Source organism: Tamandua tetradactyla, chromosome X, assembly GCF_023851605.1.
Source record: "Tamandua tetradactyla isolate mTamTet1 chromosome X, mTamTet1.pri, whole genome shotgun sequence".
Lineage (NCBI taxonomy): Eukaryota > Metazoa > Chordata > Mammalia > Pilosa > Myrmecophagidae > Tamandua > Tamandua tetradactyla.
The window spans coordinates 46,252,886-46,324,974 of NC_135353.1; the positions used below are offsets into that span (position 1 = coordinate 46,252,886).

General features: G+C 38.1%; 2 protein-coding genes across 3 annotated transcripts in view; one reads left to right on the forward strand and one right to left on the reverse strand.

The window, feature by feature from the left end:
• The first annotated feature begins 9,073 nt into the window (after window positions 1–9,073).
• LAMP2 (lysosomal associated membrane protein 2) lies at window positions 9,074–56,569 on the forward strand. Of its 2 annotated transcripts, none has more exons than XM_077144791.1 (9): window positions 9,074–9,337; window positions 21,668–21,786; window positions 22,444–22,657; window positions 29,553–29,711; window positions 30,629–30,816; window positions 33,053–33,175; window positions 37,203–37,266; window positions 37,653–37,817; window positions 56,053–56,569. In XM_077144791.1, exons 1-9 carry the CDS (start codon window positions 9,268–9,270, stop codon window positions 56,190–56,192), a joined length of 1,242 nt encoding a protein of 413 aa, XP_077000906.1. In that variant the 5' UTR covers window positions 9,074–9,267; the 3' UTR covers window positions 56,193–56,569. The 2 variants fall into 2 exon arrangements, with proteins under 2 accessions (XP_077000906.1, XP_077000905.1); XM_077144790.1 differs by lacking the exon at window positions 56,053–56,569 and adding an exon at window positions 40,229–42,644 and having other exon boundaries at window positions 9,075–9,337.
• Window positions 56,570–71,680: 15,111 nt separating this feature from the next.
• Window positions 71,681–72,089, reverse strand: part of LOC143670717 (testis-expressed protein 13D-like) — a 4,662-nt gene continuing 4,253 nt past the window's right edge. The window contains exon 2 of the mRNA XM_077145641.1: window positions 71,681–72,089. This exon is cut by the window's right edge and continues 875 nt beyond it. The gene's annotated coding sequence lies outside the window, so the exon portion shown is untranslated.

Sequence of the window (72,089 nt, forward strand, 5' to 3'; positions counted from 1 at the left end):
TCCTCTAGGCTCTGTGGTTTCTCTGGTTTCTCCAAAATGTTTCCTTCCTTAAAGAATTTCAGTAAACAAATCAAGACCCACCTGGAATGGGTGGAGTCACATCTCCATCTAATCAAAAATTAACACCCACAATTGGGTGTGTCACATCTCCATGGATAATCTAATCAAGAGATCCTGAACTACATTATTAAATGAGGATTAAAACAAACGGCCGCCTCCACAAGATGGAATCAGGATTAAAACCTGGCTTTTCTGGAGTACATAATACTTCCATACTGGGAGAAGGATGGTGTAGTAAAAACAACATTTGAGGAAGATCAATGTGACATTGGTGCGTAAGCTGGTTTGGAAATAAAGAGATCAGCTAGGTGATGAAGTCTCAGTCTAGGATGGAACTAGAGTGCTAAGGACGGATTCAAGAGAGAGTGAAAGAAAGATCAACAGAAGCTATGGAGTGGCTAGTTTGGGAGATGGAGGAGCTGGATAAATGATAATATCAAAATTTCTAGTCTGGGTGACTGGGATAATGGCAGGGAGAAAGGAAATTTGAAGAGACACTTGGCTTGGAGAACAAAAAAATTTCTGAGTTGGTTTAAGATATATTGTTTAAGGTGATAGAGAGCTATTTAAATGGATATGTTCAATGGGCAGATGTGTTTTCAGGGATTAGAATTTGCACCTGGGGCTAGAGACTTTGCACAATAGTGTAGTGCTTAGGAGCATGGACACTGGCATTAGACTGCCAGGATTTGGCATTTGGATCTACCTCTTACTAGACAATTGACCATGGACAAGTTATTTAACCATTCTGTGCTTCAGTTTCCTCATCTGTAAACTGAAACAACGATACCTAATTCATAGAATTGTTTAGAGGATTAAATGAGGTAACACATGCAAAAGGCTTAGAACATTTAGGAAGTGCCGGTTATTATTACTTTTTAGGGTTTCACTAGCTTAGAGGTGGTCCTGGAGCCCCATTCAATGGATGTATTCTTCATATGTTCTCATTTGAGCTGCTATCCTTAGAGCAAACTACACCAGAATCTTTCATTTATAAAGATATTTAAATGAAATGTTTTATAAACATGTTTTATAAATGTTTTATAAACAGGCCCATCTTGGACACCCAGGAAGAACCTTGGATCTTTGACTGTTACAGCTAGAAGTGATCATGGTGATTTTCTAGTTCAGTGTTTCTTATAATATTCTTTTTTTTTTGGCCACAGAATCCTTCCTTCAAATGGAATTTCATGCAAAAACCTGTTATTTAAAACAGAACACCGGACCTGTTCTAGTTCAATGTGGGGTGAAAGGCAAGATGTTCTATCTATCTAGTCTCCTCCCCTGTGAGATACCTTCCTTGAACCAAGGACTCTATGGAGCACACTTTGAGAACCACCAATGTAGCTCAAACCCTTATACAGTGGAGGAAACTGTGCTCCAATAAGGCTAAGTGGCCCAAACAGCTGCAGAGGGGGTAGTAGCAAAATTGGGATTAGAAACCAGGCTGAGGAGAGTGAGAGATTGTCACATGTGAGCACAGTGCTAGATGTTGCATTATGATGAAGCCTTAGCAGAGCCCTGTGAGACCCACCATTTAGGTTTCATTTACATCCAGATGGCGTAAATGTTTCTATCCTGATTTACAGGTCTTCAAGTAGGTGTATCTGCTCCTGGAAGCCACCCTGGTTCTTAGAAATTGCTGTATCTGGAAAGAAATAATTGGGAAATATGGTCTGGAAAAGGGTGGAATCAAACAAGCTGTGCTTATTTTCCTTGACTTTAATTAGATCCTTAATGAATGACTTGGCTGGATGGACTGTCTTCTTTAAAGCACATTGTAAAGCCAGCAAATACGTGAACAGTCAGCTGGAAAAAGGAATAAATAACATCTGGAGGGGTGAAGTTGCTAGGAAACTAACACATTTTAATTCATAAGAGTTCTAATGTCTCTACCTAATAAATTCTGCGCCAGAATTGAACAGGGCCCTCAGCGTTTTCCTGGTGTTTCTTGTCAACATGAAACTTAAATGAGGGGGCCCTTTTAGAGCACAAGGTTTGAGCCAACTGAGAACAGAGCACTAGACAAGGATTACAGAGATAAGAGCTGTATTGGGCAGATATCTTGACCTATCTGAGCAAAACGCAGGGATTAAAGCAGACAAGCATTATTCTGGCTTGAAAACGACTACCAGTCCATATCAAAGGTTTGCAACAAGTGGTTGCCAAAGAGCTAACTGCAGTCATTTCAGTCCCACTTGCAGAATCACGCTAAAGGGAAGGATGAATTTCTGGATCTAGGCTACACTCTCTACTCCAAACCCCTGTTGCAAAGCAAGAGCACACCAGGACATTATTTCCTAAGCAATGCATCATCTCAGAGTTTGGTAGGTCATAATGTCCTGGTTCACTGTTCTTCATAATCTTTTGAGTTGGAAAAGAGGGTGGAGATCATAGTGGAGAGACACATAGGCTGGCATGCACACATGCACATATGTGTGTGTGAGGGACAGAGATGGAGACAAAAACAAAGACAAAAACAAAGAAAAAAGTGAAACAGAAATAAAGAGAGACATACAGGCAAGGAGAAAGTGGTAGAGGTGGAAAAAAGTGGTTTGTGAACAGTCAGCGGGCCAGTCTAGTGGAATAAAAAAGGTAACTATCCTGCCACTTTTCTTGATGTGACTCAGATGGAAAAAAATCTGGGAAATACTATGCTGAGGAGATCATGCCACCAACTCAGTGCTTAAGTCATACGGTCTGCAAAAGCCGGAACTTATTCTTGTATCCTCCATTCGTTCATTAATGAAATGTACATTTACTGAAAACTTAATATGAGATTAGATTGGCGAAAAAGCTGCCCATGTTCCCTGCCTGCTCTGAAGAAGCTCACAGGCTATGCAGAGTCCAGGTCAGTGAACAATTGTAGTGTGATGAATGCCACAATGGAGGAAGTCTAGGGTGTTTGGGAAGCACATAGGCAAGACTGCCCCCTAGTTTAGCCTTGACTGGTTAGGGTAGGTTTCTTTGAAGAAAGTCATATCAACAAGGAGGAGTAGGAACTAGTCTGGTGGGGAGGAGGTGAGGGAGGTTAAAGAGTGTTCCAGGCGGAAGTAGGACCACAGGTTATTTTAGTTTTCTTCTTTGTGCTCAGCAGTGATTTATAAAGTCTGAAGGATAACGATGGTCCTATGCCAACTGGCTCCCTTGATCAGTAAACACCAATGATAACTTCCTCTGGTCTCTGATATATTGAAAAAGCTAGAATTACTACTACTACGAACAGTAATGGGTAATATTTGTTATGTGCTTTCTACATGCCACCACTTTCCATGTGCCTCATTTAATTCCTAACACAATCCTGTGTGATAGGCACTACTATTATCATTTCCATTTTATGGGTGATGAAAATGAGGCACAGAGAGTTAAGGCAATTTGGTCACATATCTGATAAACGGTGGAGGCTAGAATCTAGCCCTAGCAGCCCAACACCAGAGCTCTGACTCTCTACTACTACACTATAGTGCCCCTCTTTAAATGATGAAAGTCATGCACACAAGAAACCAATAAGCATTTTAACTTGACCCTCTTCTAAGAAGCAACTTCTAGCCATCAGCTGACATGTCCTTGTCTCCTGCAACTTAAGAGGACAAGAGGAGAGTCTTAATTTATGTGAAGAGAAGGAGATGAGATACACAAAGGGGGATGAAGTGACTTCTCTAGGGTCCCATGATAATTTGATGGCTTAATGGGTTCCAAAAATCCAGTTCAGGGTCACAAATGCTGGACCCTGCTTTGCTCTGGCCACACCAGCAACGTTTGGCTTCCAATTTTTGAGACAATGACCAAAGTCTTGATGGTTTATTAAAATTCCACTGTATTAATGGTTGTTCTGTGAGGCAGTTTCTGTATTAGCCACATGGTGATGCTGTAGACAGGTTTAGGGATTTGTTTGGAGAGGAGGGGGCTTAAGAGCATTTTTATAACTTATGGTGCATTTAAAAGAGTGAGATAAAGGTATATGACTTAAACATCTTCAAGCTATGTGACTAAATGAGAAAGCAAGTCATCAAACAATATGTAGAGCATGCTTCCATTTGTCTAAATTTTGCAGAGGATATAAATATATATGCTGGTACATGCATCATTTTTTTCCCTGGGATATTAAAAAAGGGTTACTTTGGGGTGTCAGACCAGGGGCCAGGGGAGGAGAGAGGATGCGTCCTTTTAATTTTATACCTTTTAAAAATTGATTGATTTTTTATGACTTGCACTCATTAATTTAAAAGTCATCATTGCAAAGGGTGCACGGGTAGTTCAGTGGTTAGAATGTCCGCCTTCCATGCGAGAGACCTGGGTTCGATTTCCAGACCATGCACCTAAAAAAAAAAAGTCCCTATTATTGCAAAAACAATCCATTTTTTAGTAAAATTTAAGTGATGCAGAAGTTAATAAAAATCCATCTTCCCCCACCTCTTAATCCCATTCCCCAGAGGATAGGTAATAATTTGGAACCTTCATACTTAAGAGTTTGGTCTCCAGACCAGCAGCATCCATATTGCCTGAGACGTTGTTAGAAATGCAGATTCTTATGCCACACTTCAGACCTATTCTAGTCAAATTGGTGGGGCCCAGCAATCTGTCTTCTAATAAACCTCCAAGTATTGTGATGCATGTTCAAGTTTGAGAAGCATTTCATTTAAGCAGAAGATTAAATCTTTGGGGCGGGGGAAGGTTGAGAACAATCCTGCTGGAAAAAAGCTAGCAACTCAAATTGCCATGTCTCCACTGACTCAGAGACCTCAAGCTCTAGGGTTGGCAGCCTCTTTAGCCTGCTGTGTCCTCTCCATGGGATTGAGCAATAGTCATCTTGTCCCAATGTGGAGGCATTATTTTGGAAAGAGGGAAATGCTAGAGGGAGAAAGGAAAAAGAAGAGTGTAGGAGAAACTAGAAGAAGGATAAGGGAGCAAAGGAAAGATAGGGATAGAGAGAGAATGCAAATCAAAAAAGAAAACGGTCATGTGGTGGAGAGTAGATGACACTAATTCATTTATTCAGTAAGCACTTTTATTCTGTTCTAAATCTCTGTACCTTTAAGTCCATTTCTTTCCCCCCGACCCCCACATTTTGTCGTCTATCGTTTACCAATTCTGATAGCATCATTCTTTCTTTATTGAGAAATCTTCACACACATAGAGCCTATCCATAGTATACATTCAATGGCTCACAATATCATCAAATAGTTGTGTATTCATCACCATGATCATTTTTAGAACATTTGCATCACTCCAGATAAAGAAATAAAAAGAAAAAAACTTATACATCCCATACCCCTTACCCCTTCCTCTCACTGACCACTAGTATTTCAATCTACTCCAATTTATTTTACCCTTTGTCCCCCCCTATTATTTATTTCTTTATTTATCTATATTTCTTACTCATCTGTCCAAACCCTGGATAAAAAGAGCATCACACACAAGGTTTTCACCATCACATGGTCACATTGCAAAAGCTATATCTTTTACAATTGTCTTCAAGAATCAAGGCTACTGGAACACAGTTCAACAGTTTCAGGTACTTCCCTCTAGCCACTACAATGCACCATAAATTAAACAGGGATGTCTGTATAATGCATAAGAATAACCTCCAGGATAACCTCTAGACTATGTTTGAAATCTCTCAGCCACTGAAATTTTATTTTGTTTCATTTCTCTCTTCCCTCTTTTGGTCAAGAAGGTTTTCTCATTCCCTTGATGCCAGGTTTCAACTCATCCTGACAGTCCTGTCCCACATTGTCAGGGAGATTTACACCACTGGGAATCATTTCCCATGTAGGAGGGATGGCAGTGAGTTTACCTGCTGAATTGGCTTAGAAAAAGAGGTCACATATGAGCAATCAAAGAGGTTCTCTGGGGGTGACTCTTAGGCATAATTATAAGTAGGCTTAGCTTATCCTTTGCAGGAATAAGCTTCATAGGGGTGAAACCCAAGATCAAGGGCTCAGTCTATTGAATTGGTTGTCCCCACTCCTTGTGAGAATATCAGCAATTCCCCAGATGGGGAAGTTTAATATTTCCTCCTTTCTCCCCAGTTCCCCAAGGGGACTTTGCAAATACTTTTTTAAAAAAAATATTTTTATTGTAAACCTTAACAAAGAAACATACAAACATTTTTTTTTGGGGGGGGGGTGGTGCATGGGCAGACTCTGGGAATCGAACCCGGGTCTCCAGCATGGCAGGTGAGAATTTTGCCACTGAGCCATTGTTGCACCACCACAAATATTTTTCAGACACAAACATTCTATACATGGTGAATAATCAATGGCTCACAATATCATCACAGTTATATATTTGTCACCATGATAATTTTTTTGAACATTTGCATCTCTCCAGGAAAAGAAGTAAAGAAAAAAGAAAAAACTCCATACTCCTTAACCCTCCCTCTCATTGGCCACTAGTATTTCGATCTACTCAATTTATGCAAATATTTTTAAATAATTCTTTCTTAAACCATTGTGTGTTATTAGGGAAGTTTTGCCAGTGATTCTCCTGCTCGTAGGCCTCAAAGCTATGAGATCTCAAAGCTGCTCAAAAGAGTCAGAATCTATCTATGGTGGTGGTCGGGAGTGGGGGAGTGGGGCTGAGGAGTTTGGCTCACTGGGGAAGCATGAGGTATGGTTAGGAGAAAAAATGTGCATAAGATCACCTGGGATGGGACCCAGAAGAATCAAAAATCAAGTCAACAGATGTGCTGCTTAGATCCCACAGGATCTAATGGACTTCTTCAAACTCCAATCCAACTATCACATATATATTTGCTTCAGTTACAAAAGAGCCTAGGAAGAACTCCTTCAACTTGGGAGGAGGTAATGGGAGATGATGCACAAAAAGGTGGCAGTTCTCACAGTGTTTTTTTTGGGGGGGGGCATTAAACAATTGTTAGGATGGAAACTCAGGTTAAACAAAGATTTGACAACTTTCAGCCTGTTATTCTGACAAAATACATACCATTTACCTACCACTTCCAAAACAATGTTCTGTCTCACAAAGGTGCCTGTTTCAGTCAAGGAACCAGCATTTGTTTTGGTCAGGGGGAAAGGTTGTGAGAAGCATTTAGCCTAAAAGTCTTCTCAAATTTCATTGTATTCTTTTTATTAGTAGTATAATTATTTGACCATAGCTGCAAGAAGTAAAGGGCAGCAATTCATTAAGCTGATACTTGTCTAGTTGGGACCCCATTTTGTTTCCTCACTTATTTTAAATAAATGAGCAATTACGCATATAGAATCCTAGAAATGTAACCTTAGAGATCATTTCTAGGCCCGTTAATATTGCCCATGGGAGCTTTGAGAAAAATACAATGCCCTGGACCAATCGAATCAGAATCTCTAGATGTGGGACCAAAGGACATCACTATTTTTAAAACTCCCCAAGTCATTCCAATATGTAGCCAGGATTACAAAATACACTAGTTTCACTACTTCATTCTACAGATGAGGAAAAAGAAGCTCTCAACGTTGACTGGTGTCTTGCCCTCAACTTCCCTGACTGCCAGTCCAATAATGTTCATTCCATGATGCTCTTTTGTCTCTTCTAAAAATTAGGGTTTTAATGAACATTAAAGTTATGCAATTTACAGATGAGCAAGAAGGGACAGAGCCCATCAGTAAGGATTTGTGGGGCACCTTCTGAGAGCGCACTTCAGTGATAGGTTCTCTGGAGACTGCTATACCCAGGATATAGCATTTTCCCTGGGGAAAATGGCCTTCTCAAATTGTCATATCTTATGGATGGTGGGAAAGACAAATGGCCTTCTTTTGCTAAAGGCAATGCCTAATAATGTATTGGATACTGGCCCAGCATGGGCAAGTCATTTGCTCAGGACTCAGTTTCTCTCATGATAGAAGATATTCATCACAGAGTTCTCACTTCCAAGAATTAATAACATTAAAGAAAATGATAGTGAGGGTAGATTAGTGTTTCTTAATATTTGAGAGTGGGACAGTCACAGGTGCCATTTGAAAACTAGTGAAAGCTACAAGCCTTCCCTGGTAAATGCACATACATAAACATTGCGTGTAATTTCTGGGGATTCATAGGCCACCCAACCAAGCCCATCCATAGATCCAGATCAAGATCTCCTGGACGAGATGATTTTGAAGCTGTACTTTAGTGTTTCTCAGAGTGTTGTCTGGGGACCACAGAATTCAGAATCACTTGGGGTGCTTGTTAGAAAAAACAAATAGATTCCTAGGATTTCCACAGACCTACTGTTTCAGAATCTCTGGCGGATGAGGTCTAGGAGTCTGCATGCTTAAATATATATATAGAGAGATGTTCGCCATTGGGAGACCCAGGTTTGACTCCCGGCCCATGCACTCTTCCCCCGTACACCACCCACCTCCCAAAATCCAACAAATGGTGCTGCAACAGGATACTCACATGGAAAAAGGACGAAATGTGACCCCAACCACACAGCATACGCACACACACAAAAAGATGTTCACCATACGTCTCTCTGGGCAATGGGATTATGGATGATCTTTATTTTTCCCGTTTTTCCTTTTATTTTACTACTCTTTATCATTTTCTTTCTGTCTTTAGTTAAAAAAAAATCACCTTTCCTGTTTCTGAGTGCAATTTCTCCATCTGAAAAACAGGGTGTTGTAACTAGGTGACCTGCACAGGCTACGTCCTACTCCTGTAGTCAGTGACTCCACTCTACCCGGTTAGCTTTCTTGCCCATGAAGAGCATAAACTGCATCGGTAATAATGTTATGTACAGAATAATCCTGTACTATTTTGCATGTGTTAGGTAGAGATGCCTAGCAATCGTTTCAACTCCAGCAGAATTATTCTCTTCTTCTTTAAAGAGCCAGCCTTAAACGATCTCCACTATCCTTATACCTCCTCCGCTCCCCGTCGGAAAAGTTCATCTTGGCTTTTCCTTAGCCTCAGAAAAGGCCGGCCGCGCCTATCTCTTAGGCGGGTAGGCACTGCCGTGAACCAAAAAGCCAGGGCGCGGTCGCCCGCCCTTCAGCCCCTACGTCACAGGCCTCGCGCAGCTTGCAAGGGCGAGGGTTGGCTGAAGAGCGGAAAGAGCCCTGCCCCTCAGTCTCATGACACGCACTTAAGCTCAGATTCCTGGTGCTCGCCGCGTTGGGGTCGGTGGTCCGCGGCTTGTAATCTTTGCTCCATCAACCCTTCGTCCGGTGTTGCGGCTGTAGTTGACTAGCGCCGCCTCCGCCGCCTCCTCTTTGTGGGATCATGGGGTGCCGAGGCCCTGGCTTCTTCCCGGTTCCGGGCTCGGGGCTTGTTGTGCTCGGACTCCTGCTGGGTGAGTTAATAGGGCCCGCTTGCTTAGTCTCTGAGCCAGGGCCCGGGGCGCAGTTCAAAGACCACAACCGAAAAGACCGGCCCAGGAGGTGGGGGTTGAGAGGCCGAATAGCTGATTCTGGGTGAAGGCGGTTGGCCCGGGAAGGCAATTAGTGATCTAGAGAAGAGGCCTTAGTGAGGGATGGCGGGTAAGAAGGGCCCACGAGAGTAAGAAGGGGCAAGTAAGGGTGGCGGACGCCAAGGGAGTAGGTAGGGAAGAGTGAGGCGGGAAGAAGAACGGGATACGAAGAGTAACTTGGGGAAGATACTAAGGAGTGAGCGTAGGGAGAGAGCGGTGCGTGCAGATGCTGGGGCGGCAGAGACGCTTTAGGGGAGGAGACTCCTGGTTTCCCAGGGTCAGGGAAGAGTTGTGAAGATGGTGGAAAGACTATGGAGTCCGGGAGAAAATTGGGGAGGGGAGAGACTGCCTGCGTGGAGCAGTTTGGGAGAAGAGTGTGCGTTGAGTGAAGGCTTGGGAGGAGGGGGCGGTGAGGGTGTTTTGTAGATAGGAGTTTGATATTCTGGATGAAGGGTGATTGGGGAAATGAGGAATGATGTTGGATTCCAGCTTGGTAGCCAGAGTTTTGAGGGGAGAGGAGCCTAAAGTGGTCAGGACAATTGAGGTGAGTAACTCTGGAGACTAAAGGAATGGGCGGGAATTCCTGTGGGAGTGAATATCTGACCTGGAGGTATTGAAAGTATTATTTTTCTACCAATTTTGCTACTTCGTCCCAGTCAGACCATGACAAAGAAATCCCCAGATGCTTCAGTTGGGAGGGCCTTCCAGGAAGTATCTACCTCCTTGCCTTCTGAGTCTCTTTTGTCTTCTCCCAGATCACACAACTGACCTTTTATTCCATTTTCTGACTGTGCTATAATCCAAGTAAGCAGTGGGTTCCTAAAAGCTCTAATGCCTGAAAGGTGAACTTTTACTTGAATGTCACTTCCTGACCCAGTTCATCCTATATTATTACTACTTACTGACTCTTTGGTTTGTGACCTAATAAAAGAACAAAAGGAACAGATCCAGATAGGAGTGGGAAAGAAATGAAATGGATATATTAGGGGTCTGAGAGGGAAGTGAGATGGATACATTTTTATAATTCACATTTCATTAGAATCAACTCAACATCCAAGAACAGTGGTTCCCAACCAGGTGATATTTGGCAATAACTCGAGACATTTTTGGTTGTCATTACTGGGATTGCTTCTAGCATCTAGTGGGTAGAGGCCAGCAATGCTGCTAAGCATTCACCAATGCAGGGCGGACCCTCACAAAAAAGAATTATCTGGCTCAAAATGTCATAGTGCCAAGGTTAAGGAGCCCTACGCTACTAGAACCATAGCATTGGGAGGCTTCTTCATTATCTAATTCATTGATTCTCAAAGACCTTACAGGGGATATGTGAGATCAAAACTATTTTCAGAATAACACTAAGAAGTTAATTGTCTTTCTTACTCTCATCCTCCCACTCTTGTGTACACTAGAGTTTTCCAGAGACAGCGTAATGTGTGGTGACGTCCCCACTGGGATGGTTTTGATGTTCATGTGTTTTATATATCTCTGTTTTAATTTTTAACATGGTAGATATCAGTAGCTATAAACTCACACAAACCATAGCTCTTTGAAGTCCCTAGTGGATGAGTATAGAGGGCTGCTGGCGCCAAAACTTTTGGGAACCCCTGATGCTGTCCAGCTGCCCATACAGTGCAGGAAACTCAACTGAAGGGGGTCTTTGAGGCTTTGCTTGAATAAGTAGGTTGAAGCCTAACTCTATTGTGAAGCACTTACTGAGGCCCGAGTGACCTAAGAGAGGACTGTTTACAACAGAAAGCACCTTATCAGTGACTGGAACACATCTGACCAAGGCATTTGTTAATCAGTAGTTCACTGCCAGTTGAACAGTGTACAAACGCAGTGTTATGTTTGGAGAAAGTAAAAGAAAAAAAATTAATAGTTGTCCCACTTGACTTTCATGTCATTAATTTTGTTTTGCTTTTAAAAGAAAGCTCTTTTGTTGGGCGGGCCGCGGTGGCTCAGCGGGCAAAGTGCTTGCCTGCTATGCCGGAGGACCTCGGTTCGATTCCCGGCCCCAGCCCATGTAAAGAACAAACAAACAAACAAAATACAATAAAACAAGAAAATGTTTAAAGATGTTTCCCTTTCTTCCTCCCTTCCTTCCTTCCATCCTTCCTTCCTTCTCTCTGTCTTTCCTTCCCTTCCTCCCTCTAAAAAAAAAAGAAAGCTCTTTTGTTTTTACAAAGGCAGGGCGTGCTTACTGCAGAAAAAAAATAGGCACAAATGCAGGAGACGTGGCTTCAATTGCTGGCCTAAGCACTTTCAAAAAAAAGTCAACAAATGGTGCTGTGATAACAGTATATTCACATGGAAAAAAATGAATTGTGACCCCCACTGCACAGCAGACAAACAAACAAACAAACAAAAAAACAGCATAAAAGAAACCATCAACTCATCTTTTTGCATTTATTGATTAGGACTAACTAGATTCATCCTTTGGAAGATTTCTAAGATTGACTGCCTTCACCTCCAAGTTCAGAACAGGATTTGAAGGAATAAAAGCTCATAATGTATCTAGATCAAATTTTAGAATGAAGTAGAGACCATAGGGCTGCTTTTTCTAACAGCTGCTTGTTCACTGTGGAACTCAAAAGTCCTCCCATGTGACTTTTTCTCTTAAGAATTTAGCAACTCTTCTGTTGCCTGGTGAATTTTGCAAGTTACTTTAATGTATCAAAATAGATAAGAATAGGTTTTTGAAAACTATAAATATTTGTATAGTACCTTCTATGTACCTACTACTGTGCCTGAGTAATGTAGAGGATACCAGTGGTTCTGTTCTGAATTTATAGTCTTATAGCAACTTGTACTCTAGCTGTGTCAGTTTCTGCTTTGCAGCTATGTAACTCTATCCCAGCTCCATTGGTAACTTTATAAAAATAGCTGCCTTAGAGTAAGTTTAGAAAAGAATTCTCAGTCTGTGTACTGGCCTTTTTCACAGAGATTAAATTATGCTGGTGCATTTATTTGAGTGACCAAAGAGCTGTCTGAAGAAAATCTATATGATTTAGAGAAATTATAAAGAGAAAGTCCTTTCATAACATCATTGTGATAGAGTGATGGACAAGACAGATGAGGTCCCTGCTTATTTTAGTGGGGGAAGACAGTCTAACAGGTAAACATTATAATAATATAAATATAAATTATGTATTATATGAATTAAGAATATATATAATAAATAAATATATAATTCCAGACTGTGACAAGCACTGTAAAGAAAATGGCACAGGTAATGAGGACGGAGAATGACAAGAAAGTAGGGACCAGTGATGGGGCATGACCATCCTTTACATTATGTAGTCAGAGGTTCTTTCTTTGTTGGGTGACGTTTGAACAGAGAACTGAGTGTTTGAAGCTAATTGGCCATCTGAGAGAAGAGGAGTAAATCTTTTCTTTCCCAAATTCCTAAGTTATTTCACTAACCCATTTTCCACTCTTTTTATCCACCCACCCCCCCAGTACTAGTTAGGTCTCCTCCATGATATTAATCTGTGAGAGCAGAGACCATCTTATGTGCTGTTATTTCCCATTGCTTACCTAGCACAGGGCCTGGTACATGATTAGCCCTTGGTAAATTATTGTTAAGGGTATTCATTGGTGGGCACTGTGCTTGTGATGGTGAACCAGACCAGTTTGGTCTCCTTTTTTTTCTGTGAACCTTAAATTATGTTTTGCCAAAAATTCTGTTGAGTCATTTGCCAACTTCGAGATCATTGCTTAAGCAGTACAAATGATCTACCAAAGTATAATCCCATATTATAATGCTAGCATCTTACCTACACCCCTTCAGATATATCTACCTAGTAGTGAAGGATTAACATGGAGAACGAGGAAGTCCTTGGTAAGAAGGAGAGTAAGATTTTCACAGAGAACGAGTATCTCCCCTTTGGAGGTGATCTAAAAGAGAGAAAGTAAGGGTTGAGATTTTTCTGTAGCCTTACCACATTTTGTTAAAATCATTACTTTGATTTCAAGTTCTACCAAAATTATTCTAGCTATAAAAGAGAGACTTGAAAGGATGTATCAATAGAGTATTAGTCATTGGTTCTCACATCTGATAGAATTATAGATAGTCACATATTTCCCATGAGTATAGTTTTCTTCCTCCATCTCCTTGAGTGGATTTTGCCTGCAATCAAGGATTATTTTGTAGCACTGTTAGTGACTTAAGTGATCCTTAGTACAGGAGGCCTGCTCTTCCTCCCGTGGTGACAGAAGCTTTACAATTGTAATTGCATATTAAAGAGATCAGAGATCCCCTCAGATCCAAAAGTACACTTTATGAATACTTGTTGGTATCCTGTTGTGCGTTGCAAAAGAAATCTGAAGGGCTGCCAAGCACTGCTCAGCAATAAACATTTTCCATTAGTTGAATAGTGTTGAACGTTATTTCCTTTCTCACTCCCTAAGCTTAAAAAATATTTTGTGGCTTAAAATCATGTTACTTTTCTATTTTAAGAGATTTTACCAAAAGCAAGAGTATAGGCAGCTGAATACAGTGAATGTACCTATATTAGGAATTGTAAATGAAGATCATTTAATCTGACTTGGGAAACCGATGGGAAAGTCATCATTCTGAATAGAATATTAAGAGTAAGTAGGTATTAAATGCCTGCGTCCTGTTTTAGGAGTTTGAGGTCAAGAGTCCATAACTTAGTCTGATGAAAGTAAACATCTATCTAAAAAGTTGGAAAGAATTCCTTTAGGTGCTGCCTTTTTTGGAAGAGAGGTATATGAATTGGAATCTCTAACTTGCTTGACAGAGTTCTTTTAGATCTGAAGGGTTTACATGCTTTTGAAGAATCTCTATTACAGAAATACATACTACAGTTCTTAGCAAGGTTAACTTTCCCAAAGTCTTACAGCTGGCAGGTTGGATTGCCTGGTTTGAATTCTGGCTCTTCAACTCCAGGCATTGGGCTCTTAATCACCTCATTATATTGTCTCTTAGATCATTGTCTTTTAAAAATTGTGGTAACATGTATAAAACACATAAAATTTGCCATTTTAGCCATTTTTAAATGTGCAGTCCAGGGATTGATTACATTACAATGCTGTGCTACCATCACCACTCTCCATTAATTTATCACCCCGAACAGAAATTCTGTACTCATTAAGCAATGCTCCCTATAACTACGCCTCCAATACACACATACACACAGAGACATACACTTGGTATCCTCTATTCTACTTTTTGATTCTCGATTTGTTTTATCACTATTATTGTGTTCTATCCCCTCCCTTTGTTTGCAAATATATATTTTTCAGCTACATTTTAGGTCAAATAGATTTGTAAAATCCTAGTCACCTTTTGCAGTATCATCCTTGAGGAAGTAAGCTTTGTGTTCTCAAAGAACCTGTAAATGACTTTTGTAAACAGGATTAAGAGGACATTTGAGTTTGAGAAAGTTGATTTTGTGGCATGCCTTTCCTTTTCTTTGGAGAATAAACTTTCAGCCCTATAACACTCTTGGATATATTCAGCTATGGAAATTTTTATGTTACAAAGTCTTTTTAGCAAAATGGTTGGCTATTCCAAAATTAAACAGCAATAAGAATGGAAATTCCTCGCTAGACATTTTTATCAAAGTGTAAATGTTTGATCTGTAAACTTATCTTATGGGAAAAGCATTATTCCTAGCTTGAGATCAATGTCTAAAATTGATTGAAGAGAAAGCTGACATGGGTTTTGAGGGAATATCCAGAAGACTGATAGATTTGGAAAAGCTAAAGGTTTGGCCTTTCTGTAATTACGTTAAGCTGTGTTTCAGGTCCTTACTGCAGGATATTGTTGCCTTGATGTAATCAGGCAGTATGGATTGAGAATCTACTATGTATTCGTCATTACCAGGAGTGATAGGAAATACAGGAAAATAATAGACATGGTTTCTTCCGTGACACCTGTGATGGGTGGCATTCATGTTAAAGACACACTCTTAGGGGCTGTTGTGTAGATAAGGTCAACTGCTTAAGAGAGCATATTAGAATTCAAGTAAGCAGGACAGACATTATCAAAAGGGAACCTTGAATCTGTCCATATATATATATATCACTCATTCACAAGCTTTGATCCTTTTTTATTAGTAACATATTACTTGCCATACACTTTAATTTACCATGGCACACCAATTTTTTTGTGAAGCAACAGTTAAAAACTGCTGTTTGGGCACTTATAGCAACAATAGGGGAGACAGGATTTATAGGTGTAAAGTAGCCTTGAATAATTCAGGATAGTATAAAATATATTGAAATGTAGAGATATGCGCTATGATTACTCTTCCAAGGTTTTGATAGTCAAGGGAAGCTTTGTGGAGAAATGGCCCCTGAAACCTGGGTACTGTTACCAGTGCAGGTTCTTAATGGCAAGCAACAAAAATAAAATCTGATTTTAAACAGAAAAGGAATTCATTAAAAAGATACATGCAAGCCCTTTGACCTCACAATTTCTTTCCTAAATATATACCCAACAGACACATAAACGTGTGTCAACCAGCATGTGCAGGAATGTTTACAACAGCGTTATTTGTAATAGAACTAAACTGGAAACTATCCAAGTGCCCAGCAACAATAACAGTTGAGTAGTGATGCGTTCACCCGATAAAAGAAAGCTATAGAGTGGTGAGAATTAAAAAACTGCAATTGCACACAGTAACATGGATAAATCTCACAGACAATATTGAGTGAAAGAAGCCAGACCCAAAAGAGGGTATAGTGAATGCTTTCAGTTATGTCAGGTTGAATAACAGGTAAACTAATCTATGCTGTTAGAAGTCAGAATAGTGGTTTATTCTTTGGGGGTCAGGTGTGCGATTAGTAACTGAAAAGGGAGCTTTGGGAATGCTCATAATATTCTGTTTCTTTGTCTGAGTACAGATTACAACAAGTGAGTTCAGTTAGTGAAAATTCTTTGGGCTTGTGTATTTGATGTTATGTGCAGTTTTCCTCACATAAGTTATACTGTCTACTTTAATGTATATATGTTGCACATCAATAAAATGTTTAATTTACAAAAGAAGTATGTTGCATAACATAATTACTGCAGCTCCTGGTTGCATGTCGCAAAGCCTGATTCAGTACCCTATAACATGGCATTGAGCTACACTATCACTGCTAAACATTCAACTGTCACTTGCACCACTGCCCACTGCTACTAGTTCTGCTGGCCTTGTGGCCTCAGAGCTTAGTCCTGCTGCAGCTCCTTCCACCTGAGGGCACTTGTTCCACTACTGGCTCCGTTCCTGGCTTCTTTGAATCCAAGCCTTCCTATTCAAAGCCTGTGGTGTATGCGTTTATTAGGTGGATATTAATTGCTGATCCCTAGGATCCAACATTTTCAGCTTTTATAGAGGGTGGTGATATCTGCCAGAAATTCTAACAAAGGGAGTGTGGTTCAGTTTTGGGGCAAAAAAGGAGGAAAATCCTTCAGGCGAACATTTAGATTAGTAGAAGAAAGTAAATTACAAGTTAGGAACAGTAGAAGCCAAGGGGTAGAGGTTGAATAGTGTATGGCATTTGAGTCCAGTGGAAACGAATTTAACTAGAATAAAGGGCGTGTTCTGGGAAAAAGATTTGAGGGAAGTTGAAGGAAGAGGGTGAGACAAGGTTAAGGATTACTTTGAAAACCCAGCAGAGGAATTTAAGTTTAATATTGGAATTTTGCAATCAGAAGGTTTTGAAGAAGAAAGTGTTCTAAGAGGAAGTGGCATTTAAGGACAGTCAATCTGGCAGCACTTTTAGGTACAGTTATTTAGTAACTGTAGTAATTTTGGAGCGGGAGGTGGGTTGGAAGTATAAATAAAAGGGAAAGGCTGGATTTAAGAAAGGATTTAAAGGGAAAATAGCAATAGAACTTTATGAAGAAAAAGCAGTAGAAGCGAATTTTTCAAACACTTGAGCCAGAGTAACTGTATGTCCTGCCTTTCATTTAGAGCTATAGAGGCTTAGTTTTAGTTTTGAAATAGTTGAGTTTGAGGTTACAGGCATTTGAGTAAAACTGGCCCCTCTGTGCAGTTGGAGATGTAGACTGGAAAGTGAAGTAAGCTCCAATTCTCAGGCAGAAAGGCTGTGAAAGGAATGGATGTAGGTTGGCAGGTAGATTATTTTTCATTTAACTCAGTTTAATTTAGTGATAACTTTGAACCCTGAACTATGCTTACTGCTTCATAGAGCTTCAGTTCTTCCACCTCAGGAAGAGGTTAATACTATTTTAAGCTGTTTTCATTCTGTTATTCTATGCTCTTTGGAAAGACAGTGATTTATATGTGTAATGTTTTTCTTGGTTATTTCTAATAGCTTTGAATGCTTTGGAATACAAAGTGAGGAATATGTTAAAGCTAGAGATGTTAACAGGATAGAGACCTACCATAAAAATGTCAACCTCCAGTTGATGAGAAAAATGATACGGTGGAGTTCTCAGCACCCAGTAAAGTGTGGCCTTGAATCAGTGATGGCAGCTCCGTTCCATATTTACTTGGAAAAGAATCATTGTAAAACCTACTTAGGCCTCACGAGATCTTTTTTAACCCCAGCCAGTACATTTAGTCACTGTCCATAACCACAAGCCTTTGTGTAATATTAGGTCTTAAAAAGGCAGCCGGATCTCCAGAGCGTAACGATAGGCTTTTGTGTACAACTTGAAAGCTGTTGCTGAGGCACACCTTCGTATTCCTCTTAGGACTTTATTCTCTGTAGTCTGTAGCATGTTCCTACTTGTAGATGATGCTGGATTGGCTCAGATTTCATTCAACTGAATGTTTCCTGCAGCTACCTTAACAGGAAACAGATCACCCCATGGGTAGTGTATGAAACTGAAGAAAATCCTTAGGTGGTTGCCCATTATTTATTCATCTGGTGTGATAGCTGGCATATGTTTTCCCCTCTGAATTACTGTTTTGAGTCCTTGGGCTCTTCAGTTTAATAGGTGATGTCTGTGTGTTTACCCTGGAGGAGTAGATCAGAGTCACATTAGCTGAAGAGTCCCAAGGCCTTTCTGTCTCTGCAAGGTTTCTCTGTCTGTTGAGGTAGGAAGTTTAGAACTTAGGAAGTGACTTAGAGCCCGTATCATATTTTTCTTCAGTCCTTCTAATCAGCTGGATTTTAAAGTGGGATAAAGTGATGAAGTTTGCATTTATAAAAATTGACCTTTTGCTTATGGATCTAACAACCTTCTGTAACTCTGTTTCTTTGGTCATATGATATACATGCTTCGAAAGAGCTGCCTCATATTTGGTCACAACAGAATAAGCTAGTTTGGGAGTCATCAAAAAAGGCAAAACACCCAATTAAAAAGTGGGCCAAGGAGTGATGCAAATGTTCTAAAAAATGATCATGGTGATGAATACACAACTATGTGATGATAATGTGAACCACCATTGATTGTGCACCATGTATAGAAAGTATGTGTGTGAGGATTTTTCTCAATAAAAAAATTTAGAGAAAAAAAGGACCAAGGGAGTGTAAGCATAGTTCAGTGGTGGAATTCTCGCCTACCATGTCAGAGACCTGGGTTCAATTCCCGGCGCATGCACTTCCCAAACAACCAAAGCAAACGAAAAACCAACCAAACAAAAATTCAACAAATAGTGCTGCAATAAGGGGATACTCACTTGGAAAAAGAATGAAATGTGACTCCCACCATACAGCATACAAAAAAAAAAAAAGGGCCAAGGACTTGAATAGACATTCCTCCAAAGAAGTTATACAAATAACCAGTAAGCACATGAAAAGATGCTCAGAGTCATTAGCTATTAAGCAAATGCAAATCAAAACCACAATGAGATGCCATTTCACACCCACTAGAATGGCTATTATTAAAAAAAAAAAAACAGAAATAGCAGGTGCTGGCGAGAATGCAGAGAAATAGGAACATGTATGCGTTGTAGTGGGAATCTAAAATGGAGCAGCCCCTGTGGCAAACAGCTTGGTGATTCCTTGGAAAGTTAAGTATAGAATTACTGTATGATCTGGTCATTCCACTTTTAGGTATATACCGAAAAGAATTGAAAGTAGGAACTCAAGCAGATATTTGAATGCCAATATTCAAAGCAGCATTATTCACAATAGCCAAAAGGTGAAAGCAAACCAAACGTCCACCAGTGGAGGAAGGGATAAGCAAAATGTAGTGTAAATATATATATACACACACACAGATGCATACACATACATACACACACATACACACACACCTACACACTAGAATATTATTCAACAGTAAAAAGTAATGTAGTTCACATATATGCAGCAACATGGACGAACCTTGAAATCATGTTAAGTGAAATAAACCAGGCACAAAAGGACAAATATTGCATGATTTCACTTATATGAAATATCCAGAATAATCTGAATCACAGAAACAGAAAGTAGATTACAGGGTACCAGGGGTGGGGCTGGGGCTGGGGAATGGAAAGTTAATGCTTAAGGGTATAGAGTTTGTGTTTGGGGTGATAGAAAAGTCTTGGTAATGGATGGTGGTGATAATAGCACAACATTATGAATGTAATTAGCACCACTGAATTTTATATTTGAATGTGGTTAAAGGAAGAAATTTTAGGTTGTATGTATGCTACCACAATAAAAAATAGATTGGAAGAAAAAATAGTTTGGAAGGCCATTTGTGTCACAGTTCACATAGCTAGTGACAGGATCTAAAGCAACAAAGCATAGAGTACTAGATCTTTTTTTTGGTAAAGAAAGTTCCTCTCTCTGGTTTGAGAGAAGCAGTAGTTTAATACCTTTTCCATTTTCCCCTTACCTCATTTGCCTTTAGAAACTAAAGTCATAAGAGGACTTTAATTGCCTAAAATAAAATTAACAAGACACAAATGATTAAGGAGCAAAAGGCAATCCCAGTCTGTGCCATTACTTGAGAATCCTAGGTCTATAACTGTTCTTTTTTTTTATTATTAATTAAAAAAAATTAACTAACACATTTAGAAATCATTCCATTCTACATATGCAATCAGTAATTCTTAATATCATCACATAGATGTATGATCATCATTTCTTAGTACATATGCATCGATTTAGAAAAAGAAATAGCAAGACAACAGAAGAAGAAATAAAATGATAATATAGAGAAAAACTTAAAATAAAAATAAAAAATACAAAAATATATAAGAAAAAAAACAACTATAGCTCAGATGCAGCTTCATTCAGTGTTTTAACATAATTACATTACAATTAGGTATTATTGTGCTGTCCATTTTTTTTTTTTTTTAGAAATCATACCATTCTACATATGCAATCAGTAATTCTTAACATCATCACATAGATGCATGATCATCGTTTCTTAGTACATTTGCATCGGTTTAGAAGAACTAGCAATATAACCGAAAAAGATACAGAATGTTAATATAGAGGAAAAAAATAAAAGTAATAATAGTAAGAACAAAACAAAACAAAACAAAAACCTATAGCTCGGATGCAGCTTCATTCAGTGTTTTAACATGATTACTTTACAATTAGGTATTATTGTGCTGTCCATTTTTGAGTTTTTGTATCTAGTCCTGTTACACCGTCTGTATCCCATCAGCTCCAGTTACCCATTATCTTACCCTGTTTCTAACTCCTGCTGAACTCTGTTACCAATGACATATTCCAAGTTTATTCTCGAGTGTCGATTCACATCATTGGGACCATACAGTATTTGTCTTTTAGTTTTTGGCAAGACTCACTCAGCATAATGTTCTCTAGGTCCATCCATGTTATTACATGCTTCATAAGTTTATCCTGCCTTAAAGCTGCATAATATTCCATCGTATGTATATACCACAGTTTGTTTAGCCACTCGTCTGTTGATGGACATTTTGGCTGTTTCCATCTCTTTGCAATTGTAAATAATGCTGCTATAAACATTGGTGTGCAAATGTCCATTTGTGTCTTTGCCCTTAAGTCCTTTGAGTATATTCCCAGCAATGGTATTGCTGGGTCGTATGGCAATTCTATATTCAGCTTTTTGAGGAACCGCCAAACTGCCTTCCACAGTGGTTGCACCATATAACTGTTCTTTGGGGACAGGAGAATACTTCCTTTATCAATAGGATTCTCTTGAAAATACAAAGAAAAATAGTCACCAGGATGTGACTGTAAATATATGTTAAAAATACTTGGTTTCATTTTAGAACTGGTTAAACTTTAGTGGTAGATAGAGCTTATTTTTATTATATATGTATTTTTTGTGGTATAATTTTAAAATCTTATTTTTTATAAACCCAGGAGCTGTCCATTCTTATGCATTAGAACTTAATTTGACAGATTCAGAAAAAGTGACTTGCCTTTATGCAAAATGGCAGATGAATTTCACAATACATTATGAAACTACAAGCAAAAACAATGTAAGTAATATCTTAATTTTTCTTCAGGTTTTATAAATAGGAATTTAATTCTGATTCTTGTTTTTATCTCTGCACACATTTATACAAATAAGATTTAATATGTCGACTGACTTAATGCTTAAAACCTGTGGTTTTTGTTTAACATATGCACTTAAAGGTATTCTGGTTAGTTTTGGAAGGTGTATTTTCTCATTCATTGGTTCTTTGGAGTTTTTCTTGGATTTGGTTAAAGGCAAATGACCTGATCACAATAGTCTTCTACTACTTCTAAAAGCTAACATCAAAGCTTTCCCTTTTTAAATGTAGCTTGCTATTAAAATCCCCCCTTTTTTGGGATCTCTTATTAATCCTTTTGCCTTATTTGCTTTTCATTAAGGTCCTCCCTACTTATAACCTAATTTTAAAAATCATCTTAAGAATAGCAGTTCAGAATGAGTTTTCATCTTCCTAGATGCCATTTAGACATAAATAAATTTGTCTGGAGGATCAGTGTGTAGTTGAAGAATTTGAGACTGGTTTCTACAGCAAACCAGACAAATGGCAACCAGGGCCATCAGGGATGTATGATTTAGTCTGAAGTGGCACACCCTTTATCAATGCTTGGTGCTCATTACTGTCTGTTTTATTTCTCCACTCCCAAACTTCTTTTTCTTTTAGAAAACTGTGACTGTATCAGACCTCGGCACTGCAACATATAATGGAAGCACTTGTGGAGATGATCAGAATAGTCCCAAAATCGCCGTACAATTTGGATCTGGTTTTTCCTGGATTGTGAGTTTTATGAAGAAGACGTCTACTTACTCAATTGACAACATCTCATTTTCCTACAACACTAGTGATAACATAACATTTCCTGATGCAAAAGATAAAGGTAACCTTGAGAAATGGATTGGAGTTATGTTCTTTTGCCCTTATTCATGATACAAAATATTACTAATTTGAAATATTTGTTATACATATCTGCTTCCTAACTAGATTGGAAACTTCGTGCCTTTATAAACCCTTCCCATACAGCGTACAGATTTGACCTAGTAATAATATTTACTGTCATTGCTTGGGTGCTTTACTGTGTACCTGGTATTACCCTAAGTGGATTACTTGCAGTATCTCACTTAATCCTTAACATTAGCTATGGGAAGTAAGTAGATATTATCTTAGTTTTATTGGTAAAGGAACTGATACTTGATGAGATTAAATGACTTTCCGAAAGTGGGTGAGCTGGTGTTTAAATGTGTACAAGTTCAGTAACCTGAGACCAGCAGAAATGCTTATGTTTAAGATCTTTTTACTATTCAGGATTTTGATTGAAAAGTACGTGGTGATTGATTAAAGGTAAAATGACAGAAGTTAACATTTGCTGCTATTTTGATACAACTTCAGGTCAAAATTACTTTGGGAGGACATTGGCAATTAGGCCATTCTTGTAATTTCCAGAACTGAAATGTGTATTGAAATATTTTGAAGGCATGGATTGTGGAAATTGTAGTTTTGTGAGGCATATAATCTCTTTCTTTCCCCTCCATTGTGATTGGGTTAACATGGTATTTGTAGTTGCTTATTTCTTCTCACAGACAGTATTTCACTTTGACTCCAGAAATATAGGTAGATAGACATCAATTGCTTACAGCTGGGGATGAGTAACTTATTTGGACTTACAGATTTCAAAGGATTACATTCTAAAGACCCAGAAGTGAATGAGCTTGCATAAAACTTGGGAGGTATCACAGACTGTTACTTGGAGATCAAATCCTAGTTTTCTTTTTACTAATCTCTTAAATTCAGAGAATAGCTCAAGCAAGTGGTTATTTAATATATTATATATTTAGCTTTGTGCCCTGCATTGCCATTCAGAAGTGTAGGAATAAGATTTGCCCCTCACTTTCAGGGCGCTTAAAAACTAGCTTGGAAGATAAAGCTAAATTGTTTTCCCAAGGTATCTGGAAAAATTAGAAAGCATTGAGGTTTATGTGTTCTAATGTTGTTTGTGAATTTGTTGGGCGGGGGAAAAGGGTAGAAGATTCATGGGTATTTCCTGATCATCTAAGGACAGGTCTAGGCCCTCTGTCTCAAGAAAAGAAAATGTTCATAGTAAACTTGCGTATGGTACATGGTCCCTGAGCCCATCTGGGGATCTTTCTGGTTCAGAGTGCCTGATTTATAAGTGTTCTAACAAGTGGTTCTGATTAGAAACAAAGAGAATGGAGAGAGAGGTCAGTGTGTGCTGGAGTAGTGAGAAAGTTTGATAGAGAAGTAGGACCTGAGCTGCAATTCAGCTTATAGAATTTGAATAAGCAGAGAATTTTAGGTAGGATTTTTCCAGCAGGGAGGAAGCATGGTATGTGCAGTAGTAATTGGAAAGCTGCCTGATTAAAATAGAGGCTATTTGTGTAGGAGAAGGAAAATGAAGTTGGCTGGGTGCAGTGGACCTAAATTATAGAGGGCCTTGAAAGCCAAGGAAAGGCATTTAGCTTGATGGGGAACCATTGAGATTTCTTTTTTCTTTTTTAACTTTTTTACAAAGCAAAGAAATAAAAATGCAATCGTTTTCAAAGCACTCTTCAGCAAGTAGTTATAGGATCACATCAAGATTTCTGAGCAGGAGAATGATATAACAAAAGTAGAGGCAGTAGTTTTTAAAGACTGTAGTTCAGGATTAATTTGGAAATGAGGAGACTAGGGGCAGGGTTGGCAGCTCATGAGGCTATTAGAGTATGTAAGGAAAGACCTAATAAGTACCTGGACCAAGGGGTTAGCAATATAAATGGCATGGTTTAATCTGATATATTTGGATGTAAGAAATTACAGACTCTTAAAATGTTAACATCTAACCCTCCCCGCTTTTGTTTTAAACAATTACCAGATCTGTAATGAAATAGTGATTTATTTCAAAAGCAATTACCACCAGTCCATTTAGGAAGCCATTTTTTTATTGAGAAATCATCACACACACAACATTCTATATATGATATACAATTGATGACTCACAATATCATCACAGTTTGTATTCATTACCATGACTTTTTTTAGAACATTTGCATCACTCTAGAAAAAGAAATAAGAAAAAAGAAAAAACTCATACATAGCATACATCTTACCCCTCCCTGTCATTGACTACTAGTGTTTCCATCTACCCAATTTATTTTACCCTTTGTCCCCCCATTATTTATTTCTTTATTTTTATCCATGTATTTTTATTCATCTGTCCCTGGATATAAGGAGCGTTAGACACAAGGTTTTCACAATCACACAGTCACATTGTAAAAGTTGTATCTTTATACAGTCATCTTCAAGAATCTAGTCTACTGGAACACAGCTCAACAGTTTGTTACTTCCCTCTAGCCAATTGAATACACTATAAACTAAAAAGGGATGTCTATATAATGTATAAGAATAACCTCCAGGATAACTGCTCAGCTCTGTTTGAAATCTCTCAGGTACTGAAACTTTATTTGTCTCATCTCTCTCTTCCACCTTTTGGTCAAGAAGGCTTTATAATACTGGGTCCTGGCTTATCCCGGGCTTTCTGTCCCACGTTGCCAGGGAAATTTACACCCCTGGGAGTCATGACCCATGTAGGAAGGAGGGCAGTGAGGTTACTTGCCCAGTTGGCTCAGAGAGAGAGACCACATCTGAGCAACAAAAGAGGTTCTCTGGGGGTGACTCTAAGGCTTAATTTTAAGTAGGCTTAGCCTCTCCTTTGCAGAAATAAGTTTCATAGGGATGAACCCCAAGATCTAGGGCTCAGCCTATTGATTTGGTTGTCCCCACTGCTTGCGAGAATATCAGAAATTCTCCAAATAGGGAAATTGAATATTCCCTCCTTTCTCCCCATTCGCTGAAGGGGGCTTTGCAAATACTTCTTTATTCACTGCCCAAATTACTCTGGGATTTATCGGGGCATCACACTAACCTGGGCAAACCAACCAAACCTCAACCCTGTTCCAGATACCATGCACTTATGGTGTTCAGGTAAACTGACCATACAAGTTAAATTACAGAATGCACCCAAAATACAAAAATTTTTTTTTATTAATTAAAAAAAAATTAACTAACAACATTTAGAAATCATTCCATTCTACATATGCAATCAATAATTCTTAATATGATCACATAGATGTATGATCATCATTTCTTAGTACATTTGCATCGATTTAGAAAAAGAAATAGCAAGACAACAGAAAAAGATGATATAAAATGATAATATAGAGAAAAAAATAAAAATAAAAAATACAAAAAAATATATATATAAAAAAACTATAGCTCAGATGCAGCTTCATTCACTGTTTTAACATAATTACATTACAATTAGGTAGTATTGTGCTGTCCATTTTTGAGTTTTTGTATTCAGTCCTGTTGCACAGTCTGTATCCCTTCAGCTCCAATTACCCATTATCTTACCCTATTTCTAACTCCTGATGGTTTCTGTTACCAATGACATATTCCAAGTTTATTCTCTAATGTCGGTTCACATCAGTGGGACCATACAGTATTTGTCCTTTAGTTTTTGGCTAGTCTCACTCAGCATAATGTTCTCTAGGTCCATCCATGTTATTACATGCTTCATAAGTTTATTCTGTCTTAAAGCTGCATAATATTCCATCATATGTATATACCACAGTTTGTTTAGCCACTCGTCTGTTGATGGACATTTTGGCTGTTTCCATCTCTTTGCAATTGTAAATAATGCTGCTATAAACATTGGTGTGCAAATGTCCATTTGTGTCTTTGCCCTTAAGTCCTTTGAGTAGATACCTAGCAATGGTATTGCTGGGTCGTATGGCAATTCTATATTCAGCTTTTTGAGGAACCGCCAAACTGCCTTCCACAGTGGTTGCACCATTTGACATTCCCACCAACAGTGGATAAGTGTGCCTCTTTCTCCACATCCTCTCCAGCACTTGTCATTTTTTGTTTTGTTGATAATGGCCATTCTGGTGGGTGTGAGATGATATCTCATTGTGGTTTTGATTTGCATTTCTCTAATGGCCAGGGACATTGAGCATCTCTTCATGTGCCTTTTGGCCATTTGCAAAATACAAATTTTGCACCACATAAACATCTCTCCCTTTTTGTACCCAAAATATAAATTTTGCACCAAATAAACATCTCTCCCTTTAGTCTTACACAGAGGTTGAAATTTTAAAATATGGGCGATATCATCTTTTACCCAGTCTTCAATATACTGTAGTTCTATCCAGTTCAGCTAGGAAGCCATTTTAAATTCCAAATAATTAAAAACATGTTATTACATAGTATTAAAATAGTAGTTTTTTATTTTTAAAGATCTGATAATTGAAGTAACACTGAAGCTGCTGTTTTTTTTTAAAGCTTTTTCATGACCAAAATACAGAAAAATACAAAGAATAGTACAACTTACCCACATGTATCTATTACCCAGAATTAATATATGCTGTTTTTTTCGTATTTGTTACATCTGTTTATTTGGAGAAATGAAACCTTACAGACACTTGGATGTTTCCTTTGCACCCCTTCCCCAGATCCATTTTCCTCCCTCTTTCCCCAGAGGCAACCACTGTCATGATTTGGTGTATATCCTTCCTATCCATGTGCTTATATTTTACTATGTATACACTCCATAAATAATGCATAGTTTATAGAACTTATATAGTTTTATAATGTAACTCCAACATACCTACAACTTGTTTTTTAAAACTTTTTATTGTATAGTATAACATATATGCAAAGCAAAGAAATAGAAAAGCAATAGTTTTCAAAGCATTCTTCAAAAAGTAATTTACAGGACAGATCCCAGAGTTTGTCATGGGCTACCAGATGATCCTCTCAAATTTTTTTTATCATCACAATCGAACTTTTTTCCTTCCTTTTTTTGTGAAAAATACCATATATACAAAAAAGCAATAAATTTCAAAGCACAGCACCACAATTAGTTGTAGAACATATTTCTGAATTTGACATGGGTTGCAATTCCACAATTTTAGGTTTTTACTTCTAGCTGCTCTAAGATACTGGAGACTAAAATAGATATCATTTTAATGATTCAGCATTCATATTCATTTGTTAAGTCCTATCTTCACTGTGTAACTCCACCATCACCTTTGATCTTTCCATCCCTCTCTTTAGGGGTGTTTGGGCTATGGCAGTTCTAACTTTTTCATGTTGGAAGGGGCTGTCAATAATGTGGGGTAGGGAGATGAAACTAACTGATGTTCTGGAGAGGTTGGGTCCTCTAGGTTTCAGGACTTATCTGGTCCAGAGACCCATCTGGAGGTTGTAGATTTCTGGAAAGTTACTCTAGTGCACGGAACCTTTGTAAAATCTTATATATTGCCCCAGGTGTTCTTGAGGGTTGGCTGGAATGGTTGTGGTTGGGGATTGGCAGGTTATGATAGGTAGCAAGGTCTATCTGAAGCTTGCATAAGAGCAACCTCCAGAGTAGCCTCTCGACTCTATTTGAACTGTCTCTACCACTGATACTTTATTAGTTACAGTTCTTTTCCCCCTTTTGGTCAGGATGGAATTGTTGATCCCATGGTTCCAGGGCCAGATTCATCCCTAGGAGTCATCTCCCATGTCACCAGGGAGACTTTCACCCCTGGATATCATGTCCCATGTAGGGGGGAGGGCAATGTTATCACTTGCAGAATAAGGCTTAGAGAGATTGAGGCCACATTTGAGCAACAATATCTGCAACTTGTTTTTGAGATCTATTTATATGAAGCCAGTTCATATATATCTATGGAAATAGTGAAAACAATTTAGGAAAAATGTTCTGGTTTGTTGGTTTTATAAACATTCCCTTGGCCGTTGAGTATAGGGCCAAGGCAGCATTAATTGGCTACCTTGCTACATGATGGAGAAACACAGAAGACAGCTATATCAAGGATCTTAAATTAAATTCCTTCCTTCCTTGCTGCTTCTCCAAAAGAGACTAAGCTGCTTGGATGGGTAAGTATGAGCATTGTCATTTGAGGTACCTGTGTGTGTGTTATATATATATATTTTTTCTAAGTTTCATTGTAGGCGTAATAAAAACTCTTAATTTCGTACAGAATGGTTTTAACTTATTGTTTCACAGTCTGAAGATTTGCTGAAATGGAATAGTCTCTAAATGCTATCTGGGAAGAGGTTCTGTAAGCCCATTATGGTTATTATGACTTAATTTGGAAAGGTAGCACAAAAATAAAGATATACCATAAAATCCTTGATTAACCCTTCACTATTACTTCCTTGTGTGGCCACAAAGTCTGTTGACTCTACCTTAGAGTTGGGTCTTCAGTTTGACTTTATTTTCTTTCTACTGCCCCTCACCATCTTAGTACCTCCACCCCCAGCTCCGTCTTTCACCTTAAGCAGGTCATCAGCTTTCTAATTGGTTTTCCTCTTACGTGACTTCCCCTTAAAAAGTTATCTCCCCTGCCTGTCCCCTACTATTTTACCAGCTTCCTTAATGTAAAATGTATATGTTATTTCCTGCTTTAAAAACTTGTTAGCTCTCCATTGCTAACACAATAAAGCCCAAGTCTCTTTAGGTTATAGCAGATGCTTCTGGGTGTGACCACCTGCAACTTGTTTTTCCTTCTCAGCCCACTTCACTTTTTCCCCCTTACTCCCTATGTTCCAAGCACAATGACTTTGTCATTCCCTGAACATGTTTTGCCCTTTGTTGCTTTGGGGATAGGCTAGGGCAGGCAGAGAGAAGGAGAAGAAAGCCTGTGTAAATATATTTATGTTATTAGTTTGTTTCTACCTGCTTGGAAACAACTATTGTCCATCTTGTTTTATAGGTGTCATTACGGTTTATGACTACCTGATCATTGGAATTCCATTGAATGATGTCTTTAGATGCAATAGTTTATCAATTTTAGAAAAGGACGATGTTGTTCAGCGCTATTGGGATGTTCTTGTACAAGCTTTTGTCCAAAATGGCACCGTGAGCAAAAAAGGTTAGTACTTAAAGTATAAATTTCTATTCTTAGGCTCTAATTTGGGATTAAAGTATACCATGTAGCTTTAATTGAAATCGTTATTTCAAAGTATATATTAAAGCTCATTCGTAGCTCATACTACACTAAAGTTTTTATAAATAATAGCAATTCTTATTCTTGTGGGACTTAAAATTCTAAGTTTATGATGTACATGTTATGGTCCTTTAAAATGCTCTACCTATAACATTTTCAGCAGATAAAGCCTATTGTTTAAACAGATCCTCACATAGCTTGATCATTCATTGGCTCTCTAAATATCTGTGTTCTAATCCTGAATTTTGTAAATTGACTTTGTAACTTTTGTGTGACTTTATGTAGTAATTTCTCATTCACCAGTTCTGGAAAACTACCAATGCTTCTTAAAAAGAGCTAGAAATGCCTGTGTTTTGCTGTAGGGATAACACATCTAAAAATGCTCATTTGTATTTAAATTATTTGACTTGTAAACTTTTTCTGATAAACAGTGTAGTGCTTATAAATGGGAAACAAGCAAGCAAGCTAGGGAGGGATGAAATGTTTTCAAACTTAAGTTTTTGAATTTCATGTCACAGGCAGGTGAAGTTCTTTGGGAATAAGGGATTTTAAGGGTCTGAAAAGTTGAGCATGGCTATGTGTGAATGGATAAAACATTTCTGTGTGTCCTGGGCTTGTCTGCTGTGTTGTGTCATAACTCTTAGAGACCACCTGCATGTGAAGCAGCAGTTAAAGAATCTTTGGATCATTTAGTTTGAAATATACTAACAAAGTATTCCCTTTCCCGTAATATAATCCTCTTGGACTTTGATTGTGAGAAATATTCTGTTCTTCCCTGGCCATGTGAATTAAGGTAAAGTCCTTTTTAGTTTATTTTGTTCTTGTCTGTCTGTTTGTTTTAGAGTTTCTGTGTGACAAAGATAAATTTTCAACAACGGTAACTCCCATCATCCCCACCACTGTGCCATCTCCTACTACAGCTCCCACTCCAAAGGAGAAACCGGAGGTGGGAACCTACGCAGTTAATAATGGCAATGGCACTTGCCTTCTGGCTACCATGGGACTGCAGCTGAACATCACTCAGGATAAGGTATGATCACCTATTTGTATTGATATATTCTTTTTTGTATTTCCTTTCAAATATGGTTTATCCTACCTTCAGCCCAGGAGTAGTGTTACTAGGGAATGATTTTGATTTTAAATGGATATTTGATGTTGAATTCTTGAGTTTTGATCCACTTGGAGTTAAAAAATAACCATGAAGAGTTAATGCACCTTTAAAGGTAGTGTCTCGGTCAGTGGGAAACCCAGCAATTTAAACAACTCTTCGGGGTTTAGCTTCTATTTACTATCAGTAGATCAAAGTACAAATACTTGGTCTTTTTTTTTAATTAATTTTTAATTTTTTAAAAAAATACCAATAAACACGAAACAAACGCAAACATTCGTAACTTTTGATCATTCCGTTCCACATATATAATCAGTAATTCACAATATCATCACATAGTTGCATATTCATCATTTCTTAGAACATTTGCATCGATTCAGAAAAAGAAATAAAAAGAAAACAGAAAAAACTTCATACATACCATACCCCCACCCCTCCCCCTCACCGATCACCAGCATTTCACTCTAAATTTATTTTCAAATTTGTTCACCCTATTATTCATCTTTATTCCATGTGTTTTACTCATCTGTTGATAAGGTAGATAAAAGGAGCATCAGACACAAGGTTTTCACAATCACACAGTAACATTGTGACAGCTGTATCGTTATTCAATCATCCTCAAGAAACATGGCTGCTGGAACACAGCTCTACATTTTCAGGCAGTTCCCTCCAGCCTCTCCATTACATCTTGAGTAACAAGTTGATATCTATTTAATGCATAAGAATAACCTCCAGGATAACCTCTTGACTCTGTTTGGAATCTCTCAGCCATTGACACTTTATTTTATCTCATTTCACTCTTCCCCCTTTTCATCGAGAAGGTTTTCTCAATCCCCTGATGCTGAGTTTCAGCTCATTCTGGGAGTTTTCTCAATCCCTTGATGCTGTGTCTCAGCTCATTCTAGGATTTCTGTCCCATGTTGCCAGGAGGGTCCACACCCCTGGGAGTCATGTCCCACGTACACGGGGGGAGGGTGGTGAGTTTGCTTGTTGTGTTAGCTGGAGAGAGAGGCCACATCTGAGTAACAAAAGAGGTTCTCTTGGGGGTGACTCTTAGGCTTAAGTTTAAGTAGGCTTGACCTATCCCCTGTGGGGTTAAGTTTCATATGAACAAACTCCAAGATTGGGGGCTTAGCCTATAGCTTTGATTGTCTGCGCTGCTTGTGAGAATATCAAGAATTCAACTTGGGGAAGTTGAATTTTCCCCGTTACTCATCATTCCCCAAAGGGTATTTTGCAAATACTTTTTAATTCACTGTTCAAATCTCTCTGGGATTTATCGGTGCATCACTCTGGACAAACCAAAAAAATCTCATGTCCTGCCTACTCAAGGTTGCATGTACTTATGGTGTTCAAGTAATCTGTCTACATAAGTTATATTAGGAAATGCACTAGTCAAAATTTAAATTTTGTACCAAATAAACCTTTTTTGCTTTAGTCTCACACATAAGGTAAAATTTTAAAATATTAATTACCATCTATTTTCAGCACCCTGCAGTAATGACATTCCTTTGTTCTTCTTCATGCAAAAACATTTTTTAAATTTGTATATTTAGGCACTATCATTATACACTCTAGGCATTCCTAGAATATTCCATCTCAGTCTTTATTGTCTGTCTTTCTTTCTGATTTTATAATACTTGGTCTTTATTTCAGTCTTTTAAAAATATAACTCCTTCAGGCTTTTCTGTGAAATGCAGTATGGGTTGATATATGGGAATGGTGCAACTCTGCTTCTCCAACAATTTGATGACTCAGATTAGATAGATATGCCCCAATTCATAATGACGCATCTTGCTTCAGTATGTTCCACTGAGGCTACAGAGGGAGTACTGCAAAATAAATCCCATTTCCTGGGTTTTGTGACTTAAACGAGCTAGACAAATGGCTCTTGTGCTCCTTAAAAATGTGTGTTTCATTTGGCTCATTACTGAGGTGGCTTCCCTCTTGGTGTTTTGTTTGTTGTTTTTACAGTCTGCTGAGTCATAGCTTGAGGGCCTGTGCCACATTTGTTTGAAAGCAAGACACTGTAAACTTGAGTATCCAGGCAAAGGATATTTGGTTCAACACTAAAGATGGTCTTACTAGACTGTAAGGCTTTGTCTAGGCTTTTATAATTATCTTGTACCTTTCCCCTCCCCATCTTTTTCCCCTGAAGGTTGCTTCGATTGTTAACATCAACCCCAATACAACCGACTTCACTGGCAGCTGTCATCCTCAAACTGCTCTGCTTAGGCTGAATAGCAGCACCATTAAATATCTTGACTTTATTTTTGCTGTGGTGAGTAAGAGATTTTTCTAAAGTTTGGTTCATTCTCTTAGAAACATATCTGAAAGTCTAAATAGTTGCATGGGTGGGGGAAGTATCTGGGTTTATATTATATTTCAAAACTACTTAATTTTGAAGTAGGTTCATTGATCCCTGCTAATCCCTCAGATCTACTTGGTGGTCTCTGGGCTGGACTTATTAAGTAGACTCCAGGGAAAGAGCAAGAAATACATCAGAAAAAGCTATCTAATTCTGTCATATACAAATAATTTCCATGTTGATATTTTTCTCCCTTATTGGTTTTTAGAAAACTCTCATTTCTCAGCTATAATATTTTAGGCCTTTTGGAAAATATACTACTTGTAATCATAGTATTAGTCACAGTAATAGCTAACAGTTACTATATACTAAGAGTACTTAGTATGTACAAGGCTCTAAATACTTCACATGTATGAATTCATTAGATCAGCACAGTTGGCAGCCTTCAGGTATTTGTTATTCATTCTTATATCAAGTGCTGAACCCTATAATGAAGGTTCCTGGTTAAGCATACCTGTTACACTTCTTGATAGCATAAGTTAATCACTGGAGAGTTTCATTGCTGTTTTTTTCAGAAGCAGTTATTGTTCCTTTAATTTTTTTTATGAGGGGAGTATCTAGGTATTTGTTATGGCATACAGGGACAGGGGAACAAGTAGTGCAGCTATGGGTTGGGGGCGATGTTGGGAACCACCAATGGCAAGCAGTTCTCAAACTGGTGGTGGTCATATAAGTGGATAAAAAAAATCATGTTTTTAAATCAGATCACTATATCTAGTAATGGGGAAATAGTCTTAACATCTGTTATATAAAAAGCTGGTATTTTTTTTCATATCTGAACTTGGTTTCTTGAGTCTGAAGCATTTTTTTCTCCAGAAAGTATATGCTAAGTAATTAAGGATTATACTAGGCAATTATATTTAAGAAACATTTATAGAAATCTTCCATTGTCTGGCATTTAGTTCATTACTGTGTTACAGTACAAATAGGACCAGCAAACTGCTGTTTAAAACGTGTAGTTAAGCTTGTCTTCAGTATGGTTAGAGCAAGCCTTGCCAGATTCTTTCTCTTTTAAAGTTACTTCATAGGAATTATAGTCAATAAAAATGAGGAAAGTAGTATTTTAGGTTCATTCCCTTTTGACTGATTGTTTGATATGTCTAGCTGTGGTAGGATCCTTCTGTAGCATACATTTGATTCTCATGGGGAAATATTTAACATCTAATAATTATACTATTTAATTTGCATGGCAGAATATTTCAAAGTGTGATCCAAAACAGTGATATTTTAACCTTGTGACAGGCACTTTGAAAAATCAAGAAACATCTGCAATGTCAGCAGAGTTCAGTGGGTCCCATATCACCTTCAGCCTTGGTATGATAGATACTTCTAAAGTGAATTTATAGAATTATAGTGTCTTATATACAAGATGCTATGATTGGATACAAAAAGGCAGCCCTGTGTTCTTAAGGTGCCCACAGTTTAGTGGTAATGGTAGAAATTCAGAGCTCCTTACTGTTTTTGTCAAAGGCCTTGAATGCTACATTTTGAGCTTGCTTCTGTGAGCAGTAGAGTATGGTGAAAGGTGCATAAATAGTGAGTTAAGTACTAGACCAGTGGTAAACACAGAGTGCTGTGAGACAGTAAAGGAGGGAGAGGCAAATTCTGGCTGGAGAAGAATCAGGAACGTTTAATCCAAGAAATGGCATTTGGGCTGGACTGTCAATAAGTGGGAAAGAACAAGTAATCCTTGGATACAGGAATGCAACCCAGTACAGCTGGGAGAATGAGGCATGTGGCATACTTAGTGAAAGATTACTATGAAAAAGTAGTTGGAACAAATTGTGAAGAGCCTACAGTGCCAAGCTGAGATAAAACCTAAGCAGAGGAGGGGCACAGTGAAGTAGTCAAATCCTCCTTTATGCTTCCTTGTGAATTGCCCTCGAGTCTCTACCCTTGTTTTCATTTCCCACTGCCTCTACCCTGATTTTTGCCTGTATAACCTCTTGCCTGGATTATTCAAACAGTCTGCTGAGGAGTCCGTCTTCTCCCTTCCCTCCCCCAACCTTTTTGTATATCCTTAACCTTCGTAAAGCATCATTCTTCCTCAAAAAGCTTTTCAGGACTCTGGGCTGCCTGTAAGATAACATCTAAACTCCATAGCAGGGTAGTTGAAAGCTCCCCTTTCCCCCATACCCCACGCAATCCTACATTCCCTGCCTTTGTTTCCTTTGCTCCCTCTTCCTGAATCTTTTTTTGAGGTAGTAGTGGTAGTGGTAACTTTTTTATTGGTGAAAAATACATGTTTATAGTGTTAAAACAATTCTACCTGGCAGGTGCTATTGCTCCTATTTGTATAAGAATAGAATAGAAGAAAATTTATGATTATCCTTACATTTTACCACACTGGTTAAGTACACCAGAGCTCTGCCTCTTACTAGCACTAAGTTATTTAACCTTTATATGTTTTAGGTTCTTCATCAATACAATGGGGATGATAGTAGTTCTGTCCCTGCAGAGTCATTTTGAGGATGAAATGAAATAAAGTATGTAAAACTACCAGTCAGTAAGTTCTTAATAAGCAATAGTTATTGTTACCATTAATATGTGCTGGGCAGGGCATAATAAACAAACAACCTCCCTATAGCATTTGTCTAATAAGAATCATAGCGAAGAACAACACCTGTCAACTGGGTTGTAAGCACCACCTTAGCAGTTCTGGGTTTGCTTCTTCTCTATCTTCATGAATCTTATATTTACCTCACACTGTCCATTATGCATATCCTGTAAGACAGGAGAACCTAGTGGTAACCAGCACATAGGCTCTGCAGTCAGATTTCCTGGGTTCAAATCCCAGCACACTGTCTATTAACTGTAGCTTGGGAGAAGCATCTCTCCATGCATTGGCATAGGGGTATTGTAATTATTCAATGAAGCCTCGTGTGTAAAGCTCTAAAACCATTGCTTGGTGCTTAGTAAACTCTTAATAACTGCTAGCACCCTTGTGATTATGCTTCTTTTTTGACTCTGCCGTTGTTCATGTTGTTGCCTTCAGGAATGTCCCTTTTCCACTTGTTTTCTAAGTGAGTCCTGTTCAGGTCAAATGCCCCATCCCTAAGCTTGTGTTATTTTTGCTTCTCCCCTAGTTGGAAGTAGTTTCTCTCCTATGAATTTTCATAACTTATCACTTTCTTCTTTTTATATGGCTATATATTTATGTCCTTTCTTCTTTTTATATGGCTATACATTTATGTACTTTATCTTCCCATGGTGGGGGCAGATCCAAGGCTGATTTGTCTTGGTAGCTATCGGAAACACTTAGACATGTTTACCTTGTACATAGTAAGCACTCAAATGATTAGAATGACTGGCTGATCAGATGAGTGCTTCAGAAGGATAACAGAAGTGAGAAGGAAAGGTTAGAGCTGGAGAGACTGAAAGGCAGGAAGAACAGTTAAGAGCCTATTATAATCCAGCCTAGAGGTGATGAGGGCTCAGCAAGTGACAAGAGGATTAAAATCGAGAGAATGAATTACAGTGTCCAAAAGCCATATGACAAGGGGGTGCAAGGGTAGTTCAGTGGTAGAATTCTCACCTGCCATGTGGGAGGCCAGGGTCCGATTCCTGGTCCATGCACTACCCAAAAAACAAACAAGCAAGACAAACAAACAAAAATCCAACAAATGGTGCTGCAATAGCAGGATACTCACATGGAAAAATAATGAAATGTGACCCTGCCATGCAGCATACAAAAAAAAAAAAAAGCCATATGACTACAACTGTGGTCTGAAAATTGGAAACTAAATGCAGAGGAAAAAGGCTTCTGTCACAGGTTGGGTTATCCTTTACTTCGTTGCGGTTTATTCAACTGGCTCAGGTGTAATCTCTGGCTTCTAGGTGTGATTAACCTCTTAGCATTAGATTGGTTTTCTTCTGTAGATATTAATTGTATCTAAAGACAGTTGTTGTGTTGATTAACTTGAAGCTCTTTTTCAAACAGAAAAATGAAAATCGGTTTTATTTGAAGGAAGTAAATGTCAGCTTGAATCTGGTAAATGGCTCTGGTAAGCAAAGCATTGACTGGTGGGCAGGTGGGAATGAGGGTTAAACTGAAAGAATAGAAACCATAATTGCCTTATTATCATGTTGTGTCTTATCGATGGAACAGATGATTTTATATAAAAATACTTATATCTTGACCACAACTTAAAATTAGTAACTTAGAACTATAATGTTGTATCTTTTGAGGTATCCCATCATTTCAAAATATGATGGATAATTTTAAAGATGTGACTCATTTTAAACTATGGAAACATCTATAGAAAGATACAGAGTACCTAGTGAATTGCTTGTTGTAGGTAAACCCTAAGCTCCTGTTCTTCACTCAGAAATCCTGAAGACTGTTCCATATTTGATGTTAAGAGGTAGTTATTAACCTATTTCTTTAAAGTTTTCAGCATTGCAAACCACAATCTTAGCTACTGGGATGCCCCTCTGGGAAGTTCTTATATGTGCAACAAAGAGCAGACTGTTTCAGTGTCTGGAACATTTCAGATAAATACCTTTGATCTAAGGGTTCAGCCTTTCAGTGTGATGGAAGGAAAGTATTCTACAGGTAAGAATCAACCATATTTTATTTTATTAATAATTTAATTATCTAATGAATTTCTGTTGTTAGGTTGACTGATGGGTGGCTTTTCTCTGAGTCATGGAAATTTAAATATTGAAATAAGAGAAATGTGAATTCACCTCTTAACTCTGTTGTAGTGCCTTGGACAAGTTACTCTATTCCTTGATATCAACAGATAATGCTTATTCCTTGATATCAACAGATAATGCTTAAATTTGGCTCATCACTTTGCTTAGAATAGAATTTTTGTGATCCAAAAACCATTTGCAATAAAGTTCTTAAAGCTAAATTAATTGAGCTTTGCATATGCTCCCTCTGGGTTTTACTTTGTAGTAAGGTTGGCATTTGAGCTGCAGCTTTGACCATCTTGCATCTGCTTTATTGGTGCTGTTTTCTTGCTGAAATATTTTCAAAACTGACTGAAAACATTTGGTCTGATTTGTTAAGGCTAAAGATAAAGGGGTAGCAAAGCCTCAAATTTCATAAACTATGTTTTTGCCAGCCGAAATGATCTGGAGAATTTTAAAAGGCATGTACCAGTGTGAATGGGGCTTTTTGAAGATCTACTCAGAACTAATGATAGTATTTATCAGATTTCTTAATGAAACCCGTATAGAAAGACACATTGCAGTGTTTTTATATGAATATGAAAGATGTATTTGGCATTTCAAGGTTAGAATTTACATAACAAAATGAAGTACATAAAGATTCCTTCATTGACTTGTCATTTTAAACCAGTTACTTAAAATTGGGGGTTTGTAGATCATAGCTCTTTGAGCAGAGCTACTCCAGTCATCCTCATACTTTCTAACAATTAATTATGGCTTAGAAGGGAATGTGGAAACTGTGTTTAAAAAGGAACGTGCTGTGAGCCATTTGACTGCTTTTGCAATAGTGCTGAATACCTAGTCTGACTCGGTTAGGTTAAAATAAATAGGACTCTTCACCCCATCATTCTTGTTAATCACATTTAAAAATACTTTCAAGAATTTATTTTCCCTTTTGTCAGTTTTGCTTATGTACTTTAATTATTTTGATCCTTTAATGGCTTTATTTTTGGAGTCGTTATCTAGCTCCCCTGTGTGTTATTAACCTAATTTTAGGTCTAGATTTGTGTTTAGAGTTTAAAATCATTTGCATGTTAATCTCAGTTCAAGCCTGTTTACCAGTCAGCTATCATAGAGATGAATGTTCTTGCTCTAATTTGAAACTTTGGTTTTCCTGTACATAGAATAAAAAATAACACCCAAAGGGGTATGTAAAATTTAATGCTAATAATGAATGCACAATATATGTGTGGAACTAGGTTCTTGGCTGCAGGTACCTACAAATACACCACACAGGTAATGCTTGACTTTATGGAAAAAGGAAATGAAATTGTAGTAAGGTAAAACAATGTTAATTAGATTTTATTGGATCAGAGTACTGTCTAGAAATAGGAGAAATAACCCCTGCGGGCTGCCAGCCTTGACCCGATTGATTAAAAATGTGGTAAATGCATGCAAATTAGTAAAAGGTCCCAGTTTCTTGAGTTTTGCAGCTCAGATCATACACTCTGAGACAGGAATCTGCAAACTTTTTCCATAAAGGTTCAGACAGTAAATGATTTAGGCAATCTGGTCTCTGTTACTCAACTCTGCCATTGTAGCATGAAAACAGCCATAGACAACACATAGACAAGTGAGTGTGACTGTATTCCAGTAAAACTTTTTTTGTGAGTGCTGAAATATGAATTTCATATAATTCACGTGCCATGAAGTAGTCTTTTGATTTTTTTCAGCCACTTAAAAATACAAAAAACATGTTTAGCTCTTGGGCCAGACTTGGTCTGTGCACCATAGTTTGCTGACTCCTGCTATAAAGGAAATTCAGGGCCAACCTGACTGTTCTAATTTCCTCCTGCCTTCTTGATTTGTTCCCAGTCATTCAAAAGACATTCACCCTACCATAGAGGGGTTAATATGGCTACACAGATATGGGCTAGATTAGCTTCCTTCATGTCTGATAAAGTTAACATTCCTATTTGGAAAAGGATTTGTAAGATAAACATGCATACATAAACACATATATGTAGGTATACTATATAATATAAACAGTGTTGGAAGTATAGATATATGAATGATGTTATTCTTATATATGCTTATCTGTGCATACACAAACATGTATATAAACACACACACATACATGAATGAAAAGACAAACAAGTTTTGGGATTTTAAATCTAGAACAAGCCATAATTTTCTATAGCTTTATCATAAAAAAATACTTGTTTTAATTACTTTAGTTGATTTTGTAAGAGAATTTCTGATTTTTGAATCAATAACTTATACTTTAGGATTTTTTTTTTTTTTTTTGCTTATACTCATTATTTGTCACACACTTTTTCTCATCTACAGCCCAGGAGTGTTCGCTGGATGATGACACCATTCTAATACCAATTATAGTTGGTGCTGGTCTTTCAGGCTTGATTATCGTTATAGTGATTGCTTACCTAATTGGCAGAAGAAAAAGTTATGCTGGATATCAGACTCTGTAACACTAATCCATATATGATGTCTGTTATAAAATAATAAAGCAAGTACAAGTTCCAACATGAACTACTATTTAATTAAGATATATTTAGTTGTAGTTCTGATCCCGGAATGGGTTGTCTGTGGATTTCATTTAAACAGATTAAAAAAAAACTATAAAGTACAATTTAGTCATGTGATTTTGGTCTGCCCAACCAAGAATTTAAAACTGTTATTTCATTAGCAAAAGACATGTGCAGAGTCACCTGGATTGTACATTCTATTTGATCATCTTAAATTATCATTTCAGTGTTTTCTGACTAGAAATATATAATTTAGGAAAAAAATTTTAAAGAGAGATTTTTTTTCTTACATGTAGTTAAATTGGGACAACACATTCTGTACTGAACTTGTACTTTCTTCCTTTGCATTTCTTGTGATTTTGTTTGCAGGTTAACTTAGTTTATTTGGCATTGCCACATATTTGACTTAAGAGAGATGCCAGTAGATTTGAACAGGGCCTAGTATCATTATGTGCTTAGTGATTAATGCTTTTCTAATGCTTTTTGAATGCATTTGTATTTAATGTGACTGTAATGACAAAAGATACAGAAGCTTTTTAAATTTTAGAATAGTTGTTAATTTTATTATTTAATCCTTTTTTTAAAAAATCATGGGTATTTCAGTCTTTTAAAATACAAATCTCAAGACTATTCCAGCTGGACATTTCAGCCCAATTTCTAGGTACTTCAGAGATAATTGCTAGGCAATTTTGTACCCATAAATTGGCCTCTACATGCAGTACTAAAATTAATGCAGATTTATCCTCTTTAGCCTCCCATTATTCTTGTTGGTGGTAGCATGGTTTTTCTTTTCTCTTTTTTCTTAAAGAAGAAATGCCAATATATCCTAGGGCCTACATAAAGAAGGATACTTTATCCTTATGAGGTAATTTGCACCTAACCCAAAAGTTTTGGTTTTCTCTTAGTATTAGTGTACATTAAAAAGTTGGTCTTTATTTCCAGCTTGTATTAATTTCTGCAGAATTTACTAATTTGGCTTTCACGTTTAAATGGTTCTGTGCTAATCAAAACTTACATTGTTATTGTTCATTATGGTAGAATCATTACTCATATCTTTCGTGTTCAGTTTTGTACTCTGGAGAGATGTACCAATTGTCCATTTACTGTGCACCACCTGATGTTTATATGAAACAGCAAAACATTTTAGCTTAATAATTAACATATCCATCAAGTATTGCTTGTTGCTTCTAGGAGATTTTTAAAAATTTATATTGGAATGGCTAAGCGAATAGTAAAAAAACTGTTAATATGCAGTCATTTATGGAAGGTTCTTGTGTGTGCATGGTTGTTTTTTGTTTTGCAAGGGAAGGGTTATGTGCCTCCCTCCCACTCACTAGAAAATGAGGAGTTACTTGAGTTCTAAGATATTGATAAGGAATGAATTTGGTAGTTCAGCTGTAAATGCATACTTATCTGTAACTGTCTTTCATGTTATGTTGGAGTGATAAATATTTTCTTCCACCTAAATTTGTTTTCTGTTTAGAATAGCCTAAAAACCTTACTGGCATGGAATCAGATTCCCAGCTAGCTCCCCTTTTAGGGCTACATTGAGCTGCATTGCCAGGTTAAAATGTTTTTTAAAAACTAAGTATATATCTGATTTTCGTAAATTATTTTTTATTTAAATAGTGCTTTGGTATAAAATTGTTACCCTTATAAGAATGATAATGCTTATAAGAAAGAACATGCACCTTAGATATTTCTCATGAGTCAAAACAAAGCAGTTTTGTAGCCTTTTTTAAAAAGTAAGAATTGGAAGCACAAGAGAGTAGCACTGGCTTAAGGCTCTTTATGTTACTAAAACTTTTCTATATTTAGATTATATACCTGATTCATATCAAAATACCTCTAATAACCACTGTTTTATAGAAAATCTGACTTCAATGAATATTTTTGTATTTTACTTGGACCAGCTTATATACTGCTATTTACACTATTATTTCCTATAACCACATGTTCTTTGTCCTTTTGAGGTTTTATTTGTTCTACTAGATTTATACCTTGACAGTAGCACTCTATTTGGTTTTGGATGTTTTTTATGTGTTAGCATTTGTATAAAGAAACTGGTCCATGTAAGTACTTTCCATGTTTTTTTTTTTTTCTAAAATGTTTAAACCACTAGTTGCTGTATGGTATTTCTCTTTAGATATTTGCCTGTTCATATGCTTAACATATTGGTTCAAAAACAACAATAAAGATTCTTTTACTTCTTAAGGAAATTTGCTCACATTTTTTTTTTACCATTGGTTAAAGTTATGATTTTGTGTGATACATAATAGCAGTTTCTTTCAATAGGAAAATTTTAGAAGCTTTTCTAAGTAGAACTGGACTATTTCTAAGAAATTCCGTGTATTACCATCTGGAAGAGTGGTCCCATTCATACGTTTTGTCTAATTCTGGGCTAGCTACAGAATAAGAATCGCCTGGGAAGCTTGTTATAAAAATAGACTCCAGCCTCCATTCCCAGAGATTTAACATAGGTCTGGGTTGGGGCCTGTATTGTGTGCATATGTGTGTTTGTGTGTGTAAGCTGTCCAGTTGAATCTGATGGATAATCAGTTAGGGAACCAGTGGTCTAGAATATTTATTCCACAATAAAAACTTCAGACTATCTCTTTGTGTGTGTGTGTGTGTGTGAAAAATAATATATACATGCGAAAAAGAATAAATTTCAAAGTACCTTGTAACAATTAGTTGTAGAACAGATTTCAGAGTTTGGTATGGGTTACAGTTCCACAATTTTAGGTTTTTACTTCTAGGTGCTCTAAGATACCTGAGACTAAAATAAATATCAGTATAATGATTCAGCAGTCATACTCATTTGTTAACCCTTACTTTGTATAACTCCACCATCACCTTTGATCTTTCTCCCACTCTTCAGGGGTATCTGGGCTATGCCCAGTCTGTATTTTTCATGTTGGAACAGGCTGTCGATAATATGGGGTAGGGGGATGGAACTAGTTGATGTCCTAGAGAGGCTAACCTCTCTGCATTTCAGGACTTATCTGGTCCAGAGATAAGGTTGTAGGTTTCTGGAAAGTTACCCTAGTGCATAAAACCTTTGTAGAATCTTAAATAACACCCTAGGTGTTCTTTAGGATTGGCAGGAGTGGTTTTGCTTGGGGCTTGGCAAGTTATGATAGGTAGCAATGTCTACCTGAACCTTGCTTCCAGAGTAGCCTCTCGACTACTTGAACTCTCTCACAGTCACTGATAGCTTATTTGTTACATTTCTTTTCCCCCTTTTGGTCAGGATGGCACTGTTGATCCCATGGTGCCAGGGCCAGATTCATTCTTGGAAGTCATCTCTCACGCTGTCAGGGAGACTTTCATCCCTGGATGTCATGTCCCACATAAGGGAGAGGGCAGTGGTTTCACTTGCATGGTTGGACTTAGAGAGAGGCCACATTTGAGCAACAAAAGAGGTCCTCCTGAGGTGACTCTTAGGCATACCTATAGGTATACTTATTATATATGTATACCTACATACATAAGCTTCACAAGAGCAAGTGTCAACATCAAAGGCTTGGTTTATTGATTTGGATGTCCCTATGTTTGACACAGTGTCTGGGGCTTCCTTGTGGTAAAGTTTAATAGTCCCATATTTTTTTATCCCATCCCTGAAAGGAGTATGCCAATACTTTTTGATTATCTGCCTAATATACTCTGGGATGTATCCAGGCATTAAAGCTATACAGGATTAAAGGCCCTCATTCTTTTTATGGGCTCCCTGTGTTTGGATTGTTTAAATGATCTATCCAGACAGGTTGAGTAAGATTATGTGCTGTGGAAAATTTAGGTTCTGGACAAAATAAACCTTTCTTCCTTTGGTCTCAAAGAGTAGATGATCTAAAATACAGACATGGTCTTCATTACCCCTGTATTCTGAATTACTTTAATCCTGACCTGATTGGCTTCGTTCTTACATCTAAATACTAGTTTATACATATATAAAATAGCCCCCTCAACGTCCAGAAATAACAATTTCTGCTCAGGACTAAATGTGGCAACTATAAGAGTTTACAATCTAGGCCCCAATTTTCTTATAAAGTATTTTCTAAATGACATCATACAATATTTGCTCTTTTGTTTCTGGCTTATTTTGCCTCACCAAATGTCCCACAGGTTCATTCGCATCGTTGCATGCCTCACAACTTGGTTACTTTTTTGTAGCAGCAAAATGTTCGATCATATGTATACACCATCATTCACCAATCTACTTCTCAGTGCATCTTTCAGCCACCTCTAACTATTGGGCCTCAAGTATAATGTCCAACGTGAACAGTCCATAAACACTCTTAATTTTAAATAATTTTCTTGTTCCCAAGAGAAAGATAACCAATAAACACATCCTCACCAAACAGTAAATTCAAAACTCCCCCTAACACTTGTCCCTCTGCCCATTAGGTACCCCTGGTATTGCTGCAGTACTGCTAATGTTTTCCTGTTAAACAGCCCATAGCATGTAGTAGCAGTTTTCTCCCTATACCCCCAAATTATGCATTCTTTGTACAGGATTCATGCCTTTGCCATAGTTCATGCAAGAACTTACTTATATTTGCAGTGGTAATCGGTGGGACACATGAGTCTATGAAACCCCTCTTGATCATGTTCACCTCCAATATGGTAATATTACTCATAGAACTACTAGTGAACTGCCTTTATGTCTATCTATTCCCTTACAATAAATTTCCACCTCATTAGCTAACTGTTCACCCATCTCAAGCTTCCGTAAGCTTTCGTCTTACTGCTGCATAATATTCCATCATATATACTTAACTACATTTTGTTAATCCACTTATCTGTCGATGGACACTTGGATTGCTTCCATCTTTTGGTGATTGCGAATAATGCTGCTTTGAAAATCAGTGTGCAAAAGTCTGTTTGTGTCACTTGCTTTCAGCTCTTCTGGGTATATACCGGTAGTGGTATTGCCGGATCTTAGAGCAACTCAATATTTAGTTTTCTGAGGAACCGCCAGACTGTCTTCCATAGTGGCTGCACTATGTAGTGCATAGTGTCCCATGAGTAGTGCATAAGTGTCTCAATTTCTCCACATCCTCTCCAACAGTTGTAGTTTCCTATTTGTTTAATAGCAGCCATTCTTATAGGTGTGAGGTGGTATCTCGTTGTAGTCTTGATCTACATTTTCCTTGTAGCTAATGAGAATGAACATCTCTTCATGTGCTTTTCAGCCATCTGTATTTACTTTTCAGAAAGATGCCTATTCATATCTTTAGCCCATTTTATAATTGGATTGTTTGTTCTTTTGTTGTTGAGTTGCATGAGTTGTATGATTTCTATATCAAACCTTTGTCTGATGTGTCATTTCCAAATATTTTCTCCCATTGAGTTGGCTGCCTCTTCACCTTTTTGACAGTCTTTTTTTTTTTACGTGGGCAGGCACCGGGAATCGAACCCGGGTCCTCTGGCATGGCAGGCAAGCATTCCTGCCTGCTGAGCCACCGTGGCCCACCCCAGTCTTTTTTTAAATTTTTTTTAAAAAGTAACAAACGCAAACATTCTTAACTTATGATTATTCCGTTCTACATATGTAATCAGTAATTCACAATACCATCACATAGTTGCATATTCATCATCATGATCATTTCTTAGAACATTTGCATTAATTCAGAAAAACTAAAAGACAACAGAAAAAAATTCATACATACCATACCCCTTACCCCTCCCTTTCATCGATCACTAGCATTTCAATCTAAATTTATTTTAACATTTGTTCACCCTATTATTTATTTTTATTCCATGTGTTTTACTCATTTGTTGATCAGGTAGATAAAATGAGCATCAGATACAAGGTTTTCACAATCACACAGTCACATTGTGAAAGCTATATCATTATACAGTCATCTTCAAGAAACATGGCCACTGGAACACAGCTCTACATTTTCAGGCATTTCCCTACAGCCTCTCCATTACATCTTGACTAACAAGGTGATATCTTTTTAATGTGTAAGAATAACCTCTAGGATAACCTCTTGACTTTGTTTGGAATCTCTCAGCCATTGACACTTTATTTTGTCTCATTTCACTCTTCCTCCTTTTGGTTGAGAAGCCTTTCTCAATCCCTTGATGCTGAGTCTCAGCTCATTCTAGGATTTCTGTACCATGTTGCCAGGAAGGTCCACACCCCTGGGAGTCATGTCCCATGTAGACAGGGAAAGGGCAGTGAGTTTGTTTATTGTGTTGGCTGGAGAGAGAGGCCACATCTGAGCAACAAAAGAGGTTCTCTTGGGGGTGACTCTTAGGCCTAATTTTAAGTAGGCTTGATCTATCCTTTGTGGGGTTAAGTTTCATATGAACAAACCTCAAGATTGAGGGCTCGGCCTATTGCTTTGGTTGTCCCCACTGCTTGTGAGAATATCAAGAATTCAACTTGGGGAAGTTGAATTTTCCCCCTTTCTCACCATTCCCCCAAGGGGACTTTGCAAATACTTTTTTATTCACTGTTCAAATCACTCTGGGATTTATCGGGGCATCACTCTAGACAAACTATCAAAATCTCATATTCTACTCAAGGTTCCATGTACTTATGGTGTTCAATTGACAAAGTCTTTTGAGGCAGAAAATCATTTGATTTTGAGGAGTTCCCATTTATCTATGTTTTCTTTTGTTGCTTATGTTTTGGGTGTAAAGTTTAGGAAACTACCTCCTATTACTAGATCTTGAAGATGTCTCCCTACATTTTCTTCTAGTAGCTTTATTGTACTGGTTCTTACATTTAGGGTTTGATCCCTTTGAGTTAATTTTTGTATAGGGTGTAAGGTAAGGGTCCCTTTTCATTCTCTTGGCTATTGATATCTTGTTCTCCCATGCCCATTTGAAAAGACCATTTTGTTCCAGTTCGGTGGATTTGGGGGCCTTGTCAAAGATCAGTTAATCATAGATTTGGTGGTCTATTTTTGTACTCTCACTTTGATTCCATCAGTCAATACTTCTATCTTTGTGCCAGCACCATGTGGTTTTGACCACTGTGGCTTTATAATAAGTTTTAAAATCAGGGAGTGCTCATCTCCCCACTTCTTTCTTCTTTTTTCGGATGCTTTTAGCTATTCAGTCTCTTTCCCTTACAGACAAATTTGGTAACTAGCTTTTCCAAGTCTTCAAAGTAGGTTGTTGGAATTTTGATTGGTACTGCATTGAATCTGGATCAATTTGGGTAGAATTGACAACTACATTTAACCTTCCTATCCATAAGCAGGGAATGTCTTTCCGACTATTTAAATCTTTGATTTTTTTTAACAATGTCATGTAGTTCTCTGTGTACAACTTTTGATTTTATTGATTCTTTCTATTGTTCTTTTGTTCTTAATTTAACTCTGCTTTAATCTTTGTTATTTCTCTTCTGTTTGCTTTGAAATTAGTTTGCTTGTTCTTTCTCAAGTTCCTCCAGGTGAGCAGTTAAGTTCTTGATTTTTGCTTTTTCTTTTTTAACATAGGCATTTAGGGCAATAAATATTCCTCTCAGCAGCCCTTGCCGCATCCTTTAAGTTCTGGTATGTTGTATTCTCATTCTCATTGGTCTTCAGATGGCTACGAATTTCTCTAGCGATTTCTTCTTTGACCCACTGGTTGTTTAAGAGTGTTATCATTTAATCTCCATATATTTTTGAAAGTTCTTATCCTTTGGTGCTTAATAGATTTCCAGCTTCATTCCATGGTGATCAGAGAAAGAACTTTAAATAATTTCAAGGTTTCTAAATTTTTGAAGACCTGTTTTGTGTCCCAGCATATGATCTATCCTGGAGAATGTTCCATGAACACTAGAGAAGAATGTCTATCCTGGTGTTTTGGGGTGTAACTACCTATACGTGTCTGTTAGGTCTAATTCATTTATCAAATTGTTTAAGTTCTTTATTTCCTTGTTGGTCTTCTGTCTGGGTGTTCTATCTATAGAGTAGAGTGCTGCATTGAAGTCTCTTACTATTATTGTTGAAATGTCTATTGCTCCCTTCAGTTTTGCCAATGTTTGTCTCATATACTTTGGAGCTCCTTGATTGAAAGCATAAACATTTGTGATTGTTATTTCTTCTTGTTAATTGTCCCTTTTATTAATATATAGTGTCCTTCTTTGTCTCTTTGATGTCTTTACCTTTAAAGTCTATTTTGTCTGATATTAGTATAGCTACTCCTGCTTTCGTTTTGTTATAGCTTGTGTGGAACATCTTTTTCCATCCTTTCGCTTTCACTCTATTTGTATCCTTGTGTCTAAGATGAGTCTCTTGTAAGCAGCATATAGCTGGATTGTATTTCTTAATCCATTCTGCCAATCTGTATCTTATAATTGATAAGTTTAGTCCTTTAGCATTCAGCGTTATTACTGTAAAATCAGTTCTTGAATCCACCGTTGTATCCTTTGGATTTTATTTTTGAGATCTATATATTTTTCCCCTCTTTCTCTTTTTATCCAGTAAGTTACCCTTACTGGTATTCTTCAATTCTGTGCCCTCCTACAGACCTCCCTCTCCTGTCTTATTTTTTCACCTGATAGAACTTCCTTTAGTATTTCTTGTAGGGCTGGTCTCTTATTGACAGATTCTTTCAGGATGTATTTGTCTGAAAATCTTAATCTCTCTCTCAGTTTGGAAGGACAGTTTGGCTGTGTACAGAATTCTTGGCTGGAAGCCTTTCTCTTTCAGGATCTTAAATATATCATAGCACTGACTTCTAGCCAAAATTAGTACCACTTGAGTAGTTCAAACCCAGTCTTTTGTGGTTTCCCTTGTATGTAGTTGATTGTTTTTCTCTTGCTGCTTTCAGAAATTTCTGCTTCTTTTCAACATTTGACAGACTGATTAGTATATGTCTTGGGAAAGGCGTATTGTAGTTCATTGGGCTTCTTTGATTTTTATACTTATATCTTTTATAAGGGTTGGGAAGTTTCCCCACATTATGTCTTCAACTAATCTTCCTAGCCCTTTATTCTTTTCTTACCTTCTGGGACACTGATGGTTCTTGTATTTGTGCCCTTGTTTTGCCCATCATTTCCCTGAGATCCAATTCAAACTTTTCCATCTTTTTTTTTTTATTTTGCTCTTTTGTGCATTTAAAATCAGTTTTCCTGTCTTCTAGTTCACTTATTTCTTCTGTCTCTTCCAGTTTGTTGTTGTGCTTCTCTAGTTTATTTTTTGTTTGGTCTACAGCATCTTTAGTCTCTGTGATATCTGCTATTTTTCTATGTATTCTTTCAAATTCCTCTTTATGCTTTCCTAGCATCTTTGTGATCTCCTTTATGTCATTAGCCACCCCATTGATTTTATTTAGTAGAGTTATATGAACATCTTTGATTAGTTGTTCCAACGTCTGTGTCTCTGGTGTTTTAATTTGGCCATTAGCCTGGGTTGTATCTGTCTGCATCTTCGTATGGTTAGTGATCTTTGTTACCTTCAGGGCATGTAAATATCTTGATAGAGTTACTTTGGAAGTTGATTTCCTTCAGCAGTCTAAAGCTTCATATTTGCAGGATGTATGTGGAGTAGGATGCAGGGCATGGGGTGTGGCACAACACTGTGGGGACAGGTTGCAGCACAGGTCAGGGGCACTATGCTGGTGTCTGTGAGCATGGTATCGGGGCACAGGGTTGTGGAGGTACAGTGCAGTGGCTGTGGGGATGGGTATAGCTCAGGCAGGCTTTAGAGCGCAGGAGCAGGGTGTGGCATAGGGTACACAGGGTGTGGCGGGAGGGAGATGCATGGGGGCTGGTGTGCAGGAAGGATGTGGGTAGGTATACGGAGTGTGGGGTTCGTGGATATCAGGGTGTTGGGGTACGGGACACAGGTTGGGGCACATGGAGGGAAGGGTCCTGGTGTGTCCTTGGACAGGGGTTGGTGTCCACCGGGGCCAAGATGCATATGTGTGAGTGTGTAGGGGTGGGGCACAGGTCATGGGGGTTGCGGGATGTTTGCCAGTGGCCAGTGATGTTGGGTGGGTGAGGCCCTGGTGCAGCTGCGCATGTGTGGGAATTTGGGGCAGGTGTGCATGCGTGTGCCTGGTGGGGGCTCTGTGGCACAGATGTGCACATGAACACCTGCCAGGTATAAGAGCAGGGTGCTTGTGCTGGCGGGTAGGCAAGGGTTGAAACATGTGGAGCAGTGAAGGTGGGATACAGAGGTCAAGATGTTGGTGCAGGGCGGGCCATGGTGGCTCAGCAGGCAAGGATGCTTGCCTGCCATGCCAGAGGACCTGAGTTTGATTCCTGGTGCCTGCCCATGTTAAAAAAAAAAGATGTTGGTGGATGATTGCGTGGGCACCCAGCGAAGAGGATGTGGCTGTGTGTGGGCTAGGGTCTGGGAGCAGTAACCTGGTATGCACATGCACAGAGCTCAGGGGCAGCAGGTGGAGTTGTGCCTCCATGGGCTGGGGCGGGTGTGGCCTGGATGCATGGGTTAGTGCTTGCCCAAAGGTGCGGCTGTGGTGGTGGTACACAACTCTTCTGTGGCCCGACACTTATATAGGTGCATAGAGCTCAGGGTGGGTAGGGTGGGGTTGTGTGGCTGTATGGGCTGGGAGGTGAGTATAGCCTGGGTATGTAGGTGAGTACCTGCAGCCTGGACAGGCAAGTGACTGCCTACAGGAGTCAGGGAAGTGGAGGTGGGGGTCTAGATGGACACAAGTACTCTGGTCTCTGGAGGGGTGGGGTGAGACTGTGGGCCTGTGAGGGAGACATGAGTCAGCCTGGGGCAGGTGTGCGCATGTGTGCAGGGTGGGGGTGTGGGCTGGGGAAGGGGTCAGGGTGGGGGTACTTGAAAAAAGGGGGCCAGGGGGCAGAGTTCATTTGCATGGGGTGGGGGGTCACGGGTGGGGAGTGGCATATGTGATGGTAACATGTTCAAAATACATAGCTTGGCTCACTTCCTAGTCCTGGTCTCCCTGTCTGTGCACTCCTGAGTACTCCGAGCTTCCATTCGGAAGGGAGTGTGTTAGGTTGTTTGCACTAGCTGGATGGTCTCTGGTTCTCTGCATCTCAATTCTTCTGCTTTTGCAACCAAGCCCTCCCTATGTGGTGTAGAAGAACCTCCCAGGTCACACCCTAGAATCACCATCCCCAGTTGCCTTCTAGTCACTTTTCTAGCCATTCTTTGGAGCAGGGGTGAACTCAACTTATCCTATTCTGCCATCTTACCAGACCATCCAGACTGTCTCTTTGTGTACTTATCTCAACTTGTAACTTGATGCTGATATTTAATCTCTATCAATAGCTGCTTTACATAGCAGCCATACAAATCAAGCTATAGATTGGAGCCCAAGTTGGATTTTGTGCAATCTGTCTCTTCTTAGATCATTCTAAAATACCTGAATCTTATAATTTCCAGATAGCTTCCCAGTTACCTAAGTATATGACACACAATAACTTAGTATAACCAGAACTTTCCTCTGGATTGACCCACTTAAGCCATTGTGATTGCCAACTAGTTGCCACGACTCCCAACTCTGCTGCTAGTTACTGTGTGATTTTGGTCAAGTTGCTTAACTTTGGGGTCTTGGTTTCATCATTAGGGAACTGGGGACTTTAAAATCTTGTTTTAATCTTTCCATTATCTTTTCTTTTCAGTGAAGACGAAAGTATACTTTTGAGCATATTTTTGGAAAGAATCTGATGAGTAGATACTTGTTAGGTTTCAAGAATGTACTTTACACACAGTGTACAGCACCATCTTAAGTCTCCTACATTTTTTTTCAGGAGGAATTCTTACAAGACTTGGCTATTTTTAAGATTATAGCATTTCATCTCTATCTAGATAGATAAGATTCAATTGTCTTGGGCTTGTCTCTCTCCCACTGATCTCTTTTCTTTCCCCCTGGTTGGTAGCCAACTTTATGCATGTGATCCTTAACACTGACTCCTCCAAAGAGAAATTTTCATCCAATACACGTTCTTGGTCACCTTATGGTCCTTGTTGCAGAGCCATGGTTGCTGCCTTGCAATGGCTGCCGCAGTGGAAGGGCTACGATTCTTTAAGAGGAGTCTTTGTTTATATTTTGTTGTTGTGTGTCTCAGCTTTCCAACTCTCTCAGTGCAAATGGAATTAGAAAACTTCCTAAACTAACAGAAATTTAAAGATTAACAGTATATATTTTTATATGCTGTATGGCAGGGTCACATTTCATTCTTTTTCCATGTGAGTATCCCGTTATTAAAGCACTGTTTGTTGAATTTTCTCTTTGATTTTTGCTTTCTTTTGTTTGCGTGTTTATTTTTGGGAAATGTATCGGCCAGGAATTGAACCCGGCCTGCACGGCAGATGAGCATTCTACCATTGAACTACCCTTGTATCCCCAGATTAACAGTATTTTAAATTTATTATCATTATTATATTTTTTACATGGGCAGGCACCACAAAATGAAGTCGGGTCTCCTACATGGCAGGTGAGAACTCTGCCACTGAGCCACCGTTGCCCACCCAACAGTATTTTTTAATGTACATGAAACTTTTCATTGGAATATCAGTGGTTGTGAAACTTTTTATTTTCAAAAATCTTTACTGCTTCTGTGATTAGTAAACTCTGCTACAAATACCCTTTTTCTTCAGAAATATTTTTCTTACTTTCTTAAGTGTACGTTAGGCAAATAGATCAGGTCAAAATGACTTATAGAATGAGCTTTTCTTTTATCCAGAATGTGGTCCTATTAAAATTACTGTTTTAGGGCCAGCACGGTGGCTCAGCAGGAGTTCTCACCTGCCATGCCAGAGACCAGGTTTGTTTCCTGGTGCCTGCTCATGTAAAAAAAAAAAATTACTGTTTTACCAAAATTTCATTCCATTACCTAAAGAATTTTTAAAGGTTGAATTCATAAAAATCAATAATTATTGTAAATTAATATTTCACATAATATTTGAAAACATTTTAAGTAAGTAACGGCATCTAGAAAGGTCTTTGTATAAGTGAACTTGCCTTTTTGCTCTGGGAATATTTGCCTTACATGAAAGCCTTATTGGCGATATCTATGAAAGTCATTTCAATACTAGGTCAAATACCCAATTTGAGAAAGAGAATAGTAGAGTAAGAAATTAATCTACTAATGAATTTTTTAAAAACCAAGTTATATTAAATCCAAGATATAATACTTTATGGTATATGAGCAATACAGGTTACCTAATAGTTTATATGCTGAGTGGTAATTTGGGAAATTGAAGGGGAGGAGCTAACTGGTTACTCTTAACACCATACATTTAAAAGTCATATCTGGCAGTCTTAGCTATCTGGATTTTTAGCAGATCTAAGAAGCAAGTAAAAGATCATTGAGTTGGCAGCCAGAGTTGATGTCATAAGTTCCAGGATTGAGTCTTGTTCCGAGTTGTTGCTCCTGAGGCTAGCGAAAACCTAGCACATTTCTTGAATGCAAACACAGTCAGAATTGCCTTGTAGCCTATTCATTCTTATTTTAGATACATTCTAATAAGCTTAATTGTCTGATTTATCAGTCCTTGGTAGATTGCAAGTAGCTACTAGGAGGGGGAACCAGGGCAATAGGAGGTAAGGAAATGGAAAATAGTAAGAAGTGGCAGTTCTATATCCTAGCTTTTTACATCCTTCTCTGCAAGCGTATCTGCATTTGTACCATTTCTTCCTCCTTTCCAGACTCAGAGGAGGAGGTTTTCTCCCCCTTGGTCAATGCTTCCTAGAATCCCATTCTTCCTACCTCCTCGAACACAATATTACTTCATCTTCAACCTGTTACTTGCTAGTAGATTCTTTCCATTATCCTATAAAGAAAGATGCTTAGATTTCTTCCACCCTGAAGCTATCTTTTCTTGTTCCTGTGTCCCCCTTCTAACTACCTCCCTACTGTCTTTTCTTAATCATTCTAAACCTTTTTTTTTAAAATATTTTTATTGCGATATCTTCACATACATACAGTCCATCCGATATATACAAAGTATACAATCACATAGTTGTGTATTCATCACCCATTCTAAACCTCTTGAAATGAGTATTATGTGTTCCCCATTTCTAGTTCTTGATCTCTTAGCCGGTTACTTCCTTTTCACTCTTAAACCTGCAGCAATTTGACTCATACCCTCTCACCTTCCATATTGGTAGATCCAATGGTCATTTCTCAGGCTTCTCTAATATCTTACAAAATTCTCCCCACTCATTTAAACTGGGTAGCACTGAAATTGGCTTCAGTTGTACCATTTTCTACCTGCCTTTTCTACATCATTTTCCTACTCTTTCTCTTTTGTCTATTCCTCAAATATTGGTGTTCCCAAGAATTTTGTCCTTGATCCTCTTTTTATGTGTTCTCACTGAGAAATAAGGTTTCAATTACCACTTATGTTCATCAACCACTTGGTTGTGGCACAGGCATCTTAAACTCAGCATATCCAAAATTGAATATCTCCCTCTTGCACATATCCTCTCCATACCACCCCCATCCTACCCAAAATAACTACAAACAACCAAACCGAAATACATAATAGACCTTCTCTTGTATTCCTTATGATCAATAGAACCATCATAAACCTAATCACTTCAGTGTAGACTTGGCAATCATTCTATTATCTCCTCCTACCATACCCCCTATATCTTCTTGGTCAATTCTGCCTTCTGATTCACTCTCCAGCCTGTCCCTTCTGCATCTGCACTTCACTAACACAGATCAGGACCATATAACTGGCCACCTGAACTCTAGCAATAGAGGTACCTCCTAACCTTCTGCCTCTAGTCTTCAATCTGCCGTTACTTTTGCAACACAAGCTGCTTAAAATCCTACTGTACTTTTCTTTTGCCATCAGGATTATGCCAAACTACTTAGACCACACAATGCCTTCATGATCAGGTCCTAGTACACTTTTCCTGTTTGCTCCTGTCCAGCCAAAAGTATTGCTTGATTCATTGTTCCAGCTATGACAACCAGAGAGCCATATCTTCCTATTCTCCATAATTTTTTCTTTGCTGTTTCCAATACCTGGAGTGCCCTTCCCCTACTCTCCACATGGTTCATTGCTACTTATCCTAACACCATTTTCAAAGTGTGTCTTATGTAACAAGGCTGAGTGTGCCTCTGAAACACTTTCTGTGTTGCCCCTAGCACAGCCCAGTGTGAAATTCTAACTAATGATTTTCTTGTCTGGCTCTCACACTAGACTGAGCATCTTGAGGGGCAAGCAGTTATGCCATAAGGTCCAGTTTATATCTGTTTGCCTCACCACTAAACAAACGCAGATTACTCTGCATTCAGGTCTCATGTCTGCTTCAGGTAGTTGTTTATTTGATTAGTTAATACTTACTTCACGATCTGCAGTATTCCAGGCCTGTGCTTCTTCAACATCATAACTTTGCCTCTGAAACCTCTCAGCCTAATCATCAAAGAAAGACTAATTATATTTATCCAAAATCTTCTGTTTAAGAAATCTTGAAGTATGGGATCATTTTACATTTTCCACCTAAACTGACTTGTGATTTTTGGGGACCTTAAAAGTGTATAATTTGGTTATTTGGAAAGTTACTTTTGTGGAGTTTCTCATTTGTGATGATGAATGCCATTAACTTGTTACCTTATAAGAAACAACTATGTGTTGGAAGTGCTGTAATTTTAACTTAAAATAATTTACAGAATTGAAATGTTACTGTGTCCATTCTCAATTGTCTTTTCTCCACGTCTAGCTCAAGACTGCAGTGCAGATGATGACAACTTCCTTGTGCCAATAGCAGTGGGAGCAGCCTTGGCAGGAGTACTTATTCTAGTGTTACTGGCTTATTTTATTGGTCTCAAGCACCATCATGCTGGATATGAGCAATTTTAGAACTTGCAATCTAATTGATTATATAAAAGAACATACACATACAGTTTCCTTGCTGTTCAGTTTTTAAAGAAATACTTTGCACCTTAAAATTGATATGTTGAAATTTTTATTCATAAATAAGTCCCAGCATTTGGGGATAATTCTTTATTAACAACAACTGCTGTCATTAATCAGCTTAAAATAAAAAGTGTTGTATTCACTGGTGCTGGAGATAAAGTTGTTATAATGAACATCAGTGTACAATGTTTTAAGTTCTAAAGAAGCCTTGGCCAAATTTTGATCCTCACCTAAGATGTCTTAAAGTTATTAGCATGGGCTTTATAAGAATAAAATATGTATTATATTTAATGGAATTAATAAATATTGTTTCACTGCCAGCATTGTTTCAATGTATAAGAACTACTCTGATTAAAATGCATCACTATGCTTTTGCATATAGCTCATCAAATAAATATTGATGTGGCTTAAATGCCCATCAGATATGCTCAAACTTAGTTTTCAGTGGAATGAATTGAGAATATCCTCAGGACCATCAATACTTTTTAGACTATGGGGCTTTTGCTGATTTCTTTGAGTTCAAGTTAAGGATGAAGCCAGTTTCAGGTTTGTGGTTTTTCCCCTAGGTAAATAACAGATCCAAGAGGCCACAACAGACCTTAAACTAGCTTCAGAATTAGAGTTTTTTGTTTGTTTCTTTTTCAGCAATATAGGCTGAAAAGATTCAAGCATATTTAACCACTTGCCCTTTCTTTCTTGTCTTTTTGCTCTTGCTTAGATGCCTGATTAACATTGAAAGATAGAAATATTCTGTGAACTACTTAGAACAGATTGTGTTGTGTTTCTCTACCTCATCTTGTTGATCTCTAGAGCATTAAGATCTATTTAGTGTTGTCATCAGACTGGTACTTATGAAACGTAAGCTAACGGCAATCTCAGAAGGGAGGCTCTTTCTTCTTCAAGAAGGCCCCTCTGGGGCAGAGCATAGATGGAGGTGTACAGCGAAGCTGATGGCATTAAAATGAGCTAGATAATCAGCCCCCTTGAAGCATATTCCATGTTATAAGTGCAGCACAGATATTCAATGCATAGACAAATAAGGAAGCCTAATCAATAGATTTGAGAAGCCTTTCATGCTGAACTGATTATTTTCTCAATCCATGTCATGTATATATTGGCTTGTACTCAGCTATTGGTTTCTGTTTGAGGGCTTTCAGTAAAATATAGTAAATCCTTTCAACAAAGGCAAACACGATTACTGAAATTCAGAATTTGAGAACCTTAGCAACTGGTACTGAAAACTGGCATTTTTATGAATGCCAGAAGTGTAAGAGGAGGAAAATTTGAAATTAAAAAAGCATAAGATACTGCTCAATTGTAAGTCACATCAGATATCGCATTGTGTTAATTGCACTAGACTTAGACTAGAAAGGACCTTAAAGATTATCTACTCTGACCCCATAATTTTACAAAAAGTGGAGTGACTTCCCTAAGATTTCATATCTAATGAACAACAAAACCATTATTAGAATTTTGATTAAAAAAAACTGCCCTAATTAAATTTAGTTACTCCATAGTAAAACAACTGCTGAGATCAGGATTGGATCTTTTGAGCTCCTGTACTACTTTCAATAAATAATACATGATACTAACTGATGTGCTGAAGTATGTTTTTAAGTACTGAATATTGGCCTTATTCAATAATAATATTTTTTTGATATTTGTTTACTACTTCAAAACCTAAACCTCCTTGGATGGGATCACAAGCAGGAGAGGAAAAGAGAAAGGAATGAACACTAGTTGCCCAGCGGATATGTATCAGATAGTTGAGAAATATACTTGTACTTAACCCTCACATACCTTTCAAGATAGCTATTATTACCCCCTTTTTACAGATGAGGAAAGTGAGGCCCAGTTTAAATAACTTGACCAAGGTCCTTCAGCTAGTATCAAAGGAGACAGAATTCAAACTCAGTTCTGCTGGAATCCAGAGCTCAAACTACATTGCACGCACTGCTTTGCTGGTGGTTCAGTGGAATGGGCTGTGATACTGGATTCTGCAATTATTCCTCCAGGCCATCACTCAGCTAAAAATAACTGCATATAACCTACTAGCTACCTAATGTCTGCAAAATATATATATGTACTGAATTTTCTTGATCCTAAGTCCTTTTTAGCTTCAATGTTATTCCTTATACATAATTCTTATTCGTACTTTAATAACAGTTGTGACAAAGGAGAAAAGGAGTAGGGAAATACACAGGCAGTAGTTTTAAGCCAAGATGATAGCTGTTTTCTTCAGTGCCATTAGACACACCTAAAATCTTCCCTTATTAGACAAGTACAATTCTGTATTTTGAACCCCTTCCTGTTCTTCCTTTTACTTCTACTTTTTGTACTGAGGAATTTGGTATGATTTTTGATGAGGTGATAATGTGAGATGGAGGGTGATCACCTGCTTAGGGATATTTGAGTGGATACGGAAAATAAGAAAATAGGAGTAAGGTTATAAAAGACTAATCTATACTCGCTTTCATAATGATTGTTCCTTGTTTCTGCTTGATTGCCTTCTTTACTAATTTCCTTTCCCTGCTCTGTTTGTTTGTTTTTTCCAACAGCTGAAGAATGTTCTGCTGACTCTGACCTCAACTTTCTTATTCCTGTTGCAGTGGGTGTGGCCTTGGGCTTCCTTATAATTGTTGTTTTTATCTCTTATGTGATTGGAAGAAGGAAAAGTCGTACTGGTTATCAGTCTGTATAAGGAATTCAAGCTAGTGTTTTTGTGTATTTTGCAATCAGAAGTTATGTTTCCATTGGCTAAAAGCCAGGATATGCTGTGCAAAAATAAGATACGCAGACCAGCCTCAGTGAGTTGCTAGTCAACTTGGGCATGAGTAGCACTTATTTAAGAAAAAATGTATCAGGACATATTTATTTTATTTCTTATTTATCTTTTTCTTCCTTTGTTAAAGTGTGACTGAATGAAAAATGGTGGTTTAGACTCAAAAATGATTTTTGAGTCTTTAAATTCAATTACAAAAACATTTCTACTGAAGTATAATTTTATATGTTGCAGTTACTTGTATTTTCCCACTTTGACATTATTTGCAAAATCAAAGCTGTTAGAGAATTTAACTTCAGGAAATAAATCAAGAACATAATGAATTCATTTTCATTAGTTAAAGCGTAAAATTTATTTCACAGTAAGACTTCCTTCTACCTCTAATCAGAATTATTTAGATCAGTATTTTTTCTGTTAGTTAAAAAAAGAGAGAAATAAATGGTCCCACAATAATTGTGTTTAATAGTAAAAGTCTAGCTGTTCTCTTCACTACTAGTGGTTACTATATTTTAACAAGAATGTCTTTTTTGCTTTCTGGAATTTGAAATAAAATGACTATCTCAGACTTGACATTTATGCTGAAGGACAAAGTAAGACCAACAGCTTTTTTTTTTTTTTAAGGTGTTGATTTAGAATGAGTTATGCCTTTTTTTTCAGAGCCTTAATTCATTCAGGTTAATTCATCCTCCCCTAAACAACTTCAGTACTTTGTATGCCTCCTGCACTCCCCCAGTCCCTATATGAATAAGTTCTAATGGATTTGTTTAATGTATTTATTTCTTTTTTTTTTTCCTCAAGCAGCAAATCCTAACTCTAGAGGCCTGTGAGCCTTGAAGTGTCTGTCATCAGTCACATGGCTGCTCAGCCAAAGTTGGGCTGGGATTATTCTGTAAATTCTGTAAATTTGTTTATCTTGATCTAGATTTATATCCCTAATGGTACTGGCTTCTGAAGTAAGGTACTAGAGACCACTCATCCCAGTGTCTGCTTGATTGTTTAGGCTGTTGAATTGCCCTTTTGAAAGCACAGTATTCTCTAGAGCCCAAATATCTGCTTTGCACACCAATCATCAGCATTAGGCAGATGTTTACTTTATCGAGCCATTTTTTCCCCATCTATTTGACTAAAACCAAAAGTTCCCAAAGATATGTCTTCACTTCTGAAATTTTTCTTGTATTAAAAAATTAAGCCAAAACCTTAAATAAAGTTAGTTTGTTATTAAATCCAAGGATTAAGCCTCAATCTACCTCTTAGCACCATACAGCTGGTCACCATCATACTACTGCCGTTATCTGATGCCAGAACTCTTTGCCAATAACTGGAATTACAAAAAAATTGTTAAAAAGAAAGGAAATTCATGAAAATCTTTCTTTACGATCTTAACTATCTGTACATCTCAAAAGCAAATATTCCAAACCAGGGTAGAGAGTCAGATTGCTTTACTACATCTCCTTTAGAACTCTAGCTTACAATTCAAGCTGTTTGCTAAGTATGTAATGAATGTTTTCTTTTACATTGTTCTTTGAGGACAACTGCTTATTTGTTATTTGGTAAAAGACATTTGGTCAAAATGATGGCGCTATACAAAACAGTGGCTTCATTTCAATACATATTTCTGAGATTTTTGTTTAGAAGCCAGATTAGTTAAATCAACTTGTGACCTTGCCAAGTATATGAATTGGAAATTCAGATACATTCACAACTGTGGAGTTCATTTAGAAGTGTTCTACCTTTTGGGTAGGAGACTAATGTCACAAATTCTTCATTAAGTATCATGGCTTTACGTTAGATAATTAGCAAACACATGTTTAATTCTTCTTGGAGAATTAACATTCGAATACAAAATGACAGCAGACAGTTAAAACAAAAGCTGCAACTACAGGAAAGAACAGGAAGCTAGCTCAAAATCTATGAACTGAGTATTCAAACAACTTTCTTCACTGAGTTCATTTCTATGTCAGTACAACAGTGGATCAGACAGTAGGACTTTGAACTCATGAATATAAAGAATTGTTTTTCACCTGAGCATCTCTAGAAGAATCGATCTTGCTGCTACCTAAAATTTTGGATATATTAATGTAGAAGACTAATTAATACCTGCAAAATTAAGCATCCTGTGGTACTCTTGTTTGATCTGATATGTGTGATTTTGGATTGATGGATTAAAAAATAATAAAGACCATAATCCCATGTCACTGGATAAATTCTTTTTTATTACATATACTCAGATTTAAGAGCTTAGACTGACTTGCATAATCTAAGTTTCCTAAATTCCAGTCTCTTAAATTGTTGATAGGAACCATATAACTGTTTCAACTCAGCTTTTGAAGGGCTTGGGTCAGGCATGAATTTTATTAGGACTTACAAACAGAAGATTTTTCCTGGTAACGGCGTTCAGAAAATCAGCACTCTGCAAAGGCCAGGGTTGCAAGGGACAGCTTATAAGGGTTTAGGACAAGGACATTCCATAGGGTATGAGAACAGAGTTTCACACAGTCTCATGACACAGGGGTTTGGAGACTTGTTATCAACATATCAGGGGAGAGGAGTTTTAATGCTTTATAAGATAACTGGTTTACATTATCATCTGTACATTCTTTTTCTCCCTAAGAGGTCTGTTGAACTTTAACTTCTATCTGGGTCACATAGGCGGCTCCATATTTCTCAATATGGAGGAAGAGGGAGCCTGGGCCCTGAGTCTCTACAATAGCAAAGTACCATCTTTAGAAGGTATTAGGACTTTTAGTACCGACACTTCAAAAATGGGGTCTGTATGATCATGAAAATAGCAAGAACATTAAAAACAATATTAAAATCTAATAGATGAAAGAGCTTCTCAGTAAATGTGCTTTCAACATAATGTCTGCATTGATGAACTGTCGTCATTATTGAAATTCAGTCTATTCTGAGCAAGATATACCTTGGGGATATACCAGGGACAGAGGAAGTGCTATAAAATTTATGAAAATTTCTTTAGATCCCTTAAAACAGTCTGATGTTCAAATGTTATATGATTGAATTAAATAACAATACTTATATAGGCATACTCCTTTTTATATGAGGCATTTTTGGTGGGAGAGGCAATTGAATATTGGATCTCTTCATAGTTTCATTTTCTGATTATCAGACATTTCATGGCTTTTAATGGCCTTACATTGGCAGCAGAGAATGGAGGTGAGTTTCAATGAATCTGTCTTTCCTGTCTTACCTCCTTTATTGAATACACTTCACTATTCTGTGCCACATAGGACCTCTAAAAGAAGTGCCTCATGGTTACTGTTTGATAGGAGAGTGGTTCTAAATATGTTGCTGTGAGAGTTAGTGTGTAGCTAAAAAGTCAATTTGTAGATTCAACTTCTTTGTTCAATGCTTTTTAGAACTACATGGAAATGTTTATCTTGGCTTTTACTGCATGTGTGTTTATATGGTAGTATAAATTTCGGTCCCTATGTTTCAAAAGGTCTGTGTAATGAATAGAAATCTTGGTGGGCAATGCACTTTTAGTGGGAAGGAGGAGTCTTCTTATTGAGTTTCACTGAGCAATTACAGTGCTTTGCACTTCATAGTATTTCATTTAGTCTCAACAATAACACCCTGAGGTTGGGCATTATCATTCCCACTTTACAGATGATAACTGAAGCTTGCGTTTGTTGATTACCCAAAGTGTAAGTGGCAAAAGTAATACTTGAACCTAGCTCTCCCTGCCTCCAAAGACCATATTCTTAACCCCTACACATTCTGCCCTTTTAAGAAACAATAGATTTTAAAAACAGAAACAAACTTAGGCCATATATTAAATGGCTACAGGAAGCTGGCTTCTGTACTCTTGTATTTTGTATGTAGTCACCTCAAGAATATTCTTCACCATTTTTAGACTTGAGTTGTGGCCAGCCAAGTTGAGAAGCGGAAGAGGATGTGGTAGAATTCTTTTGAAAGATTCCATTCAAGACCAGTCTTGAGCTGTACCTCATCAGTAATGTTAAGCCTTGAAAGTCACTTTTTTCAGAGTAGCCTCATCTAGTTTTTTTGATCACGTATCATTATCATTCTGCCCTCAAACTGTTCTGCACCATGAATCCTTTTGACTGTAGGTTAGTGTGCTTAAGGGACTAAATGGAACTGTCTCTCTCCTCACTTTCCCTAAATTGCCATTACTCCCCCAGCCCTCCCCTGGCTGTGTCATGCACTGTGGCCATGACACTCAGCTGTTATTGCTAGGTGATTTTGGGCCCCAATACAGTTCCTACTCCCAGATCTGGAGCTTTTTGAAAGGGGTTCAAGAAATCCTTACCCACATAAGCTCTCCTCCTGCCATATTGGCTCCCTGATACTCCTCAAAGACCCCAAGGGTGTCCTCACCTCAAGGCCTTTTGTTCTGACTTCTACCTGGAAAGATCTTTCCCCAGATATCTTCAAGGCTTCTTACCCCATTCAGATCTCTGTTCAAATGTCACCTTGTCAATTAAGACTTCCCTTACTGTCCTAATTAAAATAGCACTCCAAGCCCCTGACAGTTTTCATTCCTCTTACCCTTTCACTAATTACTTATCACTATCTGACATACTATAGATTTTACTTGTTTATCTATGTTTTATGTATGCCTCACACTAGAAGGTAAACTTTATGTGAACAAGGTTTTTGATTTACTACTGTATCTCCTGTACTTAGAACAGTGTCTGCACATAGTTCACACTGAATAAATATTTGCTAAATGAGTGGTCCTCTTGTCTAAAAGCTAAACATTTATTAAGCACTTAATACCATTTTTCAACAAATTTAAGGTGCCATTAATTGTAAGATAAATACTGCCAATCACACTGTGGTTGTGAGAGGCCTACTGATTTCAGAGATGGTAAAATATAACAAAATATGCATCTTAGAATTGATAGATGCAAGGCACTTTGGAGAGTGTTGTATGTGATTATGTTATTTACCATTAATAACAAATTAATGACTAGTTCATTAATTATATAATTCAATATATCATGTGTTTATGTCATCTCATGATCTAAACCAGGTCACACAGCCAATAAATCAGGATTGAATCCCAAGCAGCGTGAGGTACTGCCTTTAAGCATTTTGCCATTGTAGCCTCCCTTTAATACTATACCAGTTCTTATGTTGTCACATTTAATTTCAAAAGCAGAAGTCTATATCTATGCTTGCTGTAACTTTTTTTAACTTTTTATTGTATAGTATAACATATATACAAAGCAAAGAAATAAAAAAAGCAATAGTTTTCAAAGCATTCTTCAACAAGTGGTTACAGGACCGATCCCAGAGTTTGTCATGAGGGATCCTCTCATACTTTTTCTTCTAGCTGATCCAGAATATAGGTGGCTAGAAGGCTTAAATGCTTTTTTATCATCACAATTGACTTTTTTTTCTTTTTTGTGTGTGAAAAATTACATATATCCTTGCTGTAATTTTAAATGTTAAAGAAGATCAATATTCAGTATCAATTCTTCTTTCTTCTAAATGCTATATAGTATAAGCATGGCAAGCATGTCAATAAAAAATTTGAATCATGGTTCTAGTACCCAGTCAGTAGCTGTGTGACTTTGGACAAGTTAACCTCTCTAAGCCTAGGTTTCCTCATCTGTAAAATGGAGAGGATATTGCTACCTATTCTGTGGGGTTTTAAAGAGAATCAAATAAGAAAATGCCACCAAATATATAGTAAGCAATATGTTAGTTTTATGAAATTAGTCTGGAGCTTCTTCCTAAAGGTGTAAGACATGAGCGGTTTGGATCATGAAAGGAGGAAGTGAAGAGAGCAAACAGGGCTGAGGTAAAACTGCGGAATGAATTGTGAAGCTCAAAGGTAACTCTCACAGAAACCCACTGAAGGGGCAGTATATCTAGGGCTCAAAGGAATAGAGTGTTAGATTATAAAGCATCAGCTGAGAGGACAAGCAGGCATTAATAACCAAAAAAGTTTGGGAACATGAATAATGAGTGACAACTTGCAGTGTATTTATTAAAATGTGTTATAAAGCTACACTCAAAATGTAGATGGTATAAGAATAGATAAAAAGTTAATGGAGCAAGATATAGTCCAGAAAGGGACACACCCAAACACATATATATTTGGTATTGACTAAAGATGTTTTAAAATCAGTGGGAGAAAGAGTGGAACAGAAAAATGATACTAGGTTAATTATTTTGGGAAAAAATATACTTAGCACCTACCTTACAATAAATACCAATATAAATTCAAGGTAGATTAAACAGTTAAATAAAAAAAAACTAAAAGATCTAGAATTAAATATAGATTACTATATCTTATCTCAAAATACAGGTTTTCTGAAGGATAGAAGAAAGAAATTATAAGGGAAAAGAAAAGATCCATATATAAAAATGTACTATTTCTGAAAATCACACCACCACAAATAAACCACGAACAAGGGAAATATTTGCAGTCTTGAGTAAGATAAAGGGTTAGGTTGATATCCTTTCCATCAAATAAATGCTCACAAAAACAACATAAGATGTACATTCCATGAGTAAGCTGGATGAGGACACAAATACCTAAATCATGATAGAAGAAATACAAATGACAAGTAATTTGAAAAAATGTTCATCTTTCTGGTAAACAAAAGAAATACAAATTAAAACAAGATACCTTCCAAACTGGCTAAGATATCTTTTGTGATAGTATTCATTTGGGCCACAGCACAGAGAAATATGTATACTGACAATGTTGGGAGTGAACATGGAAACTGGAAACAAGCTAAATGCCCAACAAGAATAGGACTGATTAAATTAACTGTGAAACACTGACATGATGGAATGCTATGCAGCCATTAAAATTCATGCTCTCAAACAAAAGTGGGAGAATATGCTCATGTCACTGATAAGTGAAGATGAACATTACAAAGCAATATGTACCATTCTCTTTTTTTTTTTTAAGAGAGAAAGGGTTTATTGCTAGGGGTGAAGCAGGAGAACAGATGGCCCAGTGGCCCAAAAATCTGTCAGAGTCTAGGAGGCTCAAGGTTTTTATGGATTCAAACAAGGGGAGATGGAATTGTTACCATTACAATAGTAGGTATCCACAAAGCTGAGACTAAGCTAGAATAGCCATTACAGTAGTAAGTATAAACAAAAACAATTTATGAATGTAAAGGAGGGCTGGAACCATTTAATGACTGACTACTTTCTTCCATTAGCATTAGGAGGCTTGCTAACAAGTTACTTCGAGAAAAAGACCAGATAAAGGGAGTAATAGCTCTTATAATCACAAAGGCACAAGATAAGACTTTTACTATCATTATCAGAGATCCGGCTGCTGAGTTATAGTTCAAAGGAATTAGGATTTAAGGGATGATTCTGATGACTGAATCATATAGATACTCCTTTTTGCTTTCTGGTATATTGGAGTAGACAGAAGGAAATATATGAAATCTCTAAATTGCAATCCAGCTGCCTTGATCTCTGATAATGATTATATAGCCTTTATCTTCTGCCCCTGTGATTGTAAAACCTTGTGACTAATCTTCATTTGTACCCAGTTATCCAGTTTTTCAATTTTAGAGTCTTGCAATCACTAAAGACAGGCCCTAATGTTTATTAATGAAGGGTCTTGGGTCAGTCCAGGACTATCCCACCCCAAGTACAAAGTTGCTTCACATGGGCAATAGCTTAAACTTAAACCTACAAAGTCCTCCTACCTCATTATAAAACTAAAAATCACACCTATCATCATATTAAGGCCACCATTTTCTTACATCTGTTCTCTGACTAAGCATGTAATCCTGACTAAGCATGTAATCAATCTGTGCATGCTCAATAATTAGATCACCTCTAATTACATCATCTGTGCTCATTATCCTAAAACCTGCCCATATTTTTCTCTAATAAAACTGCCAGAATTACTGCAGTTCAGGGAGACAGATTTTGGGCTGAGAGGTCATCTAATTTCCTGCTACACACTTAGTAACAAACTTTTTCTCTCTTTGAAACCCCATTGTATCAGGAATTGGTCTTTTGAGTGCATTGGGCAAAAGAATCCACCACCTTTGTCTGGTAACAATTCTATCAATCATGCCTAAGTAATAGAGACTCCATATAAGTTCTGAATACGTGAAATTCAGATGAGCTTCCATGATTGTAAAAAATACATCTCTGTGCCAGAAAAGTGATGAATTCTGACTCCAGGTGGAGAAGACATAGAAGCTTATATTTGAGACCCTCCCTGACCTCGTCTTATGTGTGTCTTCTTTTGGTTTCTTCATATTTGTATCCTTTCAATTTTTTTTTTTTTTCCTTTTCATGGGCAGGCACCGGGAATCAAACCCGGGTCTCTAGCATGGCAGGTGAGAGCTCTGCCTGCTGAGCCACCGTGGCCTGCCCTCCTTTCAAGTTTTGAGGCTGCGAAAATGTCCAAGTCAAGACATTGTCAAGGTGATGCTTTCTTACCAGGCTATTGGCAATCCTTGGCTCCTCTATGACATGGCAAGTCACATGGTGGCATCTCCTGGTCTCTTCCTTCTGCTCTGGGTTCCATTTCAGCTTCTTGCTTCCTGTAGCTGCCATTATTCTCTTTTGGTAAGTAAATATCTCTGTATCTGATTCACAGCCATCTAAGGCTTCTCCTGATGCCCGTATTTTCCCTCATGCTGGCTGTGATGGGGGGGACTGCATTGGAACCACTATTTCTGCAGTAGAGTAAGAGATGCAGGAGCAGCAGTTCAGATGGTGAGAGGTTCTGTGGGAGTGGGGTGGGGGGTATGGCCACTAGCACATGCTCCGCCACTTCCATCATCTCAGTCTTTCCACATTATACCTAAGAGCCACGCCCACATTGTCCTCGTTCTTCTACCACCTTCTTTTCCAGCCTCAGTACTGTCCATGGTGAACAAGACTGACTCTTGTGACACCTACATCCTTTTCTCTTTCTGCCACACCATCTCTATGACTCAAAGTCCTTCCATTATACACAATTATACACAATTCAGTGAGTCCAAGTACTGATAGTACGTGTTAACTGCTACCCCATGATAAGGATATAAGCTAAAAGCACTGTGGTACAGAGGAAAGAGCTCTAAGTTTGAGACCAGGCAGATTGGAGTGAGAGCCCAGGATCCCCCAATTCTGAATTACTTGGGTAAGCTATTGAGTTGTTGCATCTGTAAAGTGGGGGTAAAATAGACCGTCTTCGAATAACTACTTAGAGGTATCATATCTATACCTTACAGAATGGTCATGGACGACAAAAGGGAAGGATAATGGCCGGAAAGTGTGACGCACATAGTAGGCACATAGTAGTAGCTCTCATAATTAAAACCCATTACCCTTCATCACAGAGCTAACCCTGATGGGAAAGGGAAAGAAACCAATATTTGCTGGAGATGAGAGAAAGTCAGTAACTTGTTTGAAGTCACACAGCTAGTGAATGGCAGAGCAGATATTTAAACCCAGGTTCCTCAGGTTCTAGAGCCCAGGATCTTCCCACAAACAACGTACTAGCTATATAGGTTATGTGCTGAGACCATAACAAAGGGAGAACAGAGAGCAATCTCAGTGATTCGGTCCAAAAATATGCGAACTTCGGTGAAAAGTCAACCCTGAAATAGTAGGTGATCGCATTCAGCGAGATAAAAGCTATGCACAGGGATGTGTCTGCACTCTGCACCTCTACAGACCTTGCAGTGGACAATGGAGCATATTGCACAGCCCCAACTGAACCAACCATGGTGGTATTTGGGTTGCTTTGCTCACATTATGTGATGGATAAGAACAAAAGACCTCATTCTTCAGCATGCATCAGAAATCCCTGTTGACCCCTACCCACAGAACTTGAGATTCAGGAAGTCTGAGATGTGACCCGAGAATCTGCATTTCTAACCAGTTCCCAGGCAATCCTGCCTCAGCTGGTCCAGGAACCACACGCTGAGAATCATCAGATCAAAATGTAATATATATTTCAAATGGATTGTATGGTGCGTGAATATATTTCAATAAAATTCATTAAAATAAAAAATAAAATTAAAAATGGTATATGGCAGTTCCAATATTCATCTGTGCCCCATCTTCCCAAAATTCCAGGGAACTCTCAGCACATACAAGAGTCTCTCAAAATCTTCGCACAACTGTGGGCATTATACATGATGCCTAATGACTGCAGGTGACTGAAGGATGTACAGACTGAGAATAGATTAGCAAATGATGGTGTATACATGTGATTGAATATTGTGCTGCTACAAAAAGGAATGAAGTTATGAGGCATGCAATGATGTGAATGAACCTGTGGGACATTTGGTGAGGTAAAATAAGTCAGAAATGAAAGAACAATTATTGTATGGTCTCCTTTAGAAAAGGCTTATAAGAAAACAGGGGCCTAGATTGTAAGCTCTTATGGCAGTCACATTTAGTCCAGCGCAGTAATTATTATTTCTGGATTTTGAGAGACTGTTTTGCTTATGTATAACGTGGTAATGAGAGAAAAGAATGAAGCCAATCAGGTCGAGATTAAGGTAATTCAGAATACGAGGGTAAGGAAGACATTGTCTTCCTTAAAACTGCACCTACTCTTTGAGACCAAAAGAAGAAAGGTTCATTTTGTCCAGGACCTAAATTTTCTGTAGCACAAAATCTAACTCAACCTGTCTGGATAGGTCATTTAAAAAATCCAAATACAGGGAGCCCAGAATAAGAATGAGGGCCTTTAATCCTGCATAGCTTAATATAATGCCTGGATACATCCTAGAATATATTAAGCAGATAATAAAAAAGTATTGGCAAAATCCCTTGAGGGATGGGACAAAATATATGGTATATTAAACTTCACCATCAGGGAATCCCCTGATACTGTGTCAAACATTAGGGACACCCAAATCAATAGGCCAAGCCCTTGATCTTAAGGCTTGTTCTTGTTAAACTTATATAGGTAGCAGAGAAGCTTAGCTTTATCTATAGGTATGCCTAAGAGTTGCTTCTGGAGGACCTCTTTTGTTGCTCAGATGTGACCTCACTCTCTCTAAGCCCAATTCTGTAAGTGAAATCATTGCCCTCCCCACTAAGTAGGACGTGACATCACCTAGGGGTGAAAGTCTCCCTGGCGGCAAAGGAGATGACTCCCAGGGATATCCAGCCCTGGCACCGTGGGAACAACAATTCTGTCCTGACCAAATGGGAGAAAAGAGGTGTAACTGATAAAGTATCAGGAGCTAAGAGCATTCAAATAGAGTTTAGAGGCTACTCTGGAGGTTACTCTTATGCAAGCTTCAGGTAGATATTGGACCTATTATAACTTGCCAAACCCCAACCAAAACCATTCCAGCCAATGCTAAAGAACACCTAGGGCAATATATAAGATTCTGCAAGTGTTCCAGGCATTAGGGTAACCTTACAGAAACCTACAACCACCAGATGGGTCCCTGGACCAGATAAGTCCTGAAACCTAGAGGGTCTTGCCTCTCCAGAACATCAGCTAGTTCCATCTCCCTACCCCACATTATTGACAACCCCTTCCAACATGGAAAAGTTAGAATGTCCATAGCCCAAATACCCCTAAAGAGTGGGATAGAAAGATCAAAGGTGATGGTGGAGTTATACAGTGAAGGTAGGGTTTAACAAACGAATATGATTGCTGAACCATTAAATTGATATTTATTTTAGTATCCAGTATCTTAGAGCAGCTAGAACTAAAAACCTAAAATTCTGGAATTATAATCCATACCAAACTCTGAAGCCTGTTCTACAGCTAATTGTGGTGCTGTGCTTTGAAACTTATTGCTTTTTTGTATCTATGTTATTTTTCACAAAAAAGAAAAAGGTCAATTGTGATGATAAAATATTTAAGCCTTCTAGCCTCCTATATTCTGGAACAGCTAGAAGGAAAAATCTAAGAGGATGGTATGGTAGTCAATGACAAACTCTGGGATCTGTCCTGTAACTACTTGTTGAAGGGTGCTTTGAAAAACGATTGCTTTTTTCTTTCTTTGCTTTGTATATATTTTGTATTATACAATATAAAAAGTTAAAAAAAAATGAAGAGAAAAAAATCTTCCCACGTCCCAGAAAACTGAGCTTTGGGTTTGGTGGCCCTGATGGCCCCCTCCTCTCCAGAGTTCCCTCCCATGTAACCAAGGCCCTCACAGTAATTCTGACTCTAAGGGAAGAGAGAATGCTGGTGAGGCAGGATCACTTTTGCCCTCTGTCCCATACCTATTGCTATAAAAAGCAGGTAGCCAGTCTCTACCCTCCTTTGCTTCATGGAATGTTTGTCTCGCCAGATGACTGTCTGCTACCTGGTTGTTTTCCAAAACCCTGAGCACCTTGATGATATTATGTATAGGAGAGAGGGGAGAGTGCCTTAAGTGGAGAAGGACAAGAGGGAATTTTCTACTCACCGGACCGGGGCAGACCTCGAGGAGATAGGGCCTCAGGGAAATGGCTTCTCAGTACAAGTGGGGAGGCTGGACCCCAAGCATTAAGGCTCCAAGCTTGGGTAGAAACCCACATGCTCCACTGGCTCTGGAGCAGCAGAGATGTTCACCTTCAAGGGACCATGGGGACTTGGACAGTGAAGGTAGCAAAGGCAACCATGGTGGACTGAAGACACCAAGTAGGAAACACTCGCCCCCTCAAATCTTGGGTAACTAGCAGAAAGAGGAACAGCCCTCAGTAGTGAATGAGACTGAACTATTTGTCTTCTCAGTAAGACTGAAGGGAGATGCAAACGTAAGCTGGCACGTCTGAGCAAACCTGCCCTGAGAGACACACTACACAGGAGACAGAACAGGTAAGTACACACTCTTTATTATTATTTAGGGCTTTGTCCAAAACCACTGACAAAGGTTCATCCTGGAGAGCTGGGGGTATCTCATGGGGGAACTCAAGACTCTTGTCCTGACTGGAGCAGACCTAACCTACTGTGCCCTGGATTCCACCCTGGTTCCCTCTTTGCCTTGCAGCAGCTGTCTCAGGAGATAAGAGACCCAGTAGAGCAAGCACCAATGGAAAAGAAGTGGTCCAGAAGCATTGTCAAGAGTGCTTGCCCCAGTCCTGTTCTATTTACAGTCTAATTATTCCTCCCAAGAAACGCTCCATCT

What these genes read in the sequence shown, in the direction of transcription:
- LAMP2 (XM_077144791.1), top strand. Translation starts at nt 9,268, where the DNA reads ATGGGGTGCCGAGGCCCTGGCTTCTTCCCGGTTCCGGGCTCGGGGCTT. An exon ending in TGTGCTCGGACTCCTGCTGG is followed by an intron (nt 9,338 to 21,667) that starts GTGAGTTAATAG and finishes TTATAAACCCAG; the next exon opens with GAGCTGTCCATTCTTATGCA. An exon ending in TCCTGATGCAAAAGATAAAG is followed by an intron (nt 22,658 to 29,552) that starts GTAACCTTGAGA and finishes CTTGTTTTATAG; the next exon opens with GTGTCATTACGGTTTATGAC.